The sequence below is a fragment of the Rhinolophus ferrumequinum genome, chromosome 9, assembly GCF_004115265.2.
Source record: "Rhinolophus ferrumequinum isolate MPI-CBG mRhiFer1 chromosome 9, mRhiFer1_v1.p, whole genome shotgun sequence".
Lineage (NCBI taxonomy): Eukaryota > Metazoa > Chordata > Mammalia > Chiroptera > Rhinolophidae > Rhinolophus > Rhinolophus ferrumequinum.
In genome coordinates, this window is record NC_046292.1 from 16,469,294 (window position 1) to 16,523,529 (window position 54,236).

At 48.1% G+C, this 54,236-nt stretch overlaps 2 protein-coding genes across 6 annotated transcripts; both read right to left on the reverse strand.

Annotated features, from left to right (window-relative positions):
* Nucleotides 1-519: 519 nt before the first annotated feature.
* IL22RA1 (interleukin 22 receptor subunit alpha 1) lies at nucleotides 520-24,460 on the reverse strand. Of its 3 annotated transcripts, XM_033113973.1 has the most exons (12): nucleotides 24,439-24,460; nucleotides 22,355-22,468; nucleotides 21,052-21,142; nucleotides 18,605-18,784; nucleotides 18,260-18,503; nucleotides 17,814-18,070; nucleotides 13,321-13,453; nucleotides 12,227-12,405; nucleotides 9,892-10,067; nucleotides 7,404-7,542; nucleotides 3,617-3,738; nucleotides 520-2,516 (listed from the first exon to the last, which is right to left on the reverse strand). In XM_033113973.1, the coding sequence occupies exons 6-12, from the start codon at nucleotides 17,854-17,856 to the stop codon at nucleotides 1,563-1,565; spliced, it is 1,746 nt and encodes a 581-aa protein (XP_032969864.1). In that variant the 5' UTR covers nucleotides 17,857-18,070; nucleotides 18,260-18,503; nucleotides 18,605-18,784; nucleotides 21,052-21,142; nucleotides 22,355-22,468; nucleotides 24,439-24,460; the 3' UTR covers nucleotides 520-1,562. The 3 variants fall into 3 exon arrangements, with proteins under 3 accessions (XP_032969864.1, XP_032969866.1, XP_032969867.1); XM_033113975.1 differs by lacking the exons at nucleotides 17,814-18,070; nucleotides 18,260-18,503; nucleotides 18,605-18,784; ... (1 more) ...; nucleotides 22,355-22,468; nucleotides 24,439-24,460 and adding an exon at nucleotides 12,502-12,561 and having other exon boundaries at nucleotides 13,321-13,454; XM_033113976.1 differs by lacking the exons at nucleotides 17,814-18,070; nucleotides 18,260-18,503; nucleotides 18,605-18,784; ... (1 more) ...; nucleotides 22,355-22,468; nucleotides 24,439-24,460 and adding an exon at nucleotides 12,502-12,561 and having other exon boundaries at nucleotides 12,227-12,423; nucleotides 13,321-13,454.
* Nucleotides 24,461-24,705: 245 nt separating this feature from the next.
* On the reverse strand, nucleotides 24,706-42,222 carry IFNLR1 (interferon lambda receptor 1). Of its 3 annotated transcripts, none has more exons than XM_033113977.1 (7): nucleotides 41,983-42,222; nucleotides 38,205-38,328; nucleotides 31,282-31,466; nucleotides 29,023-29,165; nucleotides 27,375-27,534; nucleotides 26,602-26,735; nucleotides 24,706-25,480 (listed from the first exon to the last, which is right to left on the reverse strand). In XM_033113977.1, the coding sequence occupies exons 1-7, from the start codon at nucleotides 42,038-42,040 to the stop codon at nucleotides 24,731-24,733; spliced, it is 1,554 nt and encodes a 517-aa protein (XP_032969868.1). In that variant the 5' UTR covers nucleotides 42,041-42,222; the 3' UTR covers nucleotides 24,706-24,730. The 3 variants fall into 3 exon arrangements, with proteins under 3 accessions (XP_032969868.1, XP_032969869.1, XP_032969870.1); XM_033113978.1 differs by lacking the exon at nucleotides 41,983-42,222 and adding an exon at nucleotides 38,974-39,004; XM_033113979.1 differs by lacking the exons at nucleotides 38,205-38,328; nucleotides 41,983-42,222 and adding an exon at nucleotides 36,824-36,856.
* Between the last annotated feature and the right edge of the window lie 12,014 nt (nucleotides 42,223-54,236).

Below are 54,236 nucleotides of genomic sequence, written 5' to 3' on the forward strand. Positions count from 1 at the left end.
AAGAATCCAAACTGGTGTGGAAAGTTCCTTCTCTTGATAAGGACAAAAAATTGAGCTCTGACAGTGTCATGGCCTCCATGGGGGTCCTCGAGCGAGTCCCTTCTCCTCTCTGGGCCTTGATTTCCTCATCATGGGGGTCACCTGAGATGCAAATGGTCCAAAGGATGTGCCAGCGCTCTGACAGCACAGAAGAAGGGCGCTTTCCTCAGGTGGGAGCAGACAGACCTGGGGGCTCTGTGCAAAGGAGGTCCTCTGAGGATAGCGCCGCCACCCCCAAAACAGCTTCCACTATAACCTTGGGGAAAAGGTTCCATTTGTCTCTGGACCTTGTTTCCAGAAGGCTCCACAATCCCTTCCTTTGCTCCCTCCACCAGATAGTCCAGCATCTCTGGGTTGGCCTGGAGCAATCCTGAGGAAATCAGGATAATTTGAGCCCATGAGAAAATGCCCAGTCTGAAGCCAACCTGAATCAGGGTAGTGAGTTACTCTCTGTGCTGTCTGATTTAAAAAAAAAAAAAATCACAAGAAACAGCTACCATTTATTGGGCTTTGCCCAGGTGCCAGGCACTATTAAGCACTTTACAGAAGTTATTTAATTTCATCCTCACCACCACCCCATGAGGTAAATGTTATTATGCCCATTTACAGATGAGGAAACTGAGGTTTTGAGCAGTGATTTCTTTGCTTGAAGTCACATAGCTGGTAAATGATGAGGCTGGAATGTGAACCCAGATGATGGGCTAAACCGAAGGCTGTTTCCAAAGTTGTGAAGTAAGTACAGTTCACTGTTGTGTCTCCTTCGGGGACCATATGGCTGCATGTTCCTTTCAAAGTCTGCTCTCAGAGTGGGATCTGAAACTCCTGCTGACAGAAAGGATGTCTGTGCTCTCCCTCCCTGGAGGACCTGCATTTCACTTGGGATACAGCCTTTGGCAGAGGAATGAAGTTGAAATGGTGCAACTTCAGGCAGTAGCCCTGGCTGGGAATGAGCCCCAGGCCGCACCCCTCCCTGGAGTCTTGCCATCGTGCTACCTCTGGCCTTGGCAAGAGGGCAGGTTGTTCTGGTTCTGCCCAGCCTGCTATGAGGCGTTCATTTCCAGGATCCTTTTCTCTCCTGGGGAATCACAGAGGCGGCAGAGACCTCACTTGCTGTCAACTTAGATTATGAGACCAGCCAGGATAGGGGTGTGGAGAGAGGCAGGCCCCTGGAGAACTTTGCGTCCGGTGTGTGAGGAGCTGGGCCCTGGATTTCCGCGAAGTCTCCGTGTGTTAACTTGTCGCACTCTGACTGTTCCATCCTGCCCTGCAGAGCGCTCACGCACACACTCATTTGCACATGATGCACGCCCGTAACTCCCCCGGCTGGAGTCCTCATCGTGCCTTTTTGCTCTAACAGGAGCTCAGCCATAGCAGGGCCTCAGCATCCGCCTTCCTCTGGTTCTCTCAAGGGCACCCACCTGAGTTCGGGCTGCGTGAGCAGTACGGTTGGGTTGGGAATGACAGCGAGGATGTGAGATTGGGGTGGAGACAGGGAAGAAGCCCCAGCTTGCCCTGGGTTCTGCTCAGGGCTCCCACTGCACCGTTAGGGCCAGGCCTCTGAAAAGAGAGTCCAGCTCTGCAGGCTGCTCCGGGTCTGAGGCTGGAAGGGCTGGGCTCTTAGCCTCAGTCTCAGACACTGGACTTTTGTCCTTGGGACACACGAGGGACTCCAGCAGGCCCCAGGGACTTGAAACCTCGTCTGTGGGGGAACATGGGATAGAAGGAGTGTGCAAAGGGAGGGATACTGGGTGACCCTCGATCTGAACAGAGGAAAGGAGAGGCAGCTGGCGCTTCAGGTCCCCTGGTGTCTCTGGGTCCCCTCTGTGTGGCACGTTGGTGTCCGGTGCTCTGTTTGTGTCAGCCCCCAGATGCTGGTGGAAGGATTTGGCTTCTTGGAGTTCCTCCAGAGCCAAGGAGGCCAACGCCTGCAGAGAAAGTTCATCTGCGATGCAGCTTCCAGCTGGTGCCTCTTTCTGGAGCTGACCTTTACGCCTGAGGTATTTGGGACTAGAGAATGTCCCAGGTGGAGAGTCTTTGCCAGAGCCTTCCACGCACATCCCATAGGAAGGAGGCCAGCTGTTCCGAGTGGCTTGAGGGTTGTAGGAAGGCGGCTGGACCTCAGAGATGGACTGTGGCGTGTAGAACGCAGCTTTAGCTTCAGGGGTGACTTGAGGAGTGTAGGATGGGGGTCTGACCTCAGGGGAAGCCTGGGGAGCATAGGACAGTGGGGAGAGTGCCTGGTGAGATGGTACTCTGGGGTTATGGAGGATGGAGATTTCTGGCTGCCCGAGGTAGGTAATCTCAGATAGGCTGTGCAGCGGTGGGGCTCCTGGGGGCTCCCTGGGCCCAGAGACCATGACTTTGGAGTACTGGACAGGCTGGGCCAGGCTGCTGGGGCCATTGAGGTCAAAGATGGGTATGAGGTGGTGCTCCTGGATGAAGCGCAGAGGCTGGAAGGTCAGTACACGCTGGACATTCTGTGCGGCAACAAAACAACCCACCGTTAGGGCCTGTGCTCAGCTCCCTGAGGTATCGTGGGTGGATGAGGCCCTCCATGGGGAGGTAGAGGGGTAGGCCATCGGGGGCTTTTTCAAGATACATATGCCACACATCCCCTTTACCTCTTAGAGATTCCTCTAAATATTGGGGCTTTCGTAAAGGGACAGGACTGCCGGCTCTTTACTTGAGGGCTAGCCCTAAAGCCTGGGTTGTCTCAGAGAGAGAGATTTTGGCTGTGGTTACCTAGCAAGTAGATAACCCAGGAAGTAGGTGACTCAGCTTTGGGGTCGTCTAGGGGTACCCTCTGGAGATGGTGGCTCACACTGTTCCTCACTCACAGGTCCCTAAGGGCCTGATAGAGGGGGAAGGTGGGAAAGGATGAGGGATAAAGGGCGGCCAAGAGAGTTTTACTGGAAATGGCTCGTCTGGGCTGTCACATTGAGCAAAATGCCCTCCAGCCTCTCAGATGGGTGAAAGCCACACCGGAGCCCTGAGTAGCTCAGATGGGGCCTGCCGTGGGCCCTGGTGCTTTAGCAGATGCAGTGCCGGTGGCTAGATCGGGGCTGCAATGTGATTTGTGTGGTTTATATAGGGCTTCACATTTTAAAAATTAGTTGCCAACAATTGAAAATTGGGAGATTTCACATTATAATCTGAAATTCTGACCTCTCTTTTAAAAAATGTGAAGATCTGGCCACACGGGGCCTGTATTCCCAGGGGACAGTCTGGGCTGTCCTTTAGACAGGAGGTGAGCTCCGGGGCCCCCACAGTGCCCACCACTATTTGACCCCGGCAGTGGCCTACTCTCCAGGGTCCTACGTTACCTGCCTGCATGTGGAAGCTTCAAAGCCCCATGGGTTTTCTATTCCAAGTCCACTCCCCCCCATTACCTGCCCCCCGTTCAGAATCCCCTGCTGGGCCACGTTCGGAGTTAGGATGGAGGGGAGACCTGAGGCCTAATTGCTTTGTGTCCTGATCACTGCATTTCAGTGAGAGCGGGGGTCCCTGGGCCTCTGTCCTCTGCTGCTTTGGGGCCTTCCTCAGACCTCTCCCTCCTGCCCCACGTACTGCTGCTTACCAGGGAGTTGGGAGGTGTAGGCGGCTTGGTTATGTATCTGTAGCTCAGGTAGCAGAGTCCTGCCACCAGAAAGCCCATAGAGAACAGGAAGGCACCCGAGAAGGAGTAGGTCCACGTCTGGTCTGTGTGAGCAAAAAAGGCCAGAGCAGGAAGGGTGAGGCTGGCATCTGGGCTGGGCCCATCCCAAGTGTGGATGCTGCAAACTCAGGGCTTTTCCTCCCCTCACCTCTCAGGGCCAGGCTTGGGAAACCTCTCCTAACCTGAATATTTGCAGGGCTGGGACAAGAGCTCAAAGACAGGGCCATCCACTGCATGTCTAAATATTCAGAATTTGTAAATCATATTTTCACACTAAGTAAAACATGCTCTATGCTCCCACCTTGACAAATAATGTGCTTTTCAAAACAACCTGGAAGGCCAGGTTTGAAATTTGAATTCTTGGACTCATTGGGGACTGTGCTGAAATGTGAAGCCCCTAGCCCACCCGGCTCCATCCCATACTGCTATGGGCTTTGCGCATAGGATATGGAAGCCTCAGCTCACATGGCCAAGCTCATCCATGTCCCCCAACAAATAGCCACCTATTGGCCACTCTTTGGGCTGAAGGTCTGCACACCAACGGAGTGTCTCCCCTCAGGAGGAAGGATGCAAGGAAGAGATCTGCCTAGACTGGACAGAGGCTTGGGGCATTTCTACAGGGAATTTTGGGGTCCCAGGTAGTCAGGGTGTGGTCTGGAAGGGAGGTCACAGGGCGACCTATCTACGTGGACCTAAGGACTCTTTATCTTGTGGGGAGGGCCATGGCCAGAGCAGGGTCGGAACGGGGTTTTCTAAAGTGGGTCCCTCTTGCCTGGATCTGAGGACAGTCCTGACTCCCTGCTGGGGGGGCGGGAAGTGACAAAGGGAGGGCTCTGTCCTCCCCACCTCCATAGCAAGGTAAGGGGCTGGGTATCAGGGAAGACCTTGCTCAGGAGGGAGCCGGAGGCATCACCCTTTTTAAAAGGGAAGGAGAGGGGCGACTGAGGGCTTTAGAGCTGAGCCTTCTCCCTGTGGTCCCGCATCTTTGGGATGGGCACAGCCAGTTCTTGATATGACACGCTTCCTGTCACCAGCCCAAGTGAGCCTGGTGAAGGGCTTGGTAAGGAAGAGGTAGTTGGAGTTTTTTTTGTAAAAAATGGCAATTTGTTTTATCCAGGGGTCTTGACTCTCCAAGTCACCCTCCTGTTCGTGGCCCCGTGTGGCTTCGGCTTGGGGAACTGATCACCAGCTGCCAATGACCTTGGCAATCACTGTGAACACTGCGAGTTGCTGGAGCCTCTACTTCTAGCCCACTCCTCTCTCTTCCTCCAGCCCTGTGGCTCAGACCTCGATGGGTCATCTTCCCACTTCAGTGGTACCCTGTCCCCTGTAACATGATACTCCTAGCACCGCTCCAGGGAGAAGACAGACCCGAATGTCTCTACGTGACATGCCTAATGGAAAACACTGCTCCTTGTACCAGGATAGGATAGGGACTTGGAACATTCCCGTATACTATTTCACCCCTGGGGAGGCAGGAAGAAATAATAGAAATAACACTGGAGTGTGGGGTATTAGAGGTCTGGCTCAGCCACCGATATGCTGAGCATCCTTCTCTCTGCTGCACGAACCTCTCATTTATTAATAACAGTAGCCAGCAATTATTGAATTCGTACAATGTGCCATGAACTGTGCGGGGTGCTCTACCTATGTTATCCCACCTAATACAGAGTGCCAGGGATGCTCCCTTCTTACAGATAATGAAGCTGATTCTCAGAGAGGTTCAGTGCCTTGCCCAAGGTCACACAGCTATTCAGTGGAGAAGCCAGGGTTGACATGTATAACTCCAAAGCTTAGCCTCAGAGACACTACACAAAGGTGCCTTAGTTTCCTCATCTGTAAAAATTAGGTACAGGATGAGATGACCCCTAGAGCCCTTTCCAGCATCAAGATACTGGGATGTCGCTCTGTGACCCTCCCAGATATTCTGAGAGGTAGATAAAGTGGAGATTCTGGACTCTGGGAGTAAGACAGACCCTAGAATATGCAGGCAAGGGCAGAACATAGCACTCTGCAATGGAAGTAAGAGGAATAAATGTGCAGTAGAGGGGATTAGCTATAAATAAAAGTGGTGGTTAGTGCTCAAGCTTCAGGATCAGATGAACCTAACTATGTTCACTGACCAGCTGTGTGGTTACCAGCAAGTTGCTTAACATCTGTGAGCCAGAGTTCCTCCTCTGTAAAATGGGGATGACGCTCCCCAACTGGCAGTGTTGTTATAAAGATTAATTGAGAAAATATAAGTAAAGCTTTTAACCCAGTGCTTGGTAATAGAGCAAGTACTTAATAAATAGTAGGAATTTTTATTAACATTGTTTTTGAGGATATGGGGTCTTCTATATGTCAGCAGGGAATAGCCAACTAGAAGTGTGATTTATATCAAAGTAGCTCCAGTCTTAGAAAAAAATGGTATCACAGGAGTGGTCTGCATGTTGTCAAAAAGCTGGGTAGGGCAGAGGTGGGCCATGAATGGGTGAGATGGGTCTAGTTCGGTCCTAGGGAGAGGGTCATGAATCATCTATACGCTCCCAGCGGAGTTGCCTGTAACGTTGGTTCCCTTTTTCTAGTACTCCTCTTGCCAAGTTCTATTCTGGTCTCCCCAATGACCCTATCTACAGGACGGGCATGCCCCATGCAGTGAGCCAGGAATGGCTGTCCCACCAGGTATATCTTCCCCTGAAAACTAATGCACTGGGACTGTGGTGGAGAACTCAGTCTCCTGTGTGCTCTTGAGTTGAGTTTGTGAACAAAACTGAGAACCAGAACCTACCTGATGATGTTTCTACCAACCTGCAGTTGTATCCTCAGGCCCAGCCTCGCCGCCACCTCACCTCTGTTTATTAGAACAGAAATCACCTACTGACATCATTAATCTAAACAAGACGACTAAGGTAGAGACTGTTTTTCCAAGTCCATCCAACCAACTGCTATCACTTTCACCCTCTAAACTTGTTTCTCTGAGCGTTACAGGATTTCTATTTGTCTATGAAAATAAACACTAATAAAAATATCACAATGCTTATGACGAGCATCGAGTTTCAATGTGCCAGAGGAAGGGAGCATGGGACATCATCTCACTGAGATGATGACTCAAAACTATTTTTATTGTAGCACAACGGTGAGAACGTGGTCTCCAGAATTAGGCCTAGTCCTATTCCTCACCACCTGTGTGACCTTAGGCAAGTTACTTAATCACTCTGAATCTGTTTCCTCACCTGTAAAATGAGGATGATAATAGTACCTGCCTCATAGATTGCTGGCAGAATCCAGTACCATGTATTTGTAGGATTGCACTTAGTAGTGCCTAGTCCCTGGTTAGCAATTCAGAAATGCTCATTCTCCTCACTGTTATTATTATTTGACTTTGGAAGATATTAAGGGATTTTTTTTATCTTATCTGTTCTCCCCCCTGTAGATTATTTCCCAGAATATCTCACCTAGGTTAATATTAAGGTGAAGTTGCTTTGTCAGGGTACATACTAAAGTTGCCAGAGAGAGGAAATCTGGACATAGGCTGGAGGGTGGAGATTAAACATGTGCAATGATAACCCATCGTCTAATGCATTTATGGATGAACAAAGATTGACTTTAATAACCCTTCTGGTTTTTCAGAGCACTGCCAAGCCTCACCTTGGTTACAGGGAGAAAAGCACACAGTCAAGACTTGAATTCAGGAAACCCACGTACCTCCGGCTTCAGCCAAACTTACCTGGCAGTGTCTTCACTCGGCATTCATAGGGGGCACTCTCTTTGGACCACTCTGGAACAAAAATTACGATGGACCCAAGGAACTCCGTGTCAGGGGTCAGGCCAATGAACTCATATTCTCTCTGCTTCCCTGCGAGGTGCTGAATTTGACAGAGAACCCGGAGTGACTCCTCTTACACTGCAGTCTCCATATGGAGCCCAAGCAAGCCTGCTCATCCTATGCCAGGCTTACTGCACTTAGTGAAATGGTTCCACCAGCTCCCCAAACCAGAAACTGCTGGACCAGTCTGCAGTACTGCATTCCCATTCTCCTGCCTCTGCTTTATCCCCAAATCCAGTCAGTCACCAAGCTCCATGTACACTCACTTAGAACAGTGTCTGGTACTCAGTAAACGCTCAGTAAATTCTAGCTGCTGTTGTTACCCTTGCTATTATCACCACCGTCATCACCATCACCACCACCACCACCACCACCATCCCCACTACCCCCCATCACCACCACCACCACCACCGTCACCACTACCCCCCATCACCACCACCACCACAACCGCCACCACCACCACCCTTACCATCATCACCACTATCACCACCACTACCATCACCACCCATTTATCAGGAGGCTATAGCCATCATGAATGTGTATGTGCCTGATAATAGTTTCAAATATACACAGAATCAAAGGGGAAAATAGATAAATCCACAGTTGTAGTTGGAGATTGTAACACTCTCAGCAATGACAAGAACAATAGAGCACCCCCAAATCAGAAAAGACATAGAAGATCTGAATGACACACTTAGCCACCTTTATCTAATCTATATTTATAGCACATTCCAGCGAGCATCTACAAGATACACATTCTTTTCACGTACACATGGAATGTTCACTAAGATAGGCCATATGCTGAGCCATAAAACAAGTCTCCATCAATTTACAAGGACTGAAATCATATGGAGTATTTTTCTGACCACAAACTGAATTAAATTATAGAATTAATAACAAAATATTCAGTAAAACCCCAAATATTTACCAAAAAGTCGTTGTGATAAGGCCCCTCCCCGCTCAATAATCTGGAATTGCTCCCACTGACTATTGAAATAAATAACGATTCCTCCATCCACGATCCCAGATCGCTAGAGCATAGCCCCAGCCTGTTTCCTGGAGTTTAGCTCCCATGGTTCCTCTCCATCAGTGCTTCTCAAACTTCAGGGTGGGTAAGAAGTACTGGGGTTGCCCTCTAAGATTCAGCTCCCAGGGGGACAGCTGTTGGATTTGATTATGTAGATTGGAACGGGGACTAAGAACCTGTATTTTTAACAAATGCTGCAGGAGATTCTGATGCCATTGGTTTGGGACCATGTTTTGCGAAATTGTTCTATGTGTCCCAATGCTCTGGTCAAACTGGGAAGTTTTGTGCTTTCCAACAATGTCCTAAGTTTTCCTGCTTCTCTCTGTGATCATTGTGGGTCAGTATAGGCCTGTGTGTGTGTGTGGCGGGCGGGGGGGGGGGGGTTCGGGGGGGGAGGTGGGCTTTGAACAGAGCTGGATTTGAATCTTGACTATGCTATTATTTGCTAAATGATCTTGAACAAGTGACTGTTAACCTCTCTGAGCCTCTGTTTTCTCATTCAGAAAATGAAGATAATAGTATCTCCCCCACAGGGTTTTGGTGAGGATTGAGTGCCGTAATAAGCATACATTCTGTGGCACACCTCAGAAATTGGTATTGGCACCAGAAGGTTTTCTGTTCTAGAGGTCTTGCCAGATGTCTCTGAACTGCCATTGCCCCTCTCCCTTCCCTGCCTCCACTGTGCCCAACATAGTACCCTTATTTCCCTCCACCTGTCTGAATTCTTGTTTTAACTCCGTCCCCACTCACTAGGTTCTAAACTCCTTGAGAGAGGGCATAGCCATTTAGTGGAATTATGGATTAGTGGCACATGCTGTGGGGAAATACTATGTATTTTCTGAATACAAAAAGATATAACTTGTATGTTGTTTGACAATTAATGCCCTTGTCATCCGTCTTTTATTATTGCTGATCTTAAGACACTGCCTGTACCCAGCTCCCGTGAATAGTGGAGAGCCAGCAAAAAGAACTACATCAGTAGCAACTGATTCCAGCATTTTCCAAAATGGACACCTGAGGATATTCTGTTAATTGAGGTTGTTCCCCAGGATGTTAGAAAGGATTAGGTAAAAATTAAAAAAAAAAAAAATATATATATATATAGCTCAAAATAAAAGGAGTTTCTCTGGTCAAATAAATTCGAGAGAGGTTGTATGAAACAAATTGAAAACAGTCTTTGCAGGACTTGTCAGAGACTTTAGCATGCTATTGTGTGTGTGAATGTACTAGAGAGAGGTGGTGGACATATTTTGGGAAATGCTAATTTAGATAACACATCTTTTTACTGAAAGCAATGCAGATCTAATTGAGAGGGAAATGATTTCCTGGACAGGGAAGGACCAGGGTGGCACATCTATTTACCATGTGGTACGTGTCGTTGATGTGGAGTTCTAAGTGGTAGAACAGATCATTGAATATGTCCTCCATGGTTAGCTGGTGGCCATCCTTTCCACGAATGGGCGTGTAGCTGGGATGGACAATCATCTGGATGGATCTCACCTTGGGGATACAGGTCACGTCAGGTGGTTTGATGGTAGCTGGAAAAAGGATGACAGAAAAAAGGAAAAGAAAAAGTCGGAATCTGTCAGTAGTGTCTGAGGCTGCCCTGGGCCGTGGGAAATGAATGCTTCCCTGCTCCTCCCACTCCAGCCCCAACTATGCTTCCTTCTGAAAGAATCAGCTAAAAAATCAGGCAAGAAGAGAGAAGTTCTGCAAGCAACTGGTATTTGGGTTTAAGGCTGGCAAAGGGATGACCAAGGGTGAGTAGGAAGAACCCAGGGAGAGGGTTGCTGGCCCCCTAGTTTGATCATGCCCTTGGCTTAGCCCCCACACATCCGGATCCATCTATCCCCACCTGAGTCTGCCTGAAGCATCTGTCCCGCTATTGGCAATGATAGCTTTGGGGATTGGTGTCACTTCAATGACATATCCTAAATAATGTTTGGGGAACCCAATATTATTGATTCAGCCTCGACGACCAGGTCTAAGAGTTTAATTTTCTTCAGATGGAACTTTCTAAATAATCAAATGACATTTACTGGTTTGCACACCCCTTTGGGAATTGGATAAATCCTATGACTCTTCTGTCCTCCAAAATGTAATATATACAAAAATATTGAATCCCTCAATTTCAGGGATTCATGAATCCCACTCCCCTTAAAGTAATTTATAAAAACCTTCAAGGCTCCATTGACCTTCAAGATAAAAAACAACTGAGCTAAAAGAATGATTACTTCCATGTTGTTTATAAAATTGAAAAACTGAGTTAGGGCGGCTGGATGGCTCAGTTGGTTAGAGCGCAAGCTCTGAACAACAGGGTTGCTGGTTCAATTCCCACATTGGCCAGTGAGCTGCGCCCTCCACAACTGGATCGAAGACAATGAGCTGCTGTTGAGCTTCTGGAGGGGCAGCCGAATGGCTCAATTGGTTAGAGCGCGAGCTCTCAACAACAAGGTTGCCAGTTCAATTCCCGCATGGGATGGTGGGCTGTGCCCCCTGCAACTAAAGACTGAAAACGGGGACTGGACTTGGAGCTGAGCTGCGCCCTCCACAACCACAACAACTTGGAGCTAATGGGCCCTGGAAAAAAAGTGTTCCCCAATATTCTCCAATAAAACTTTATAAAAAAAAAAAACACCAAAAAACCCCTGAGTTAAACGTCTTCAAAAGTGAATTAGGGAAGTAAATCAGAGTACCTCTCTGGAAAGCATCATTTTTAGCTGTGAAATATCATACTGTGGAAAAATATTTAATGGGCATGAGCAAATGTTCGTGATACCATTATATGAAAAACAAAAGAAAACAAGATACCATTACATGAAAAACCATTATATGAAAAGATACCATTATATGAAAAACCAGATTACAAAAGAGTACATACAGTTTCTAGTAACTGTGGTTATGTTTAAGTGTTCAGATTATTTTGGGCTGCTTTTATTTGTCTTTGCATTATTTCTGTATTTTCCAAAACTTCTACAAGAAACATGTATGAATTGAACAAGACAAGAAAAGATAAATTTAACTTGCTTAATTCAATTTTTATTTTCTTAAAAAACCATGTGGCTGTTAAGTCAGTTAGTGAACATCACCTGCTTAACTTGTGAGGAGAGTTTGACAACACATTCATTCATTCATTCATTCATTCATTCATCAATTATGCATGGAGTATCTCCTACGTGCCAGGCACTTTGCTAAGGGCTGGGAACACAGTGCGTTCTCCACCTATACACGCCCTCACTGAGCTCATGTGTCAGTGTGGGTGGCTGAGGATACACAAGTAAGCAAACACAATCATTGCAGATTGGGATATGAGCTATGAAGACAGCGAACAGTTTATTGTGACAGAGAATACGAGCTGGTGATCTAGTGAAATCAGGTTGAGGGCTGGGAGCGTGGGCGCTCACTTAGGAGATGATGTTGAAGCTGAGAGCAGACTAAGGATTGGAAAAGAGTCAAAGGAGAAATGGGGGCACCAAGTTCGGAGGCCTCGGCTGTAGTCGAGGGAAGATGAAGGTGGTCTGAACTAGGGAGGTCGGGACGGAGATGGACAAAGATGAACGAGTGCAATGGGATGTTCTCCAGTCAGGACGCCTTCCCTAAAAGCCACATCCCCAAGCCCCATCCCCCACCCCCCAGAGGCAGAGCCCTTCTGGGCCATCCTCCTCCCCGCCTTGGAATAAGAGGGGCTCCTACTCACTATGCTGCTGTGAGTTGAACCGGTCAGTCATCTTGGGGGCTGACCGGACTCCCCTGCTGATGGCGGTTACCCTGGCATAGTATTGCTCCTTGAGTTTGCCCGTCTCCATGGTGAGGTTGCAGGATTTCCGGGTGATCTGCTGGCAGCCCTTCTTCGCTAGCCACTCTCTCTGTCCGTACCTGTAGGCAAGGGAGGGGCTGGAGCACAACTTTAATGAACAGGCCTGGCATCAGGCCTGTGGTTTATTAATAATGATAATGATATCAAATATTTACTTAGCACATTCTGTGTCCCAGGCCTTTTATGTGTATGATCTGTTAGTCCTCACATCGATCCTGTGAAGTTCATACATTATTCTCCTTCCTTTTCAAATAAGGAAGCCGAGGCTTAGCAGTAAAATTTGTCCAGGTGTTTGAAGCATGCCGTGGGGAGCCAGGATGTGAACCCAGCCAGTCCTGAGTCCACACTCTGGGCCCAGCGCCGCCATAATCCTTTGCGGCAAGCACTGTTATGCCAACTTTACAGATGAGGGAACTGAAGCTCAGAGAGGGCAAGTGACTTGTCATAGGATGAAGTGGCAGGACCAGGAACGAAACCCAGGTTTGCAGATTCCCGAGCCCGTGCCAACCCTCCTCCCTTGCATAGGAAAGGGAGCATGGGCTGGAGGGCGTGGACACAACTTTTTGTCGACCTAGTTTCATCAATCATAATGAAACAATTATTTGCCAGGCACTGGTGTCAATGACTGTCTTATTTCATCCACCTAACAATCCTATGATGAAGGTACTATCACTATCTTTATGGGTGGGGAAACTGAGGCTTGGAGTGGTTATCCAACTGCCCAAGGTTATATAGGTGAGAGCGGGTGTTCAGGCCTGGGCAGTCTGACTCTAGAGCCCTCACTTTTAACCATTATTTTTCCTCTCTCTGCAAAAAAAAAAAACCCATAAAAGAGCAGAGCTATATTTGAGTGGGGGCGCTGTGTAACACCAGTCTGGGTGGGGGATGTGGGAACATAAGGAAGAGGGAGATTTTCTTGGAGGGGTTGGTTTCAGAGCAGAGTTAGAAGAGGTCGTATTGGGAGGGAAGCCTACGTCTTATACTCGACACTGTAGACTGTATCTGGAGCGCTCTCCGGCCCACTGTCCCAAGTCAGGATGTTTTCGAAGTTGCTGGACTGGAATTTCACGTGCTGAAGAAGATCCGAGGTTTCCTCAGCAATGTGAACTGCAGGAAGTGGGAACAGGGTGAGCAGATGGGCTCATGGACCCCACCCCCCCCAGCCTTCTATAAACTGCCCAATTTATTAGACTGGGGGAGTGAGAACTAGCACCCACTCACCAGAGACTGATCACTGTCTATCACTGCTCTCCTTTACTTCTTAGTTTCCTTTTCATGGAGCTATAATTCACGTTCCATAAAATTCACCATTTTAAAGCACACAATTCAGTGGTTTCTTAGCATATTCACAAAGTTGTACAATCATTACCACTATGTAATGTCAATGCATTTTCATCACCCCAAAAAGAAATTCCATACATTAGCAGTCACTCTGTCTTCCTCCCCGCCCCCCAGCCCTAGGCCACCACTAATGCTTTCTGTCTCTATGGATTTGCCTATTTGGACTTTTAATATTAATAGACTTATACAATATGTGGCCTTTGTGTCTGGCATCTTTCACATAGTGCAATATCTTCTAGATTTCCTTTTCATGGCCAAGTAATAGTCCACTGTATGACTACACCATATTTTATTTATCCAGTCGGTGGATGTTCAACAGTCGGTGGACATTTGTGTTGTTTCCACTTTTTGGTTATTGTGAATAAGGCTGCTGTGAACATTTGTGTACAAATTTTCAAGTGGACATATGTTGTCAGTTCTCTTAAGTGTATAGTTAGGAGTGGATTAGCTGGGTCATATGGTAATTCTATGTTTAAGTTTTTGAAGAACTGCCAAGATGTTTTCTAAAGTAGCTGAACCAGCTTACATTCCCACCAACAATGTTTGAGTGGTCCAATTACTCCACATCATTGCCTACATTTGTTGTTGTCTCTCATTCACTTCCTAACACCATCTGAAGTTGGTATCCTCGCCCATATTTTAGAGATAGTTAACTAAGATGTCTAAGAAGTAACTTGCCCAGAATCAATAATTTCAACCAAGGATGGAGAAGATGTTTATGAATTCCTGCCTCTCTGCTGGCTAAACCCATCCCTGCCCACCTACTATGTGCCTTCTTAGGGAGGCAAAAGTTGCTTCTGCAGTCATATGGACTTCGTGGTGGGGAGGGATGCTGACTGAGGCCACATATGGCAGGGTGACCTTGCTGCTTAAGCAATCAGAACTTCACTTTATCTCTAAAATGAGAATAATTTGACTTACCGAAATATAAACAATAATGACAACACCAGCAGCTGACATTTATGAAATGCACATGAAGTGCTGGGCACAGGGCTAAGCCTCTTACTTCATTAAATCCTCAAGATAACCTCATGCGACAGTTACTGTCATTATCCCCATTTTATGGATGAGAAAAACATGAGGCTCAGAGAGGGTTATTTGCCCAGGGTCACAGTTAGAATGTGACAGAGCCTGTAATATTCATCACAGTGCTGGACTGGTTGTGGGGTGGATACAGTAGGGCAATGTCCATGAAAGCATTTAGCACGTAGTAGGTTCTTATATGAGTGTGTTGAGTCTGAGGGGAGGGGACCTGGGAAAGCAAGAGATTCACCATATAGGGAGGGGTCTGTCCTATTTACCCTCTCTTCTGCGGAAAGCCTCAGTGGCTTGAACTCCTGTTAATGGGACCAGCTTAGGGAGGGTGAGGAGAGAGAGGAGGGGAAAAGCTGGCCCTGAAGGAGTTCAGGGCCATCTCTTCCAGCCTAGGCCTTTGCCTGGTCTACTGCTGCTTATATCAAGGAAAGGGCAGTAAAGGCCAGTGCCTCAAGAAGGGGTTTGGGGAGGGCTGTTTTCTCCAAAGCAATCTTCACTGTAAACGACAGCCTTCGACTTGTAAAACTCTTCTCTCAGCCCTCCAAATTTGGTCTGTAGAAAGGAAGAGGGTGCAGGGAAATGGCGACTAGGGCTGGCAGCTGGCTCTGAGCATGCTCAGAAGGGCTGGTTGACTGGGTGGGAAATAAACAGGTGCAGACCTAGTGGACTTGAGGCCTTGTGTGTACCTGTGTCTTTGATATGTGTGTGCACTCCCTCTGGATGTGACCATGAGCACCAGCAGGCACAAGGTATAAGGGAGGGGATAGTTATTTACTCCCCCACTCCAAGTCTACATACAGTACTTCTGCAAGAGGGGTCCATGGGCTTGAGGGCCACCTACGGGGATGGGGAAGAATATTAGGACAGGACAGCCCAGTCCTGCTGTGCATCCACTGGCTAAATCTAAGGCTGCACTCCTCTCTGAATCTGGGTTGGTCAGGCCAAGCAGCGGCCGAAATCCTTGTGTTCCAGGATCCCTGGAGCCCCCAGAATGGGGTGTATGGGACTAGAGGTCCAATGTGATGGCTGTGCGGCTGAGCCCCAAGGTGTGGCCAACATCTTGTTTGGATCTGAGTCTGGGCAGAATTAGGATCTGCTCTGGAAGGAAGGGTCCTGGATTCAGGGCTGGGTCTGAAGTTGAGGGAGGGAGTCTACTTGAGGTCAGAACTGAATGGTGGCTTCCGGAGGGGTGGTGAGGTCAAGGGTAAGAGAGAAAGAGAGACAGAGTGGGGTTTGGGAGGAGGCCAGGGTCTGTCTAGAGGTGGGCTTAGCCTCCCCTAGTGGTGGCTTAGAGTCTGCAGTGGGAAGGTTGCTGGTTGGGCTCAGGATTCTGGTGGGCTATGTGTGTTGGGGGGAAGATGTTGGCTGAGGCAGGGACATGCTCGGGAGGTAATGGGCCAGGTTGGTGGAGATTGGCACCACTTTTCAGGAGGGAACTGAAGTTGGCTTCCTGATGTGGGGTTGTGGACCTTGGCTGGTCCCCCTTCTTTTAAGAGGTGTTGAGGGCTAAGAAGTTCTCCCCTCTCCTCCCATCCCACTCACTCTTCCTTTTTCCTCCTCAAATCCATCATCTGTCCCTCAACCTGTGTTATTTCTACTTCCTGGGTGAAAGTCTATGTTGTGAAATCCTGGAAAGACATGTGTTGTCAAGACTGACAGACTGGGGGCGGCCGGGTGGCTCAGTAGTTAAGAGCGCAGTGCTCATAACGCTAACGTTGCTAGTTCGATTCCCACATGGGCCAGTGAGCTGCGGCCTCCACAACTACATTGAAAACAACGACTTGACTTGGAGCTGATGGGTCCTGGAAAAACACACCGATCCCCAATATTCTCCACTAAAAAAATTAAAAAAACAAAAGACTGATAGACTTTATAAAAGGAAGTTTTTTTCACATTTTTATGAAAAAAAAATTTTGCGTGTGTGTGAACCAATTGGGAATCTGAGGAAAAACAAACAATTCAGCATGCTCTGGAATCATCCTAAGAAAGCTGGGGTGAGGGAACCTGGTTTCCCTGGGTAACCTTACTAACTCTTAACAATCTCCTAAGAGTTGTTTCCCTGGGCGCCCCATCTTAAAGGGCCAGCAGCCTCCAAGATTCCCAACTGGATAGATGGGGGTCTAAAGGAACAGATCTCTTGGGGTCTCTTGGGGATGCCCCATGTCTTCCTAGCTCATCACAGGACCAATGTGTTGGGCCCCGTGTGATGCCAGGAGGAGGACAGACAGGAGGAGCCGGGGCAGCAGCTGGAGACACTAGATCCAGTCAGCACTGGCCAGGGACATCAGCAAGGGGACTGGGAAGCTCTGGCCCTTCATGTGCCCACCCTGCACTTGACCTAGAAGGGGCCTTGTACAGGCTATCTCCCCCTCTACAGTCGGGACTATGCTTTCGCTTCCTGAGAAAGTTCCCGGAATTTGATCAACTCTCAGGGAATGGACACAATCTAGGATCTCACATGTCTGCCTGAAAGTTCTCCGTAATGGTGAATCAAAACATCCACCTAATTGGATTTGAAAACTACGTCCTTTAGTCCTGTTTTCAAAAGGACCCTGCTATTTCAAGACCTATTAATGCGGCAGACTTGGCCACTGTGGGAGAAAATACTCTTTCACATCTAGCAAGAGGGACTGCAGGGGCCCCCACAGGGTGTGGAGGGAGGCAACGGCCAGACTCAAGCTTTGTCCACCCGTCCTTCCTCTGTGTCCCCTTGTCAGGCCAGTGCCAGCCAGACGCAGAGCAACAAACGGTATAACTTCTACCAGGACAATCTGACGCCTCAAAGGATGTCCATCTACCTCAAGCCAATTCTCCACCCACTGGGGTAGGGAACCTGGCACCCCAGTTCAGACAGCTGGCTGCACCCCCGAATCTTGAGGTTCAGTTGTGTCTCTGGAAGAACCCAGGGTCTGAGGCCTCTCATCTTTCCTAGTAACCTGAGCTACAAGCACTTCTCCAGGGAAACTCAGCATCCAGTTCAGCCTGAGTAGAGAAGAAACTGAAACTGGCCGTCCTGGGCTGGGTGGGGTGCAGGGAGATACCCTGGTCACTGGCTCCTGGGTAAGGGGGCCACGGGGCAATGGACACTCACCGACCAGGGATCCCGCAGCGAGGATGGTCAGTAGCGTCCTCATTGGGGCGGGCACAGAGCCCTCTTTTAGCCTCCACTCTGGGTCGCGCCAAGGAAAGGCTGGGAAGCTTTGCCGCCTTGGCAGCTGGCTCCACCCGGGCTGGGGCGGGGAAAGCAGGGGAGGGTGGGACCTGAGCAGTGGTAAGCAGGTACAAAGGTGCCTGGCCTGGGTGCTTCGGAATTCCAGGTTGTGGGTGGGATCCAAGGGAGTTCCCTTCCTAGTTGCAGAAAATAGCAACAGTGAGAGGCCAGCTTGTTTATCTGGTCTGGTGGCTGATTCACCCCACGACTCTTCAGTGGTTTATTGGGGAGCTGAGAGGCAGAAATGGCAAAAAGAATCCATGATATACAGCCTTATCAGACAGCAATTTGGCACTATGTATCAAAAGCCTGTAACACGTGCATACCTTTTGCCCCAGTAATTCCATTGTGAGGGATTGACCCTGGATAAGGGAGCAGAAAATATGTTCTAGAATATTCCTTGGCTTTCTTCTGGCAGGAGGAGACATAAGATGTCTACTGCCCCTCCTGTGCCCCGTATCAAAGCAGGTCCCTCATGCTGGACGAAGGGATGGGAATAGCTTTCTTCCTAGGATGTTGAGGCGAGAAGCCCAGACACCCTTATCTTGAGCCTTTGGGTTCTGGGACCTGCTAAAGGTTAGGGGGAAAAAAAAAATCTCAGACTTCAGTGACTCTTTCTATTGTGCTAAAGATGGGGGCAAAATTCCTGAATGGGACAATGAAGTTTCAACCTGCTCAGCGAAGATGTCATTCTGCTTGGCCAAACTCCCTCGTCCTCGAAGCCCGTGCTGCACGATGGTCGCGACAGCTCAGCCCACCATAGTCTCACTTCAAAAATCTTTCTAGACCTCTGGCCTGCTGCACAGTTGGCATTGTCGTAACATTATTCTTCAGTTGTACTCTGCTCAAGACTGGAAAGGAGAGACTCGTCAGCAGGTGAGATGAAACAGGACCATCTTCAAATATCGGAGGGACTGTTGCAGAGAAGAGTCTAGTGCCTTTTTGTGTAACTACCTCGAACCAAGAGAACTTGGGGGCAGTGAGGGGGCATATGAAAGAGACAGGTTTTTATTTATTTAAGGAAATAGCTCTCATTATGATGGTGTGATTGACTTGACGTGGGGCTGCTCTTGGCTGCTGGATGCATTCAGCGAGAGGCTGGGACCCCTGGGAGGTGGTCCCAGATAATCTCGTTGTCTGCTCCCTAAGATTCAGTGGTTCTTGTCTCCCCAGTGAGGGAGAAAATGTTCTGAGTGCAAAGAGCACCCCTTGTATTTCTCTGTACCCTCCACGTGGCTGAACATAGAGCAACTGTGTAGCATTCACTTATGGAATGGACCTTTTACAGCAGCACATCGACCGGCTGATTCTCTGGCTCAGACTGCCAGGAAAATGCACTTGTTTTTTCTTGGATACTTTTCTCCAACGCACCTTGCCTTGCTTTGCCTCTGAGCCTCTGTGCAAGGTGCACCTGCTGCCCAGAACACCCTTTCCACCCCGCTTTCTCTGTTTGATTCCTGTTCCTTCTTCAGACCTCTTCTCAAATTCACTTCCTCCAGGAAGGCTTCCCTATGCGAGCCTCTCCCCCCCGGTAGTGTAGGAGCCCCAGCCCTGTGCTCCCCTGTCTCTCCCCCATCCTATTGTCTATTGCACCATGTTATTTGTTTCCCTGTTACCAACTACGGGGACAAAGAGTGTCACATGCTCTGCTTAATATCTCCATGTCCACCACGAGCTGATACAGAGCAGGTACCTGGCGATATTTGCTGAATGAGCAAGTAAGCTAGGGTGCGCTAGTCCGGGCTTCACTACTGGCTGTGGAATATCCCTAAATTGCAGAAAAAGCAGATCCTAAAATGGCAAATACTCAGGAATGTGACCTGCTACTGTCCCTTCTTTCAACACCCAGGCACTCCAGAACCTGTTATGCAGAAGCAAGGGATTCAAAAGGCAGTGGGTTGTGCTTTGGGGGAGGTAGGGAGTGCTGTACATCTCTGTGGTTGGTGACAGCAGTGAGAGCGCCTGTAGGGGATCCCTGATCATTCATGGACGGGAATAAGGCAGGAAGCATTGGCAACCTGCACCAGAACCTCTTAGAGGAAAGCCTGAGAATCAGACTTACTTTGGAGTCTCCAAACCTACACTGTGTCAGTGAGAGATATTGATTTAGATGTACCAGGTTGGGGGCCTGGATCTTGTCCTTAGCCTGCACCTGACTCCAGGTGACCTTGAGGTCTTGTCCCCTCTCTAGGCCTCAGTTTCTCTGTCTATAAAGGAGGCTTGGTCTAGAAGTCCTCTAAGGGCCCTTGGAATTTGAATGGCCTCTGCTTCTTTGTCACTTTGGGGATGGAAACCTCCCCTGACCACCCAGAATTCCCTTCACGGCTATTGTTGGTGACACAAGCACGAATTCAGCTCAGCACTTAGTGACTCTGCTTATAATTTCAGCTCTTTCTCAGGGTAAGGAGTTCCCAAAGTGTATTATATGCTTACAAGACCACGTTTCATAAAAACATAAAGAAAACCCGACATCTCATGCCAGGATTCAGGGAGCAGTTTCATACGGCCCCTGGGAGCCAGGAAGTAAGCAGAATATGGGCTCTGGGCAGACAGACCCGGGTTCAAATCCTAGCTCTGCCACTTGCCTGCGACATGCCGGCTGCTTAATCTCTCACCCTCTGCTTTGTCATCTACGAAAGGGAAATAATAGTCTCTACTCCTCAGGGTTGCTGGGAAGGTTAGACAAGCTGATGTCTCCTGACTGTCTCTGGGGAGGAGACCTCCTGCAGTGAGTCTCCTCTTACAACATGAGGACCAAGGACCAAGTGAGGTCCCTTGAAACTTTTGCAAAAACCCAGACTCCTGGGTGTGTAGGCGTGGGGATGGTGGGAGGGGGCAATGAGGACAGTGATAAATGTTTCCTCAGTTTGAGTCCGCATTAGTGCCTGAGGCCCAATTCCAGGGGTAGGGGAGTGCAGGCCTCCTACAGTTTAGGCACTGAGGCGGAATTAGGGTTGTTTAGACGAGCATTCCGTGCAGTGGCCTGCAGCTCGGAGATGCGAAGTGGGATTCTGAGCTCCTGTTGGCATCTGGCTTCCAAGATGGTCTATTTAGTATCAAGAGAAGCTAACGCTTAGGGTGGGGTGATATATGCACTGTAAGAACCGATGGGACTCACCTGGAGGCGTTGACACCTGGAGGGGGCCTCCCCTCACCTGGATGGTATATGCTGAGGCGTTCCTATCTTCGGACTCCCACTTTCTTCGAACCTACTTAGAGAGACAGTAAGGGCGGGAGAGGGGAAAGACTCTTGATAATTTATAAAGAGCTGTCACACCTCTGTATCCTGCATCACCACATGCCGAGGGGAGGGGCTCCCTGGGCTAGAATGGGTCCTGGCACCAACGAGTATCTCTTGAATAACTGACTCATGGAAATGACTCATTCCTTTAGATATAGATGTAACTTCTGGCCTGTGTGTGTGTGTGTGTGTGTGTTTTATCTCTCATCACATTCACCCCACTTTGTAGACACAGGAATGAGCTCAAGGAAGATGTGAGCAAGCAGCCATTGATTAAGCACTAAATCATATAGGAAGTAATAAATTATCATTAGGGGATTAAGGTACTGTCTTGTCTTCCACTTCTGTCCCTTTCCTTGACATTTCCCTCACTGAGCAGCTCTGGTCCTGCCCGCCTCGCCCCCACCTTGGACCAGATACTGGGTTGAAGAACAGTCATCCACATACGACAGGAATTTGGGGTCTGGAATGGTATCATCTAATGCAAGATCTCTGGCCCTCTTGCAATTTCAGTTAGTCATATTAAAATGGAAGTCATCCATGGCCTGTCCCTTACTGACTCCAATTCATACATCAATTCCTTCATTCATTTATTCAATACCAAGTTTCCACCCTGTGCCAGGAGGAAAACAGTCCCTTCCCGAAAGTGTTCTCCACATGGGACATCCATTACCCCACCCCTCCCCTGTCCCAGTTGCCCTGAGCACCATTCTGGTAAGAGCCTATGCCGTGGGGCAGGCCTCCCACTCCACCCTTGTCCAGAAGGTGGTGGCAAACAGGTCAAGAGAAGCTCAAAAGGTGACCTGGCCTGGGATGGCAGGGTGGGAGGCAGCTGGTGATCACCCGGAGGGGAAGTTCTGCCCTGTATTTTGGAAAGGACCTACACATCCACTCAAGGGGGCAGAAGCCCCAAACTGACAACGAGCTGCAATGTGCACGTAATATGAATTGGCAAGGATATTTGGTCATAAGTACTAGAAAGCCCTGGGAGATGGCTGAAAACTAGGATTCAGGGACGCCGAGGACGGGCTGCCGTTGGGCCACAGGAATGGATCGGAACCAGGGTGTCATGTTTCTCATCTTGGCAGCTCATGTGGCGACCTCTTTCTCGTCTCTTCTGCACTCCGGCCTTTCCTGTTCCTCGGAGTGGAAAATGGGGCAGTAGTGGCCTGGCACTTACTTGGCACGTACTTCAGGTCCAGCCAGACGAGACTTCTGAATTCCAGGGAAAGGGACTTGGATCAGCTCCGCTTGGGTCCAGCGCCTACCCTGGTACCAGTCAATAGTGACAAATCTGCAAGAACAGTGCTGGACAGTTACCAGGTGGCCCTGACAGAATTGTTGGAAGCTGGGGGACCCTCCTCCTCAGACATATAATGGAGTGAGTTTGGGTTTGCAAGGCCCACCTTGTTGGATGTTCTCTAACCTTCCATGGAACATAGTGGCTATAGGGTGAGCTGCCAGGGTGGTGGGCACAGCTCTGGCCTCACCGTAGCAGGTGATATGGTGTCCCACCCCCACCACCATGGCACTCTTTCTTGTGCACTCACCTTGATGGATTCCAACTGCAAGTGTACCTGCAACTCTGCAGGAGGGAGTGGCCCTCTACACAGGACTGATGGGGGTTGGTACATAAATTCCCCAGCTCCGGCCACTGGCATAACAAATTTGGAAGGTCCAACACTGAACTCGCAAAGACCCTCAGGGGGACTTGGTCGCCTGGGGCAGTGACCTGTTTGATGATGCACCTGGACAGGCTGCCTTCCCTGTCTGGCTTCCTACTCCTCTATTGGTGCTTTCTGGAATCACGGCACTGCTTTGTACTCCCAAATCCCCACCTGTGGGTCAGCTGCTGGGGAGCCAAACCAAGACTCTTATGGTCTAAACACCTAGATGAGTGGCAAGAAGCCATGAAGAAATTAGAGCACACACTTTGCCATTCAATTCTGCCTTTTTCTATAAAAATAGAGCTCTTTATTTAAAATAGTTTAGGGTAGACACGAACGAGCATTAAGAAATTATTTAAATATGATATAAACATAAAACAAAATTGGAAATAACTACAAATTTCTAAGAACGATATATAATCTCTGTACATCTGGCCTTTGAACAACACAGGTTTGAAATGCGCAGGTCCACGTACACGCAGATTTTTTTCAACAGTTAGTCCCTCGGTATCCCCGGGTTTTGCATCCGCAGATTCAACCAACCGCGGATCAAAAACAGTCTTTGTGATCCGTGGCTGGGAATCCACGGATACACAGTGCTGACTTTATGCATCGATCTACACCATTTTAGGTACAGGACTTGAGCATGTGTGGATTTTGGTATCTACAGGGGGTCACAGAACCAATTCCCCTGTGGACACTGAGGTACTACTGAAGTTACATGTGGATTTTTGACGGTGTGTGTGTGTGTGTGTGTGTGTGTGTGAGTCAGCGCCCTTAAACCCCGTATTACTCAAGAAACAACCATGCTCTGAAGAATCCTAATGTTGCTTTAACCTAAGGCATCATGCGTTCTTGACCTGATGTCCTTCAAGCGTGGCTCTGGGGCTCAGGCTAGGCGAGCTCTTTGTTGGAAAAAGGGAGAGGGATCAAGGTCCCCCTTGGCTGGGTTCTGGCTTCTGAGAACTCAGTTTCCTGACCAAGAGGTGGAGACAGCGAGGGTGGAAGAGAAGAGGTAGACGGGAGGTGAGACAAGCTGAGAGGTGAATGCTTCCAGGTGCTCTGAGTTTAGGGGTCACAGGTGGGAAATGCCCAGTGGTCTCCGCAGAGTCTGGGGACACAGAATCCTATCAGCCACCACGCAGACAGTGCCAATGATATGCAGGCCCTGTGTCATACACCTCTGTCTCAGAACCCTCCCCACGCCCAGGTGGGAGGTGCAGATGAGGAAACTCAGGTACAGAGAAGGAAGGTAGCTTACCCAAGGCCATAAGTCATACAAGCAGGAAATGGCAGAGCTGGGATTCGGACACAGGTCTGTCTGATAGTAAAACTCTGCAGTTCTATGACTAAGAGACTGGGATTTGAATGACAGCCGCCCTTTCCCTCCCGCTCCAACACCCTCAGCCAGCTAGATTTTTCTTCACTGGGGCCCACCCTCGGGGACTCATGAATCAGAAGGCTGAGACTCGGGAAGGAGGGTGCTGGAGAGAGACAGGAGACTGCTGATATGGCTGTTCCTCCAAACTTTGTCCCCTCGGTGCACATGACCCCAATATGGTGTCACTCCTTGATGTCCACTATGATCTGACCTTACCTGTTTCATGTGGTCCAGGGATGATTTTTCCACCTGGCCTGTCACCCAGGGACAGTGGGATGATCTGAGCGCAGCCCATCCATTTGTCTAGTCCTTTGAGCTCAGCCCAAAGCTGGTGGGTCACAGGATGGAGTGGCTTCTTATTGCTCCGCCTGACAAACAGCCGCTACTAGTAGCCGCAAGAACCCTCCACCACCCCAGTGACAATGCTCCAGGCTTTCAAGTCTCAGTGGCATCTTGGCTCCTTGAGAAGCTCAGTAGCACCAGATTTGGCAGGAAGCCGGGGGACAGCTCACCTGGCCATATAATGCCCCAGTGTCCTACCCCTGGCCTCAGTCCTCTGGAGGCTGTCAGCCCCCCAGATGCTGGTACCACTGTCCTCAATTTCTGAGTCCCTCTCACCCTCTTCTTCCTCCTTCGCCTCCTCCTCTTCTTCCTCTCCCTCTTCAGGGCTGCTGTCCCAGCAGAAGGTCAGTGTCTGAAGAGAAACTAGGGGCTCCCTGGGGCCCAGATTCAACGTTGGTGATGAGGAGCCCCAATTGGCCCAGGAAGAGAGGTCGTCTTTCGGGAGCTCTTCCAGGGAACTCGAGTCCTTGGAGAATTCGGGGACTGGGAGCGGCTCCTCACACCCATCCCTACTCAGCCTTTGACCGGGCCCCTTCTTGGCCAAATAGCCAGAGGACCCAGCCTCGTCCCAGGGGGAGGAGTTCACAGTGCTGGCCCAGCTTCCATCTGAGGAGTCCCGGGCAGGGGAGACTTTGAACTGGTCGCCTGCTTCAGAGTGCCTCAGGGGCTGGTGCTCCTGCACCAGGAAGCGGGGGGCTTCAATGTAGGGCTGGAAGCTGACGCTGTTATCTGTGTCCTCGTCATCTTCCTCAGCACTGTCCTCTGATTCTGCCGGGATGCTGGCGGGGGCCGTGACTCTTGGGGTCAGCCTGACCCTTCTGGTCACTTCCTTTTGAGGACAGAACGCCAAGTCATCCAGGGACTCTGGGCCACCGGGCTCAAAAGTTGCAATGGGGTGTCTGTGTGCAGAAAAGTCCTGATTTGGGGAGGGGAGGGAAAAACAGAACGTTTAGGCTTTCCTGAAGCATGGTTGTTCTAATTTGGGTTTCCCCTGGACACAGACCCTGAGACAAGGGTGCAGATGTAAGCAGTCTCATTGGGAAGTGATCCCAGGAAACACCAGCAAGGAAGTGGGCAAATTAGACGGGCTGGGGGAGCAGCCACGAGGATGGCTGTTATCCGGCAAGTTACCCCTAAAGCAGCTGGAGCTTAACCCTGCTGGGGACTCAGGGAGCCAGTGCGGCACCCGCACCTCAGAGCAGCACCAGGTGAGGGGAGAAACTAGGGGAGAAACTAGGAGGTGGTGGTGCTACTTCCCTGACACTCGCAGCCGGCCACATGCACGGGCAGAGTGGACACCAGAAGCCAGAGACGGCCCCCAGGATGCAGGTGCCAGCTGCTGGAAGTCGAGCTGGCGACTTTCCACGTAAATAGGAAGGTGGAGGGGTGGGGTGGGGTGCAGATGTGCCTAATACAGAGGTTGTCACTTAGTGAGTGGGATTTCCCTGCAGGTCCCAGAGCTTTGAAAACACTCCCTCCCATCCTCAAAGCCCCCACCCAGCCCAAATGCCAACTGAACCTCACCTATGGCCCAGCTTCCCTCTGAGGCCCCCATCTGAACAAGTCTGACCCACTTGACCTCCCCAGGCTTCCCCTGCCCCAGCTGGCCCCCAGCAGACAAGTGAGGAAATTCCAGGGTCACCCTGGGCAAGACTCACCCTGGGTTAGACTGTGACCTAAGTGTTGGGACCCTTCTAAGACTTCCTCTTTTGGCCCCATCTTACCCCGTCCCCTTCCAGCCATCTCTCCTGAGTCCCAAGGCTGGGGCTTCTGCCCTCAGGACCTGACAAATCCTTAGCAGAGATGAAGTTATTTAACTAAAATAGACTTAAGGCACTTCTCCCTTCCAGGTATATTTATTATTTGGATTTGGTGCCAAAGGAATGAATTACTAATAGTGGAAATTTAGACACAAAGATAGATGTTTTGCAGTTTGGGCCATCTTGATATTCTATCTGAACTACCGCTCAGTCGGGCCCCACTTCCTTCCTCTTCAACAACCCTCTGCTGTGATGCACTTCCCCAGATTTGCCATACCAGGGCCCGCGGCATCTTTGCCTGCTGAAACCAGGGGTTCTCTGTGAAGCTCTTCCAGATTACACGGCTTACAGCAATAACCAACAGCAGTGGCAGCAGAAGTGGTAGCAGTGCCAGGAACGCCCAGTTAACTCCTAAGGAAGGGAAAATAATAACAATGACATAAACAACAACAATGGCTCCCATCTATCAGTTGCATACATGCTGAGGGCTTCACACATATCATCCTATTTTTTTTAATTTAATTTAATTTAATTTTTTAAATTTATTGGGGTGACAATTGTTAGTAAAATTACATAGATTTCAGGTGTACAATTCTGTATCACATCATCTATAAATCCCATTGTGTGTTCACCACCCAGAGTCAGTTCTCCTTCCATCACCATGTATTTGATCCCCCTTACCCTCATCTCCCACCCCCCACCCCCCTTACCCTCTGGTAACCACTAAATTACATTCCCCAGATTAATTTTCAAAACCCCGTGGCCATCCTGTGGTTACTGACTGTTTTCTAATCCCCTCACCTTCCCCCTTACCCCCGCCCCGCCCTATCATCCTATTTAATCCTCATGCGAACAAACCCATGCTATAGATTGTGGAAACCAAGATTCAGAGAGGTGATGTAAGCTGTCCAAAGACACATAGTGAGTGTGGCGGAGCCGGGATTTTAGTCGAGGTGAGTCTGTCTCTAGACTCACGCTCTTAACCACCATATGATGAAGCTCCTGAGGGCCAGGGAAAAAGTCCCCACTTCTGTACCACTTTGTACCCACTTGAGGCCTCCAGAGAGAAGCAGGTGGGCTTGGAGAACTCGCTGTACTTAGTGTCACTGAAGGTGTAGATGGTTCTGGCACTGAGGCAGTGCTGTCCACTGGTGGCTGGCTGGAGGGAGATCTGGACTGGCTGGCCATGGGGAGTGACTGGAAATCGGGTCTGTATGGAGAGAGAAGCAGAGGTGAACAGACCTGCTGTGGGGCCTGCTCCGTACCCCCAGCACAGGGTGGGGATGGCAGGCAGGATCCATCTGTAATCCTGCAGCATCTTCTCCTGCAAAGTTCAAGCGTTAGGGGAGCACTTCCCAACACTATCTGGTTTGTTTTCTGTTAAGTCTCGAGGTAGAGATGATCTGGGTTCAAAGGCAGCCCTGTTACTCAGGGTCACTCCACCCCCACCCCCATATAAGGCCTGCTGGTCCTTACTTTGAGGGGCATATTCCTCAGGCTTTCTACCTTAAGGGCCTCCCAACTTATTTTGTGGGGGGAGGCATCATTCAGCCATTACAGACACAGAAAATTCTAGGACTGCCTGTCCAATATAGTAGCCACTGGCCACGTGTGGCTACTGAGCCCTTGAAGTGTGGCTGGTCCAAACTGAGATGGGTTCTAAATATAAAATACACACCGGCTTTCAAAGACTACGTGAAAAAGAATGTACAATATCGCAGTCATTTTTCTATTAATCACCTGTTGAAATGATAACATTCTCGTGTGTGAAATACAGTATATTATGAAAATTAAATTCGTCTTTTTTTAACTTAATTTAAGGAGGAACATTTAAAATTACGTGATTGTATTTCTATTGGATGCTGCTAGTCTAGAATATTCATAAGGTTCTTGAAGGCATGGGCCTAGGTGGATGAAGTACACTGTAGGACCCAGAGGACACAGGGGGTCAGGAGTGTGAATGTTGGTTCAGTGAAAGAATGAATAAGGATAGGAGTCAGTCAACAACAGCCTGACAGCCCGTGGGCAAATCTAGCTGCCACTTTTCTTTCTTTTTTTGTAAACAGTTTTACTGGAAGACAGATATGCCTGTTCATTTACATAGATCTATGGCTCCTTTCGTGTTACAGATGTAGAGTTGAGCAGCTGTGACAGACCATCTGGTTTGCAATGCCACGAATATTTACAATTTGGCCCTTTGCAGAAAAAGTTTGCTCACCCTACCATAAATAAATACTTACAGACTTACACACGTGCACCCACAGAAAACAAGTCTGAAACTGGATAGACATCAGAGAACTATTTGTGGTCATCTCTGGTCCTTTTTGTTTTCCTCTTAGAGCTTATCTGTATTTTCTGATTTTTCTGCAATGAATCCAGAGGCTTGGCAAGCGGGCCTGCCATAGCCCATCGTACCTCAATCAGATTTTATTGTAAAAAAAAAATACCAAAAACCAAACAGGTTTCATGATTTTAAAGAATAGTAGGAAGAAATCTGCTATGTTGCTACCACTTGTAATAGACAGAGGTAGGATGTCCTGTACTTTGCCTCTTACGTGGAGAATGGCAGGGGTAGGCCACAGGCCAGCTGTCCTGGGCAGAATCAGGGGTATGTATGGGGAAGGCTTCCTGGAGGAGGTGTGCAGGAGCACTGGGCTTCGGTGGGGTAGTTGGGGGGGGCAGGAAAGAGGCTTCTCACCTTGTTTCCGGTCCCCTCCTTCCAGAAATCCACCTCATACTTCAGATCCAGTGGGGGCAAGCAGGGAGGCAGCTGGTATGTGGCATTGATATGCAGGATCTCCTCTGTCCAAGTGATGACTAGTACGGGAGGGGCCGGCTCCACTGGCAGAAACAGAACAGGACTTGTCAGTACCCTCTGGGGGCCACAGTGAGTTCATCCCCCTGCGTCCGGGCGGGCCTGCTCCTCACACAGCTCAGAGAGCTCTCCAGAAAAGGGGAAAGTGGCACTAGTATTTGTCAAACATCTACTGTGCATCAGGAGCCTCCCAGCCATTTTATTTAAGCCCTGCAATGACCCCGGGAGGCGATATCACTACTCCCATTTTAAAGACGGGCAAACTGAGGCTGAGAGGTGAAATGACCAGGCCAAGCTCACAGTTAACCTGCCTTTACTCATGTTGTTCCTTCCACCTGGGTGCCCTTCACATATCACTGGTCTGCCAGAATCCTGCCCATGTGTGTTAGTTTCTTATGGCTGCTGTGACACACTACCACAAACTTAGTAACTTAAAACAACACAAATTTATTATTTTACAGTTCTGTAGGTCAGAGTCCAGGGGACATTGACTATGTATTAAGCCTTGGGCAGGGAGCTGAGGGAATGGGGAGATAAGGCCTCCCTGGACTCTGACTTCTAGGAGCTGAAAGAAATTAGGGTGAAATGAAATATGCAAACTACCAAAACCCAAGAGAGAAAGTGACCAGGGCTACGGTGGAGGGCAGGAAAAGGTAGGAAGCGTCATTCAGGCTCGGGATGCGCTAGAGGAGAATCAGGAGAGCTTCAGGAAAGAGGAGGCAGAAAACATTAATTCAAAAGAAAAGTAACCTCCTCTCTGCATCTTTCCCTCTATCCTGATCTCTTGTTCCAGCCATTGCAGTGGTTCATCTATCATTCTTCTAGCGAGACGGCCTTTCTCCCCGCCGTCCCACCCTTCCTTTCCAGCTAACATTCCTTCCTTTCCTATCCATTCATTCTAGCCAATCAGCCTCCTTTCTATTCATCCATCCTTACCACCTACCCATCCGACTTTTCTTTCCATATATCATTCCTTCTTGTTTTTCCTTCCTTCACGTGTGCGTTCATTCTTCCTGTGCCCTCTCTTCCCTCCAGCCCTTCCATCCCTTCCCAGAAAGCCAGCATTGCTCCTATGCTCTTTACCCACTGGTCATCTACTTTTCCTTCCTATCCTACCTCTTTCCATCCATACTTGGGGGCCACAGTGAGCATTTCCCGCATGTTTACTCCCTTCACAGTAAGCATTTGTCCTTCCATCTAGCCTCCTTCCTTCCCACTCATCGGGCGTGTCCTCCACCATCTTCTCCATGCTTCCTTTCTTCTTACCTGTCCATCCTTTCCCTCCTTTCATCCGTCCACCCAAACAGCTGCCTCCCACCCAAGTCATCTCTTCCTCCTTCTCTGCCATCCTTTCCTGCCATTCTTCATTCAATCCTTTCCTCCCCTCCCTTCAAGCCCTATTTTGCCCTCAAGGATTGTGACAAGCCTGGACAACAAGGTACAGATCTCAGCTCCACGAGGCTATCGTCTGAGTGTTTATCCTCTACTCTTACCGCCCCACCTCACTCTCGATCTGGTCAAAGATCAGAAAGATCCAGATTCCCATCCCATCTCCACCACTTCCTAGCTGTATATCCTGGCACACATTAACATTACTTAACTTCTGTGAGTTTTGCTTTATTTATTTTTTAAAAATATGTTGATGAAAATGAACCTTACAGTTTTATTGCAAGGATTAGAAATAAAATATTTTGGGGGAAAAAATGGACTCTTCTCACTCAGTATTATCACTGGTGATTTCTGCATGCAGTAAATATGGGAAATGTTTCCTCTCTATTTTTATCCTCTCCCCGCCCCAAATTTCTACAGTGTTCAGAAATTACTTTTACAACCAGAATTTTAAAAGGTTGTTTTTTGCAGAGAGAGGTTGAGCAGAAAAAAAATAAGTACAGAAAGTGCCTTGTGTAGTCCATGACCAAGGTCATGCTTGACAGAAGATAATGAACATCATAGTAGGAGGTACAAGCTGAATTGCTGGTGGCACTCCTATAACGAACCCCCTGCCTTGAAGTCACACTGCTCGGACATGGGCCCCACAGAACTGCCCTCTGCTTAGGGAAAGGGGAGACAGATGGCTAGGACAGCAGTGCCACTGACCAAGTTCTTGGAGCCTCCCACTCAGTCCCTTCCCCGTAGACCTACCTTCAAAAAGATACTCCAGGGGCTTGGACTCCACCCAGGGCGACCTGGCGCTGGGAGAAACGGCCCGTACACGTCCCTTGAACTTGTTGTACAGGTCCTGTTTCTTCAGGCACATCAGAGAACATGCCAGTTCTTTGGTTCCTGCACACTTTTCCACTTTTCGCCACCGCTTGGGGTTTGCAGAGCTGAGGGAGGAGACAGGAGAGCTTGGGCTATGGACTCAGCCTCTTGGGGCAAAGGAAGTTAGAGAACACTTGATCACTCATCCTTCCATTTTGCCTGACCCATCTATCTGTCTATCCACCCATCTGTCCTTCATCTGTCCAAGCAGCCAGGCTTTGGCTGAGACATAATGAGAACAGTCCAGTTAGGAGCTCAGGTTCTAGAGAGACAGACGTGGGTGGGAATCCTGGCTCTGCCCCTCACCAGCGCTGGGACCCTATGCACGTCACTGCTCTGAGCCTCAGTTTCCTCATCTTGTCATGCCTCCCTCACAGGGCCATTGTGATGGCTGCTATTGCCAGTATTAGTAAGCATTTCCCGCATGCTTATTCATTCAGGCAGTTACGGACCACCTGCTGTGTGCCAGGCACCATGCTATGCTATGTGGATGTCAGAGGGGGACATGCAGGTCCGTGACTCCAACCTGCTGAGAACACTGAGGTCCACAGAAGAGACCTGAGTTCTGGGCATTGTTCTTGGGGAATCAGCCACGCATGACAGACGAGGTCCTTGGGAACTTATACTCTGGTGGGAGGGGATGAGAGACAATCATGACAATAACAATCTTGTTAAACCCAGGAGCTGGTGAGTGCAGGATAAGCCGGTAAGGTGGGAGTGCCTGCTTTCCAAAGGCAGCGGAGGGAAGGCTGGGAAGATAGTATTGAAGCTGAGGCCGCAATGCTGAGAAGGGAGCTAGATGAAGGTTTGGGGGAAGGAACAGCAAAGGAAATACCCTGTGATGGGAAGGAGCTTGACCTGTCCAGACAGAAGCCAGGAGGCCAGTGTGGCCAAAGCCCAGTGGACAAGAGAGGGAGAGATGTGGACAAACTGGAGATGGCGGCGGGGAGAGGGATAGGCAGAACAGGCGAGGCCTCACGGTCTCGGTAAGGAGTTGGGATCTTATTCCAGGTGTGAAAGGAAGCCCCTGGAAGGTTCTGAATAGGGGCAGTGATTTAATTTATGTATTTGAACATTTTGAAAAATCACAGACCAACCAGCTAGGAATCTGCAGCAGTGATTGAAGAGAGAATGGTGGTAGACTTGGAGAGGAGGGGCTGAATTCAGGATATATTTTGGAGCAAAAATAGACAAACTATAGGAAGAAACAGAAAACCCACAATTACAATGAGAACATTTTAACACAACTCACTCAGTAATTGACAATTTAACAAAGAAAAACAATCGGTAAATTCATTAAAAAATGAACATAATGATCAAAGTTGGTCTAATGAACATATATAAAACAAACTGAACAAACTGTTAAGCCATACGTGAACATTAATAGCATATTAAAAATATTAACATATATTAACAAAACTAAAGCAACTTGCAAGAAATTTCAAAGAATAGGTATCTCATAAACTGTTTCCTCTGATGGCAAATAATCCACTTAAAAATAACCAACAAAAAGAGCACTAAAGAAAAGTTGAAAATTTTTAAATGTTTTAAAATAACTCATGGATCAAAGAAAGAATTACTATGGAAATTAGTAAATATCTAAAACTGAATGATTACAAAAGTAATATACACAAAAACTTATGAGATACAGCCAAATAATACTTAGAGGATAACATATAGCTTTGAATACTTACAGCAGAAAATAAGAAAGGATAGAAATTAATAAGTTAATAAGCAATCAACTGAAGAAGTCAGAAAACGCATGCAAAAAAACATACATAAACAGATCAAAACTGTAACCGACTCCTTCAAAATGTTCTAAAAGACATTAAAAAATGATACGACACATGAAAGAACAATGTAAGACAGAAGAATTAAAGAAGGTCAAAAAGTAAGTAACAGAACACAGGAAAGAATCAGATAAAACAAACAAACTCATTTCAGAAATGAAGACTAGAATACAAGAGCCAATTAATATAACAGATAATGCCTTAAAAGAAATAGAAAGTGAAAAGAAGGAAAGTTTTAAAAATCAAAAAGAACAGAAATGTAAATGCGAAAATTATAAAACTTCTAGAAGGAACAGAAGAGTATATTCATGACCGTGCGTCAGGCAACTTTCTTAGGACACCAAAAGCCTTCACCCCTGAAGACACAAAACTTGATGAATTAATTGGTCTGCTAGGTCTGCAGTGATGAAAATACCAGACTAGGTGGCCTAAACAACAGTAATTTATTTCTCACAGTTCTGGAAGCTGGAAATCCAAGATCAAGGTATCTGCAAGTTTGCTTTCTCCTGAGGCCTCTCTCCTTGGCTTACAAATGGCCACCGTATTTCTCTCTGAGTCCTCACATGGCCTTTTCGCTGCGTGTGAGAATCCCTGGTGTCCCTTCCTCTTCTTATAGAGACATACGACCTCATTTAATCTTAATTACCTTTTTATAGGCCCTAACTCCAAATAAAGTCACATGGTAGGGGGTGTGTGGTTAGGGCTTCAACGTATCAATATATTTGGAGCGGGGGACACAACTCAGTCCATAACAGGGTTATTATGAACTAAGCTGCTACAAACATTCATGTGTAAGTCTTTGTTTGAACATGTTTTCATTTCTCTTGGATAAAGAGCTAGGAGTAGAATCTGGGAGATTTGGTAAATTGAATGTGTAACTACAAGAAACGGTCAAGCTGTTTTCCAAAGTGACTGGACCACTGTACATTCCCACCAACAATGTATGAGTTCTAGTTACTCTTGTCAGCACTTAGTATTGTCCGTCTTTTAATTTAACCATTGTAGTGTGTATGTAGCAGTACCTCATTGTAGCTTTAATTTACATTCCCTAATGACTAATGGTGCTAAACATCTTTTTATGTGCTTATTGGCCATTCGTATGTCTTCTTTAGTGAAGTGGCTATTCAAATATTTTTGGGTGATTTGTCTTTTTCTTATTGAGCTGTAGGAGTTCTTTATCTATTTTGGATACAAGTCCTTTGTCAGTGTATATATTGTGAATATTTTTTCTCAGTTGCTGGCTTTTTCATTTTCTTCAGGCTTTTTTTTTAAGAGCAAAAGTTTTAAATTTGATAAAATCCAGTTTATCAGGTATTATGGACTAAATAGTGTTCCCCCAAATTTGTATGTTAAAGCCCTAACCCCCATGTGACTATACAGCAGTCACCTTTATCTAGGGGCATTTGTTATAAGACCCCCAGTGGATGCCTGAAATTGTGGATAGTACGAACACCTACATACCTACTATGCTTTTTCCTATACATACATACATACCTGTGATAAAGTTTAATTTATAAATTAGACACAGTAAGAGGGTAAAAATAACTAATAATAACATAGAACAATTATAACAATATACTGTAAAAAAAATTATATGAATGTCGTCTCTCTCTCTCTCTCTCTCTGATAACCAATCTGATAACTATGGCAGCTACTAAGTGATTAATAGGCAGGTAGCATATACAACATGGATGTGCTAGACCAAGGATGATTCATGTCCCGGGTAGAATGCAGCAGGACCCCGTTCAAGATTTCATCATGCTACTCAGAATGGTGTGCAATCGAAAACTTATGAATTATTTATTTCTGGAATTTTCCATGTAATATTTTCAGACCATGGTTGACCTCAAGTAACTGAAACAACGGAAAGCAAACCCATGAATAAGGGGGGACAACTGTATTTGGAGACAGGGCCTTGAAAGCGGTAATTAAGATTGAATTTGGCCATAATGTTGGGCCCTAACCTGATAAGACTAGTGTCCTTATAAGAAGGGGAAGGGACATCAGGGATGCTCGCACATAGAGAAAAGGCCATGTGAGGACACAGAGAGAAGGTGGCCATCTGCAAGCTAAGGAGAGACACCGCAGGAGAAGGCAAACTTGCAGACAGCTTCTTGGACTTCCAGCTTCCAAAACTGTGAGAAACAAATTTCTGTTGTTTATGCCACCTCCCACCCCCACCTCCTACCCCCACTTCCCCCAGTCTATGATATTTTGTTATGGCAGCCCTAGCAAACTAAACTAAAAGGACTCAGATTTTGGGCCCATAAATGGGTTGCTAATGTAACAAATATCTAAAAATGTAGACGTGGGGGCAGCCGGTTGGCTCAGTTGGTTAGAGCGCAGTGCTCGTAACACCAAGGTCCAGTTCAATTCCCACATGGGCCAGTGAGCTGTGCCCTCCACAACTAGATTGAAGACAACGACTTGATTTGGAGCTGATGGGTCCTGGAAAAACACACTGCTCCCCGATATTCCCCAATAAAAAATTGAAAATAATAATAATAAATAAATAAATTAATTAATTAATTAAATATTTTAAAATGTGGAAGTGGTTTTGCAACTGGGTATTGGCTAGAGGGTGAAATTGTTTTGAGGTACATGTTGGAAAAAATCTGAAGCTGCCTTGACAAGACTGTTGGTAGGCATATGGATCTTAAAAGTGATTCTGGGGAGATCGCAGGTGGAACGGAGGAATATCTTTTTGGAAACTGAAACAAAGGTGATCCTCGTTATAAAGTGGCAAAGAACTTGGCTGAATCGTGTTCTAGTGTTTTGTGGAAAATAGAAGTTAAAAGTGATGAACTTGTGTATTTAGCTGAGGAGATGTCAAAGCAAAGTGTTGAAGATGGAACCTGGTTTCTCCATACCGCTTATAGTAAAACGAGAGAAGACAGCGAAAAATGGAAGGGAATGTTAAGCAAAAATTGAAGATTTGGAAAGTTCTCAGCCTGGGCATATTGCAGAAAATGAGAATGCATGTTCTGGAGAGAATACGCAGAGTGGGGCTGGAAAATCATCTGATAAAGAGATCTTGGGTGTGACTTACGGATTTAATCAGCTATCTCAGTAGAAGCCAGAATTGAGATGGGAGCCGGAATGTATATTTATATTTGTATTACTTACATTTATATATTTACGTTTATATTTATAAATATATATATATATACATATATATATATATATAGACCTACCTATCTACTATCTATCTATATCTAACTATATCTATCGATCTATAGGTAGATCAATAGATAGATCACCCTCACTCTGTTCACGGAAAAGATCTCAAAGCAATCGCTAAGTAGTGATCAGAACAACCAGAACACACAGGTTGTGCTCTTTAAAACTCTTTCCTACTAAGTGGAAAATGGCTGATTTCAGGTTTTAGGTTAGGAATTGCGCAAATGAGCCTGGAACATCTCGTTATAACAGAGATGTTATAGCACTACAGATATCAAAGACTACCAGGGTCAAGTTAAAAGGACTCAGGAACCAAACTGAAGAGACCTTCGCTGGCCAGGGATGGGACAATTCAAGCTTAGTTGAGTAGAATAAGTTGCAACGGATTGAAACCATCAGATACATTTGAATACTTGCGTTCATAATGACAATAAAAAAAATGAATCAATCACCTTTGGGAGATGATAGGGAACCAATTCATTATCTTGAAAACTGGTAAATAAATGGAAAAAAAAATCAAGCATGTATCCTGTCTTGCTTGTTTGAATAGTACTTCTGAATTTCAAATACTACATAGAGGAAGCATCTCTTTATAAAATAACTCCAACTAATAAATGAAAAAAACCAACCAATTAGAATACCACCATTTTGCAATCCTTACAGGTGTTTAAAAAGTGTAAAAGAGAAGGAAAATATTGTAAAGGCCCAGAGGATGACCTTTCAACTCTTTAATCAATTTATGCCAGTTCCACTATTCCCAGCTGTGTGACTCTAAGCAAAATACACTCTTGGTGCTTCAATTTCCTTAACTGTAGAGTGGAGTGACTTCATCCTTCCTCAAAGGACTGTGTGAAATTAAATAGGTTTAATGTATTAACTCAGTGCTGATTTTACAGCACACGTACAGTATTTGTTAGGTGTTTTCTACTTCCTGATACAGTTCTATACAGTTCGTTCTTTAGAAAGCTCTCTTGCAGTTTCTCCTCCAAGCCAGGCCCCCATCACTAACATCTGGATGCTGCAGGCAGAGGGACCACAATGGAACAGGCTTCGGGGTCAGACTGGCTCCATCACTAGCTTCCTCGGGCAAATCACGGTACCTCTCTGAGCTCAGTTTCCTCACATCTAAAATGGGAAAAATGCAGTGCCTGCCTGGTGATACTGGGAGGAAGAAATGAAATATTCCTGCAAGGTTCTTAGCACTCAGCCTGGCATTCCAGGTGGGTCCTGAGTACGTGCCAGTTCCCTCCCCTTCCTCCTCCTCACCAATTCTAGATCAATCCTTCTGAGTATCTGCTTTTATCTTACTCTCCTACTAAAGAACTTCAAATGATCCCCATCAATGTGCAAAGATGGTGAATCTGTTTCCATTTTCAGATTCTTCTGGATGCGTAGTGGCTGCCTGGGCTGCCAAGTTGAGAAGGACCCCGAAGCTTTATGAAGGCTCCGGGGGGACAAGGGTGATCATCTAATGATGCCTAACACAGACTCTGCAGGAAGATCCAGTTGCCCTCTCCCTTATCTGCTGGACCAACTCCAAACACTGAATCCAGGTCCTCATGAACTCCATCGCTGGGCCCTCACAGCTCCACCCCAGCCCAGCTCTGATTGTTCTCAAACATCTACCCCCACCCCTGGAAGGCCTATCACCTGTGCTCTGTTCTCTAGTCAACATCATTCCCATCTCCAGACCTTTATTAAATGCCCCCTCCAAATACCTGCCACATGCTATCTCTCGTGGGACCCAGAGAACCACGAATGCTGCCTACTCCGAGTGCAGCTTTCCCAGAGAAGCCCCCTCCCCAACCGACCAGCCTGGAGGCTCCCTTCTACCTTTGATAGGCGACAAGATAGGTCACGTTTAGGGGATGGCCAGGCCCTGGCAGCCATGTCAGGTACACGCTGAAGTTCCAGGAGAGTAGCGTCACATTCTGAGGAGGGGACAGATAGGGCCTCCCTGTGGGGGAGAGAGAGGTCATGAAGCCTGGAACTCCTGGCTGCTCTTGCCATGGGCCATTTGGAGCCGAACAGCGCAGGCAGTCACAAGCTCACTGAATTTGAGGAACCAGGATTCATCTGGGAGGGCTGAAGCACGGGGGACATGGTGGAGGCTGGGAACCCGCGAGTCGGGATTCCCGTGATAGCCATGCCACCAACTGGCTGTACTGCAGCCCCATCCCCTCCCTGGGCCTCAGTGGCCCACCTGTGCCTTGAGACGAAGCCCCTGCCCACTCTGACACCTGACAGTTCCAGTAGACCACAGGACAGGAACCATCTAATGGACTCCTTGGTCCCTGGCACTAGTAGATGCACGATAAATATTTGTTGAGTGAATGAACAAATATTGTGATGACCTGGATTATTCTGAAGGCCTCCTAACTGGTGTCTCTGCTTCCAACCTTGTCCCATCAGTGCATTCTCCACACCACAGCAAGGGTTAAAATGAAGTCAGATCATGTCACTTCCGTGCTTTAAACCCTCTAATGGCTTCCATGTCACTCAAGATAAAATCCAAAGTCTTTACAATCACTCACAAGCCCCTGAACCACTACTCTCCCCTTTGCTCCCTCCTCTCCTGCCACACTGGCCTTTGTGCTGTTACCAAAGCACGCCGACATATTTCCACCTCTGGGCCTTTTCATGGGCTGTTCCATCTGCCTAGACAGTTCTCCCCCGGGATATCCATCTGGCTCACTCCCTTGAGTCTTCAACGTCTCTGCTCATCTGTCACTGTCTCAGTGACACTTTCCCTGACCACCTTTAACTGGCCCTTACTTCCCCTTTTTGGCTCCTTCGCACTGCTAACCCTGTTCTTCTGAAATATGCATTTGATTACATAACTGCCCAGTTCCATGCCCTTCCCTTGCTCTCAGAATAAAGTTCATGCTCCTTATCAAGGAGTGTGAGGCCCTGCCCAACTTGGCCTGGTCAGGCCACCTGGTTGACTTTTTCCTGACAGCTCCCCCACAGGTTTGCCAGGCTGTGTCAATAATCTCCCTTCTCACCCTTTTCACACCACTGCATTCTTCTGGGTGTCTTTGAATCCAGGTGTCTTTGACTGCCTGGTGTTCACCATCTGATCTTTTAAAGACTTGATTCAAACGTCACTTCCTCCAAGGAGTCTTCCCTGACATCTCTAAGAAGTGGTGGTGGTGGTGGTGGTGGTGGTGGTGATGATGATGGTGACAGCAGCTAATGTGTATTGAGTCCTGTGTGCCAGGCACTATGCTAAGCACAGTAGCTTCATTTTCTCTTTCATTCCTCCCCAGGCCCCTAGGAGGTAGGTACTAATTATGATTATGACATTACAGATGAGGAAACTGAGGCTCTCTCAGCTAAGAAGTTGTAGAATCAGCATTCAAATCTAGGCTGAGCCAATTCCAAAGTCTGAGCTCTTGACCACACAGGTTCTATACATAGAACCTGAGCTCTAGGTTCTCATGGGGCCTGTTCAGCTTTGTTCTTACAACATCTATGGACCACTATTGGTCAAGAGCATCTACTGACCACTGCGTGCCAGAGGTTTCAAAGCATATAACTCCATTTCAGCCCTTTCGGAGCCTATGGTGCCTGGAGAATTCAGTGCCCTGAAGTGTCACATGTACCGTGATGGAAATCCATACAGGTTACAGACTGGCATTACGGAGAGAGGGGCCAGTTCTACTGATGGCACTCAGCTGGGCTCCCTATCCCTGGCCTTTTCAACTCAAATACAGGTGACTATTTCCCCACTATCCTGTGTCTTTGAGTTGGAAATGGATCATAGGGATGCTGACGCTGTCACCGCTCCCAGCTTCTGGAATTTCTAGTAGGGGACTGACAGGAGGTCCAAATCTGTCTGCCAGCTGCTTATAAAGTACCAGGGGCAGGACAGACCCAAAGTCTGAGCTTGGCTACAATGGAGAGAGCAGCTAGAGTAGCTACCTTCTACTGAGCTTTCAATAGGTGTCAGGCACGGGTTTGGCATTTTATATATCAGGACAAATCATCCTATGGGTTAGGTGTGGTTTCCCTTCCATGGGGAGGCACTAGGCTCAGAGACAGATGATAAATAATTTGCCTGAAACTGCACAGCTAGTTCATGTGGGAGCCAGGATTTGAACCGGGACCTGGCTGTACTTCGCCCTACAGCATCACACCACATTTTGTGTTGTGTACATTAAAAATCCCTTGGTGAGGGGTGGCTGGATGGCTCAGTTGCCTAGAACGCGAGCTCTTAATAACAGGGTTGCCGGTTCAATTCCCACATGGGCCAGTGAGCTGCACCTTCCACAACTAGATTGAAAACAACGAGCTGCTGCTGAGTTTCCGGAGGGGCGGCCAGATGGCTCAGTTGGTTAGAGCACAAGCTCTCAACAACAAGTTCGCCGGTTCAATTCCCACATGGGATGGTGGGCTGCGCCCCCTGCAACTAAAGATTGAAAACAGCGACTGGACTTGGAGCTGAGCTGCGCCCTCCACAACTAGATTGAAAGAACAATGACTTGGAGCGGATGGGCCCTGGAGAAACACACTGTTCCCCAATAGTAAATAAATAAATAAATACCCCTTGGTGAAAGTACAGCTAGGTCTAGACAGGAAAGCTATTCAGTTTGACAGTGAAACGGGGACAGAGGACCCCCTCCGTCCCTCTCCCAACACTTTCCCTCATCAGCTGCAAAACACTCACTGCTGGGGCGGCATCAGGTGGGGCATGCGGGGGGTGGGGCATGCGGGGGGTGGGGCACGCGGGGGGTGGGGCACGCGGGGGGTGGGGCCTCAGGGGCTGGGGCATCCCTGGGATGACCTAGGTTGGTGGACAGCCCTGCGCCAGCTACCCACCCCACAGTCAAAGCTGGCATGTTTGCTTCAGCCTCAGTCTTCTCTGTTTTGTGTCTCGCCTCTGCCTCCCTTCTTGGACAATTCCCTTAATTGCTCTGAGCCTCTGTCTCCCCACCTGAAAAGGGAGAAAAATAACTACATCATAAGATGCTTGGGCTGTGAAGCTTAAATAGGATAATGTGCGCCCAGCACAAAGAAGTTGCTTGATAAAAGTTGGCTTTTACTATAATTATTAGATGACGGCCAAGAGCCCTTCTAGGTCTTAAATTATGAGTCTAAGACTAGGAAGATACCCTGGAGACAATTTCAGGACCATCTCTCCCTGGATTGGTTGGGACTTGGTGGGTGGGTCCTATCTCAAAACACCCCCAGCTGGAGGAATGGAAGGGGACTGCTGGGCTGGCAGAGCACTTCTGTCAGACTTGCCCTACCAGTGGGGGTCAGGCGTGTATTCATGCAGAAAACAGGGCTTTTTAAGAGACCTTAAAAAGCACTTCATAAATAAATACAGCTGCTTTTTAAACTGCCACTGTCTCTTTTTTTCCTGTTCACCTGAAGCTGAACTGGCATCAGAAAACTGGATCAGTTTTCTCCCGGAAGGGAATACCCAAAGGCTTCAGTTTTTGGAAGAAGAAAACTTGGTGTTGGGTGGGCAAGGCGATTCTCACTGCGCTCCGGTGGCTGCCGAAAGATTCGGCCTCCGCCCCTCCCTGCTCGGAGCTCAGGGTCCAAGGGTGGGCGCGGCCGGGCTGGGGCGCCCCGCAGCCCCCAACTCTCCCCGTGTCCTTACCTGGAGCTGACTTCGGCAGCAACAGAAACAGGAGGGCCCGGCCCCGGATTCCCGTCATGGTGGCCCTTCGTGCGCATGCCCGGCGGGGCCCGTCCCGACTCTTGGCACACCTCGACCGGCAGGTGGTGCGGCCCGTAGCACAGAGAAGGTCGAGCCGCGGGCCCGCCCCTCGTGGGCCGGGACTCGGAAAGGGGCTTCCCCCGGGGCAGCCCCGCAGCTGAGACGGAGAACGGGAACCTGACTGCCGGCGCTGACCCCGCTCTAACTCTGCAGCGCCTCCACTTCGTTTGTTCTACCCAACCCCGGGGGGTGAGGGTAGGGGATCAGTAAATCCGTGGATGGGGGGAGGGCAGTGGAGGAAAACGGTTCATTGTTAATAACCACAGTTAGGAATTCCAAGACGGGACTTTTAACGGTACCAAGAAGAGTTCGGGGCCAATTTAACACCACCAGAGCCTCAGACACCGTTGGCGGGATCTGTGCGTGTTCTCTGTGCCAGGTACTAAGCCAAGCACTTTGACACATTATCTGCTTTAATTCCCCCTATCCAGCGGGTCCGTCCCGTAATTCTCTGCATTCTTCACGTGGGGAGTGACAGTCTCCAGAGCTTAATGGGCTTGTTGGGGGGAAGCTGGTCTCCCCCAACGCCAAAGCCTGTGGTTGGTTACCAGTCACCTGCACAGTAATCGCTTCCAAATCATGGAACCAGCTTCGCCGCAGAATGGGGTACAGTCATTAAGAAGGATGTCACCGAGGCCTATGTTGCATAGAGATTTGGGGATGCCTACACTACACTCACTTAGGAGCAGAAAAGCAAGTACTATCAAAATATGGGCCCATTAAAAAATGTGTGTCTGTAACAGATTTGGGAGGATAACAACAAAATGTTAGTGGTTGTTATATATTTAAGTTTCTTCTTTCTGTTCATGTTTAGTTTCAAAGTTTTTCAATAACTTGTGTATTGCTTTTCCAACAAGAAAACCCACTTTCATTCTAAAATTAATCATCGCTGTCCTTTATGAAATATGTTCGTTTCTGTCCTGCCACAACTCTTCAAGGAGGTATTGCCTCCTCTTTACAGGTGAGGAAACATTGTGAGAACCCAGAGAGACTGTGCAGGTGTGGGATTCTGGAGTCAGTCCCAGGCCTGTCTCATTCCATGGCCACACTGCCTCTGCATAACGGCTTTGTTCGCTCTCTTGGTTTCAGTGATGGGCCGGGGGACCAAGGGTCAGTTGTGAACAAGCCCATGAACTAGGACCAGACGAGTAGCAGAGAGAATTCTCAGTCGCAGATGCTGGCACTCAGCTTGGATCCCAGCAGTTCTTGGGAGAGAGGATGCATTTTCCCAGAACTTGATGGATCCAAAAGTTGCCCTGAGATTGGCCCTGGGTGCAAACATTCAGAAATTTCAGGATGGTTCTAGGATTTGCATCATGCCTTCAGCTGAATCGGTGCTTCTTAGCAGGGGCTCAACAGTGGCCATGGTTAGGCCTAAAAGGCAAGGAAGATGCAAGGGGCTTCGTGTGGGAAGCACACTTAAGTATCTTGGAATCTCCTCTGAAGCTGTGACTTTGTAAGAGAACAAAATACTCAGTCTTTCTGACTCCATCTTGCTTGAACCTACCCAGTTCCCGTAACATGTCGGTTAGCAACTTTTGCTTAGTCTTGCACATGGATATGCTAATCACTGAAGAGATCTAACCTGTAGGCTAGGAATTACTGAAACAACCTCCCTGGTCAAAGCTACCTCCCCAAGATAATAAAAAAGGTATTTACAAAAATAATGATTGTTTATCAAAAGCTTTCTAGGAACCTCATGACTGGATCACAGCAACTGGTTTGTTGGCCAAAAGCAAAGAAGTCTCACCATCTCCCTTGGATCCTTGCTGATGTCAAGATGTCCGCAGTCATCAATCACCCCCGGTCCGCAAACCCCTCCCATTTTCCCTGTTCCCCTGATATAAAAGAAGCCTGAATTCTGTACTTTCTCAATATGGTTCTTTAGGTCACTAGTCGGCCATCTTCTCAGTTTGTTGGCTTTCTGAATAAAGTCACTTTCTTTGCCCCAACTCCTTGTCACTTGACTTACTGGCTGGTGTGTGGTGAGCAGTTCAAGTTTTCACTGGATCACAACTTCATCCGACCAACTGCAGCTCTTTGAGACCCAGAATCCCTCTGAACTGGGAGCAGTTCTGCAGTGGGGACAGAGGTGTCTTCATGTGCCACCTGCTCCACCTACTCTACTTGTGTGATGTTAGTCTGAATCTGGCACCTGCGGTTTTTGACAAAATCTGCCACATACGTGTTCTCCTCTGCTCTCTTTCCTTCTACCCCACAATTTCAAGGAAGGAGATTGTGTCTGGATACTTTGGTGCATCAATATAAGAGGACATTTTGTGATCACAAATGCGGGCAAGTTGCATCTCTCAAAACCTTAAAAAAAAGTCATCTTGGATGTAGGTCAGAAAAATCTCAGCCAGTTATCACAACCTAGGCTCTACATAGGTTCTCAGCGTGCTGCTTCAGTTTCTTTCTGATACCTCAAATATTGCTCATAAGTCCATTCTGGAATAAAATGGGCCTATATTGGGATCTCTTTATCTAAAACATCGTTCAATAGCATTAGTATTTATTGAGTCTTTGTGATGCAACAGGCATTACAGTTTATCTATATTACAGTATTTAATCCTCCCCACAACCCCACGAGGTGGGTATTTATAGCCCCTTTTAACAAGTGAAACTCTGAGAGGTCACATGGCTTGCCTAAGGTCACACAGCTAATTAGTGACAAGGCTGGGTGTTGGACCTCCGATTGGCTGTCTTCAAAGACTGTGGGTTTAAAACTTTTGCTATTCAGCCTCCAGATGGTTAAAGTCAGACAAAAATAAAATTCCCCAGTCTCTTTCACTTCTTCTTCTTCTGTTTTTTTTTTTTTTGCCTCCATTTCTCCCACCTCCCCCCATCCCCAGTTTTTAAGCCATTGTTTCTCAGTCTAGTTGTGTAGGACACAGCTCCCTGGTCCATGCTGGTATTATGAGCCTTGCGCTCCCCCCCAGCTGAGGCGGTCGGTCGCCAGTCATCGGTTGGCTGCTCACAGCGGCTCACGGCAGCTCTCGCCGGTTGCTGGCCACTCACACTGGCCACCAGCCACTCACACTGGCCACTGGCTGCTCATGGCAGCACACGGTAGCCTGTGGCATCTCACGCCAACCTCTGGTGGCAGCCCAGCTCCAGGGAGGGCTGTTGTTCACAGTCTTAGCTGTACAGGGCGCAGGTCACTGGCCTATGTGGGAATCGAACCAGAGAGCTCGGCACTAGGAACCAGGAGCTCCAACCACCTGAGCCATTGGGTCCGCCCAGCATTATTCTTAACAGCTAAAACGTGGAAGCAGCCCAACTTTCCATCAACTGATGAATGGATAAACAAAGTATGGTATATCCACACAATAGAATACTATTCAGCAATAAAAGGAATGATGTGCTGACACATGCCACAACATGGATGAACTTTAAAAATATCATGCTAAGTGAAAGAGGCTAGTCACAAAAGGCCACATATTGTATTATTCCATTTATAGGAAATATCCAGAATAGGCAAATCTATAGACTTTAAGAATATTGTGCTTGTCAGGGGCCAGAGGAAGGGAAGAGAATGGAGGAGAGACTGCTAGTGAGAATGGGGCTTCTTTTCCAGGTGATGAAAGTATTCTGGAATTAGATAGTGATGATGGTTGTATGACTGTGAATATATTAAACGTAGTACACTTCAAAAGAGTGAATTTTATGGTAAGTGAATTATATCTCAATTAAGGGAGGTTGGGAGGAAATTCCTAAGGGCACAACGAGAAAGAGGTGGAACTGTGATTTTGGGGAAAAGGTTTTCCAAATCTTTTTCTGTGAACCCAGGGGCAGAGCAACATGAAAAGAGCTCAGGATGATCACCAATCTCGGCTCTGGCTCTTAACCTTGGGCAAGCCGCCTCTTTTTTCCCTTAGGGCCTCAGCCTCTCCTGCTGTTCCATCTGGGCCCTGAAGTGAGGAGAACCTTTAGGATGGAGGTGCAGGAGCAAGGGAGTGGGGAGCCCTGAGGGAGAGGAGGGGTAGGGCCTTTCTTATCCAAGAACCCCTCTCCCTTTCCAGTAAAAACAGCCCGGCCCTTGCCAAACTTGCCTTTATCAGCTCCTTCGAGGCCTGGGAAAGCCCCCAGGCACTTGACGGTGGTTCCCAGGTGTGTTGGCCGTGGGGCGTTGCAGAGCCTGGGCCGAGGCCCGCCCGCTACTACTTCTGAGAAAGCAGAGGGGGTGTGTGCGAACCTGCGACCCGGAGCCTCACAACTTTGCACTGGAGTCTCTGCTCCCACCCAGATTCTTCCATCTATCCTTGTGGGCCTGTGTGCTATATCTTCCTGAAGGTCTCCTCCCTTCCTCCTTCCCTCCCTTCTTTCCATTCTTTCTCTTATCTCTCTCTTTTTTAAATAATTAGCACAGATTCACCATCCCCCCATTCTTTCTCCTGCCCCCCCCAAGTAAATGTTATCAACTTGGGGGTGATTTTTCCAAAGCTTTTTCTGTGGACCCATAGAAAATATATGATATTGTGTGTCTCAGTGGTTGGTTCTCATATAAATTGTTTCATACGCTATCACTCTACAACCTGCTTCTGGCATTTTCCACTCAACAAAACGTCGTGGAGAACTTTCCACATTAGTACAGACATGGAGTCTGTATTTTTTCACTGCTTGAAATATTCCACAGTTCAGATGTGCCATATTTTATTTAACTGTTTTCCAGTTGATGCAGATTTGAATGTTTTAAATTTTTCATGATGACAAAATGCCGCGATAATCACCTTTGTATAGCATGTACACTGGGCCGAGTGTTTCTGGGGCAGACGATACAGACAGGTGGATCTGCTGAGTCATAGGGTGTGTGCATTTAAAAATGACCAGATTTTGCAAATTGCTCTCCACAGTCACTGAACCAATCTAATTCCCACTAGTAGTATACAGGAGAAGATCGTCTTCCCAACATCCTTAGCTACCTTTGATCTTATCAAACTTAAAACTTTTTGCCAATAGCACTTTCTCACTGTTGTACTAATTTGCAGGGAGTTTTCTAGAAATTTAGTTTGCTGGTGTGGGGGAAGAACTCAGGTTAGGTGGTCTGAACACTAGAACCACTAGGTCATCAGCTGCTGTGTTATCTTGGGCATATCCAGTCACCTCGCTGGTTCTGGGCACACTCATATATATGATCTCTGCATCCTGTATTTCTTTCTGTCTGAGAATCTCAGACATGAGCTTTCTTTTGAGTTCCCTGTTTCCTTGTCTCTGAGATCTAAGGTTTCTTGGTCTCTGAGGAGTCCTTTCTTCCATCTCCACCCCCCGCCAGGACTCTGAAATGTTTGGGTAAGTTGCCATGTCCAGAAGCTCTCCACTAGAAGGCACACATATTGCCTCCAGCGGAAAAATCTTCAACTCACCCACTGCTCACTGAATAATATTCCAAGCGGGGCAGGACACCAGATGGAAAGGACTTTATTATTTTTTTTCCTTTCTAAAACTTTAGAAAAGTAACATGTGCTCGGCATAGAAAATTTGGAAAATATAGAACATTATAAAGAAATAAAAATAAAACATAATCCCACTCCCCAGAGAGACTCATTGCTGCCATTTGTGTGTCTGTCTTTGATAGACATGTATAGAGACAGGATATTTATATACATTTTTGTACTAATTTTTCACTCAGCATTATATCATGAGCATGTCATTTAAAACTGTTTTGGAAATCTTGACTTTTTAATGACTGCTTTCAGGAAAGCTGTAGCAATTTGCGTTCCCGGAAGGTGTGGATGGGTAAGCTTTGAAAGGAGCCATATGGCCCTCAGCTACCTGAACACACTTTGGTCTGTAAGGGACGGAAGACCCCTGCCGGGAGGGAGCTCCTCTGAGAGGGTGGTCAGAGAGTCCCCAGGCATCACCTTCACCCTTAGAGCCCACGCCCTCCTCCAAAAGCTTTCTTAGATAATCTGTTGCATTGCATAAGAGTGAACACCAGAGGGCATCACACACCAAAGGAAAGTGACAGTAACTGAGACGTTACATCAGACCAAGACATTTCCTGATCACTCCAAGGCAGAGAGAAGGCAATCTCTCCTGGCTCCCTTGACATCTTCCTTACCTGACCTCCTGCAGCCTCAGGGGTGGGGGTGAGCGTGGGGAACCCTCAGATGAGCCCATAGGAAGCTCGGGGAATCAAGGGTATGTCTAGGACTGCCAAGGCAGGGTACAGCATCGTGGTAAGAGCCCGGGACTGCAGCTTCCCTGCTGTGTGTTTTGGGGCCCATTACATCACTGTTTGGAGCCTCAATTTTTCTCATCTGTCAAGTGGGGGGAATTGCAATTCCCTGGCCTTCTTTACTGTGTGTGTATGTGTGTGTGTGTGTGTGTGTGTGTGCAACTTAGGCACAAGTACTTTGAAAACCACGAAGATCTATGGACCTGCCTGCAGTGTGGAGACTAGAATGTAGAGGGCAGGGGTGCATGTAGCAAGGCTGGTGAGGTGGCTGCTATGTCAGTCCAGAGAAGATGATGGTGGTGGCAGCTGAGGAGGTGATCAGCAATAGTTGTGTTCGGGATATATTTCAAAGGTAGAACAAATAAGATTTGTTGAAAGGTTCCATGTGGGGTGTGAGAGGAAAGGATGGGTGGTCAAAGATGATACCAAGGTTTTTGGCTTGAGCAAACAGAGACCAGTGATGCCTTGTGCTCGGATGGGGAAGATGGCAGGAGGATGGCTTCTGGAGGTGCTGTTATTTGGATGCGATAAGTTGGAGGTGCCTCTTAGGTCACTGAGTGAGGGAGTGAGTGAAAACAGAGGTCAGAGGATTGAGCCTTGATGACTTTCTTGGGGTATTGTAAAGCACACACTAGACGGCAGGCTGGACTAGATCACAGATGAAAACATACCTGACTTACACACTGCAACAACATCCCTTCCAGCACCCGTGGAAGACATCATTAATTTATCATGGTACTCGGACTCCTTCTCAATCGGAACTTCTAGGCAGCTACTACCAACCAAGTGGAGATGACACAAAGATACAGGTTCTGCATCATCCTTGGACTTCGTGGGAGGCCCAAGAATGGAAAAACCATGGGCTTTTGAGAGACCTGAATGGAAAGCTACTCTTGCTACAAATTAACTGGAGATCTCAGAAGAAATCCTTTATCCTCCTTGCCTCAGTTTCCTCATTTGAAAAATGGGGTTAATGATAGTTCCTATTTCATAAGGATGTTGTGAAGATTAAATGAAATACTCCAAGAAAAGTACTTAGCACAGTGCCTGGGACACAGTAAACTCTTAGTCAATAAAAGCAGCAGCAGAAATAGCTGTCGAACTGTGCTATTCTAGCTGGCACTTTCTAGAACATATCCCCCTTACTTGCTGTTTCTGACCGGTAGGATAGAGCTATTGTAATGCTGAGGCTGTCCAGCAGGAGGCACTGTTGACATTTACATGTCTATGGCCCACAGAGATTGGGCCGTTCAGGAGCAGTTTTCTCTGGAATAGTGAGTGTCCTCTGATTGTCCTGTCTGCCACCTAGACCCCTTTTTTCTTGGTACTATAAACTGAGCTCTTGGCTCCTTGCAAAGAGTGTCTCAGCTTTCTTCACTGGGTCTGGTCCTGTTTTCTCAGGTATGGTTCCTCCCCTCCTCCTGCTTATCGACAACCAAGCCACTAACCACGACATCCCAGGCCCCCAGCCAACCTCTTCTTACTGCCCAGCCTCCAGCTTCCGATTTCCTCACAGTGAGCAGGCACATGCTGGCGGCCTTCCCTTTGCACACTGTCCCTATTTGGAATATGTGGCCTGCATGGCATTGTCTCTCTTCCCTGTCCACTCTCTCTGTAGAAGCTCTTTTCCCAATTCCTTCTCTTCAGAGCCGGAAAGAGATGGAGGTGCTCCATCCCATTGTGCAGACAGAACAAAGGAAAGCACAGGTGTCGTACCATGCCCAAGCTTGGGTCATGGGCAAGCTAAGGGAAACCAGAACCTGGGTCTCCCAGCCTCAGGCAGGGGTGAGTCACCCCTCACCCTGACCTCGTTCATCCTCAGACTTGGGTGTTTGTTCGGCACTTATTGAGCACCTGCAATTTTCCAGGCACTGTGCCCGGCGCTGGGCTAGACTGAGATGGAGGAAGACCTTGTTCTGGGCCTCACGGGGCACCCCCCCGCTGCCCCCCAGCCCAGAGCATGAGACGTCCCTCCAATGGGTGATGACAGTGCAGAGCAGATGTGCTGTGAAGGAAGGAAGGGTAACCAGGATGCTGGTCAGGGGGCTAACTTCTGGATGCCTGTGGTAACACTGGAAACCACAGTCTCATGGAAACCCCTGCCCTTTTTAAAAGGTCCATCTTGGGTCCATCTTTCCCCGCTCCCAACATCTAACATAGACAACTTCTCAGCCTCATTATCCCTCTCTTGGGCAAACATCATCTCCTCCCTGCCTCCCCCAGCACCCCCCTTCGCCCCCACTGCTGCATAGAATAGGATGACCTCATGGGAAAGTTCTAGAAGAGGGCCAGTCAGCTGGGAAACAGTGTCTGAACCACCTCCTTTCTTTCCCCACCCCTCCTGCTCCACTGCCCACCACCCTCTTCCATGGACTCCTCTTTCCATTCCCCCTCTTGGTTTGGCATCCAAAGCCTGGAGAACATCTGTCCCCAATCTCTCCCCTCGCAATCCTGGTTTTGTACACAGGAGATGCCAGGATTTATTGCCTGATAAACTGCAACGTGCTTTTGCCACCATCCCTCCCTCCTGTATATGAAATCTGCAATCTGTGGCATGTGTTTGTTACACAGAATGCCACCAGTAGGTCATCAGCTATCATGGTGAACAAACAAGAAAAAGAAAATGAAAAGCGGGCTGCTTCTCGGAGCTCTGGCGACCCAAACCACAATGACACACCTGATAGTTTTCAGTGGAAGATGACGTGGGGTCAGTCCATACACTGGCCTGGGAATGTCACGTGAGTCAGTTGAAGTGGGTAGTAGTTATTATTTAGGTTGATAAAGAGTCTCTTTTTTACCTTCACAGAAAAAGCAACACACATTAGCTGTAGGAAAATTAGAAATTACAAATTTGAGACGTAACAAACAAAAAGCAAAGGTATCCCTGTCACCCCACCATCTAGAAACAGTCACTGGGAATGCCTTGGGAGGGGCCACCAGACCACACGCCTTTCTTTTTTCTATTACACAAGTAGCTCATATTGTATATATGTTTCAGACCCTGCCTTTTTATTAAACAATATGTTGCGAGTGAAAATATCAAACCCTTACTGAAACTTACTCTGTGCCAGGCATTGTGCCAAGTGCTTTGCATACAAGATCTCATGTAGTCAACCCTTTGAGATTGATTATTTACTGTCCCCATTTGACAGATAAGAAAGTCAAAGATCTGTGCTCTTTTGACCCTAAGAGGCTATAAGACACAGGCAGAGCCCTGGCCAGGCAGGGCTCCAGCTCATCTTCTCCCTCATTCAGGGCCTCAGTCTTCTCTCATCTGTGAAATTGGGGGCCTGGGCAGGAAAGCCCTTCTCCACTGGGGGGCTGCAGACCCCTTCCCCTACTTACAGAGGCCACTTCCTCTGAGGCCTCACTTCATCCGCGATCTCAGGCATGACAATGATCACTATTGCTCGCTGAGCCGAGTGCCAGCCTGTTCTAAGCACTTCATTTAATCCTCCCAACCACCCTAACAAGATAGGGAGTATTTCTATCTGTCTTCACAGGTGAGGAAACTGAGGCACGGAGATCTCAAATAACTTGCCCAATGTCACTTCATCAGTAAGGGGCAGAGTCAAGATTTAAGGCCCAACTCATCCAGTCCCACAACCTGTGTTAGCTTAGCAGTAGTGTCCCAATGGTTTCCTACCCGCAGTAAGAAAAACACATTTTACATCCTGACTCAGCAAGCACATGTGTATCAATAATTAACTGGAATAAAAATTTCACGAGCCAAAAGCATACCTGTACTATGTGAGAGGCTCTCTAATATTGCTTCTTATATTGCATCCATTATAAAAAAAATTTGGGCTTTCAAGTCTCTTAGTTGGAAAATCATTGCTTTGCTGTTCCCTCTCTGCCCCATTGAAGTCCTTTTAAATGGGTTCAGTCTTTCTCATTTGATCCTAGGAAATAGCCAGCACAGGCGTTATGATCCCATTTCTAGGGGAGGGAACTGAGGACCAGAGACAGGGGTAGGGCAGGTCCTGCTGGGGTCACCCAGAGAGAACTGGCATTCCGATCTAAAGACAGTCTGAGGGCAGACCCCGGCACAGTTGGCCTTCTGGGAAGAGAGCTCCACTCACCACAGCATTTTTATTGGGCATCTACTCTTTGCAGGATGTTACATACCTTCCAGCACAAGGTTTAGGTCAGTTAATCTTTGCAGCAAGCTAGGCAGTGGGAAGTGAGGAGCCTTGTTACAGCTGAGGCAGCTCAGACGTGTGACTTGGCCAAAGCCACGTAGCCTGTAAGAAGCCAGGTCTTAGTCTCCATTGTGTTTACAGAACCAGCGTTGGGGGCCTGAAACATAACAGGTGCTCAGTCACATGTCTGACCCCAAAGCCCACTCCCTTGGCCATTGCTCTGTGATGTCCTTAGTACCGTGTTTCCCCGAAAATAAGACCTAGCCGGACCATCACCTCTAATGTGTCTTTTGGAGCAGACATTAATATAAGACCTGGTCTTATTTTACTATAAGACCAGGTATAATATAATATAATATAATATATCCCGGTCTTATATTAATTTTTGCTCCAAAAGACGCATTAGAGCTGATTGTCTGGCTAAGTCTTATTTTCGGGGAAACAGGGTAGTCCCCCTGCTGGGGAGCACTGGGGATAGGGGTGAAGGGGCCGGCTGGGGCAGGGAAGTTTCCAGGGTAGTTCAGGGCTTGCTGGGGTTCTCCTGGGGGAGGGTCCCTGGGGCAAGCACTCTGCTGAGTTTCGGTTCCAGGTCCCTGCACGCTCCACGGGCCCTGCCCAGTCAGCTGAGAGGGAGGGAGGGAGGGATTCAGACCACTCCCCAGGGCTGGGGTGGAGGAGCCTAGTTGGCGCCTGTGCTCAGCGGGCCTCTCCCATCCCTTGCCGCTCCCCTGCTCACCTCTCACTCTTGGCGGGTTCTGGGGCCTTTGGTGGGGCCAGAGAACTCCAGTCCTACTTCCAGCATGAAAATGAGAATTCCCACTCTTGCGTCTCCCTCCCTCAGCTCCTGGCACCTGATTCCTGCACCTTTCCACTGGGGAAGTGCTTGGGAGTGATGGGGTTTAACCCCAGGGCTGAGGTCGTGCTTCCCCAGGTGGAGAGGAACAGACACAGAGCCTTACAGTCTCTGTTTTTTTCAGGTTGTGTTTGTCCCTTGGCACAGAGGAAGGGAGGAGAGGACCCTGCAGTCCTAAACCTAGTGTTCCTTCCCTGAGCAGAAAGGGGTCTGATCCCACCCCCCACCCCCCAAGCAGGAAGGAAAGAGCTGACTCAGGAGATGGTTCTGGGACTGGGAGGGGAGGAAGGGAAGGAAGGAGGGCTGCAAGCCAAGGCAGCGAGCCAACAGCTGGCTTTGACAGGGCGATGCATGGTTTGGAAGGTGCCAAGTATTCCAGGGGCGTGGCATTTTCACCTCCACCCTCCTCTCTGCCCATCAGGGCCCCACCTCTCCTACAGAGCTGGCTCAATACTCCCTTCCTCCAGGAAGCTTTCCTGGTTTGACCCACCCCACACTGTCAGACATCACTTTTCATTCTCTGTGAGGAAAGGGGTGGGGAGACAAGACCAAGCATGGTGTCAACTCTCACACAGCGCAGAACTGAGCGTCCACATCGCAGGAGACTCGGCCCTTCTTCCAACCCCTGCGCAAAGGTTGGGTTCCTCTTTGGAAATGGCCCTCAGCACCAGCTTTTTAGGTGAGGCACACACACACACACACACACACACACACACACACACACTATCATTCCTTGATCATCCTATCTTGTTTGGGGCCAGGAATAGTAGATGTTTCCAAAACGAATTCTGGAGGATGTCCATCAATGTTTGTTTACCATCCCCCTGACTCTCCCACCAGAACAAGGGAGTCCTGTGGTCAGATAGATTTGGGACCATGGGATTTAGAGGTTAAACAATACTAATCCAATTTCTGTACTGCAGGCTTTCTCAGGTCCTTTGATAGTGCACAATGTGAATCT

Bases quoted from the DNA above. Each gene is read 5' to 3' on its own strand.
- IL22RA1 (XM_033113973.1), bottom strand. From the start codon at position 17,856: ATGAGGACGCTACTGACCATCCTCGCTGCGGGATCCCTGGTCG. The intron at 12,406-13,320 runs GTAGGCTTCCCT...CCTTGCCTACAG, and splicing joins TACAGTGTCGAGTATAAGAC to GTACGGACAGAGAGAGTGGC. The intron at 3,739-7,403 runs GTAAGTTTGGCT...TTGCTCACACAG, and splicing joins CCGAGTGAAGACACTGCCAG to ACCAGACGTGGACCTACTCC.
- IFNLR1 (XM_033113977.1), bottom strand. From the start codon at position 42,040: ATGACGGGAATCCGGGGCCGGGCCCTCCTGTTTCTGTTGCTGCCGAAG. The intron at 38,329-41,982 runs GTAAGGACACGG...TCTCCCCCACAG, and splicing joins GCTGCCGAAGTCAGCTCCAG to GGAGGCCCTATCTGTCCCCT. The intron at 27,535-29,022 runs GTGAGAAGCCTC...CTCTCCATACAG, and splicing joins AGGAGGGGACCGGAAACAAG to ACCCGATTTCCAGTCACTCC.